The sequence below is a fragment of the Dryobates pubescens genome, chromosome 2 (assembly GCF_014839835.1).
Source record: "Dryobates pubescens isolate bDryPub1 chromosome 2, bDryPub1.pri, whole genome shotgun sequence".
In the NCBI taxonomy this organism is placed as follows: Eukaryota; Metazoa; Chordata; class Aves; order Piciformes; family Picidae; genus Dryobates; species Dryobates pubescens.
Window position 1 is genome coordinate 5,965,671 of NC_071613.1, and position 71,798 is coordinate 6,037,468.

The window sequence follows — 71,798 nt, forward strand, 5'->3', positions numbered from 1 at the left end:
AGTCCTTGCCAGCTGTGACTCATTCACCATGTCCTTCCAACATGGCTCCAGGTGTGACTCATCAACATGTTCTTACAACAGGGCTCCAGCTTGCCTGGGGATTTCCTCAATGAATAAACCAGAAAGGCTTCTTTTGCCTTTATTGCTGTTCAAGAAGCCTGTGGACATGGCACACCTGGGGCCATGGTGGTGGTGGGTCAATGGTTGTTCTCAGAGGGCTTTTCCAACCCAGACAGTTCTGTGATCAATTGCTCAGGGAAAGCTGGAGACAAGCACAGCAAGAAAGTCCTTCCCTCTATGTGTGCAAAACAAGGTAGAGACCACCTGGAATTTTTCTACTCAATCTGTTTTTACTTTCTTTCTTTCTTTCTTTCTTGTTTTAATCAACATTGACAGTAAACTCTTCCTAGTAGGCATGGCAGGAGAGAAATCCCAACTAAAGAACAGCATCCAGTGATGTGATGCAGAGGGACTGTTTGCCAAGGCCTGTAGGGACAGCACCAGGGGCAACGGTTTGCAATGAGAGCAGAGCAGATTGAGATTGGATGTGAGGAACAAGTTCTGCACCAGGAGGCTGCTGGAACACTGCAGCAGATTGCCCAGGGAGGTGGTTGAGGCTCCATGCCTGGAGATATTCAAGGTGAGGCTGGAGAGGGCTCTGGGCAACCTGATCCAGTGGAGGATGTCCCTGCTGACTGCAGGGGGGGTTGGACTGGATGAGCTTTGGTAGCCCCTTCCAACTCAAACTGGTCTATGATTTGGTTTCTTTCCTGCCTTATATTCGACTGAAACCCCACCTCCCCCTGCACTTGACTGTGGTGCTTCAGTACAGTAAACATTTGCCAGCCAGGAAGCAATGCTATTAGTGAGGAGTTTCTACTGTCTGCATGTGAAGTATGCATTCTGTACCTGAAGGAAACTCTATGCTGGGCATTTATGAATGCTAAAACAATGTCTCCTGAAACTATAGATCACAGAATCACAGAATGTGTCAGGTTGGAAGAGACCCTCCAAGGTCATCCTGTCCAACTGCCCTGCAGTGAGCAGAGACACCTCCAACTAGAACAGGATGCCCCAGCTCCCTCGGCCTGTCCTCATGCCAGAGCTGCTCCAGCCTCTGATCATCTCTGCAGCCCTCCTCTGGACCTGCTCCATCAGGTCCATCTCCTTCCTGTGTTGAGGGCTCCAGAGCTGGACACAGAACTGCAGGAGAGGTCTCTGCAGAGCAGAGCAGAGGCAGGATCTCCTCCCTTCATCTCTGGCCACACTGCTTTGGATGCAGCCCAGGGTGCCCTTGGCCTTCTGTGCTGCAAGCTCACACTTCTCTTGTCCTGAAATACTGCCCCATGTATGTTGAGACTCACATCCATGGCTCTGATGGCATTTTGCTTCACAGAAGGCATATTCTCACCTTTAATTACTATTCTCATTGCTTACAGGACTAGAAATTCAGTTTTAAAAGCAGCTTTGCCAATTTCCACAGATTTTTTTTCTTTAAGGGTTTGCCTTTTTAAGATGTAATTTCAGGTGTTGATCTGCTAGAGGGTAAAAGGGCTTTGCAGAGAGACCCTGACAGGCTGGACAGATGGGCAGAATCCAAGGGCAGGAGCTTGAACAAATCCAAGTGCCAGGTTCTACACGTTGGCCACAGCAACCCCAGGCAGTGCTACAGGCTGGGGTCAGAGGGGCTGAGAGCAGCCAGGCAGAGAGGGACCTGGGAGTGCTGGTTGATGGTAGGCTGAACAGGAGCCTGCAGTGTGCCCAGGCGGCCAGGAGGGCCAATGGCATCCTGGCCTGCATCAGGAACAGTGTGGCCAGCAGGGAAGTCATTGTGCCCTGTGCTCAGCACTGGTTAAGCCACACCTTGAGTCCTGTGTCCAGTTCTGGGCCCCTCAGGTTAGGCAAGATGTTGAGTTGCTGGAAGGTGTCCAGAGAAGGGCAACAAAGCTGGGGAGGGGTCTGGAGCACAGCCCTGTGAGGAGAGGCTGAGGGAGCTGGGGTTGCTTAGCCTGCAGAAGAGGAGGCTCAGGGGAGACCTTCTTGCTGTCTGCAACTCCCTGAAAGGAGGTTGTAGCCAGGTGGGGGTTGGTCTCTTCTCCCAGGCAACCAGCACCAGAACAAGAGGACAGAGTCACAAGCTGTGTCAGGGGAGGTTTAGGCTGGAGGTTAGGAAGACACTCTACACAGAGAGAGTGATTGGCCATTGGAATGTGCTGCCCAGGGAAGTGGTGGAGTCCCCATCCCTGGAGCTGTTTAGGAAGAGCCTGGATGAGGTGCTCGGTGCCATGGTTTAGTTGATTAGATGGTGTTGGATGATGGATTGGACATGATGATCTTGAAGGTTTCTTCCAACCTGGTTAATTCTATTCTATTCTATTCTATTCTATTCTATTCTATTCTATTCTATTCTATTCTATTCTATTCCATTCCATTCCATTCCATTCCATTCCATTCCATTCCATTCCATTCCATTCCGCTGGAAACATTATCAACAGTGCATTTTGGGGGGGGGTTATTTTTGGGTTTATGGGGAAGCTTGGCTGCTGGTCAAGCTCTTTGAATTAGTTAACATCAAAACTCAGGTTAAAAATAAAACAAAATGCAATAAAATCAGTAGGTCACTTTTCAAGTGCAGAAGCCAGCAGAGGAGTGCTTGAAGCCAGTAGCTCCTCTTGGGCTTGCAAATTCTGTGGCAAGACCTGAAAGGGAAATATTTTAGCTTTTCATCTTCTGCTTTCTGGCTTTCCTGGTGCACTTTGAGAATTGAATTGCAGATTGTGGGCAATCCTTATGATAAAGGAACTGGGTGAAGCACTAACCTGGCAAACATCTAGGAAGTAGTAGATATTAAGAGCTGAGGTATTAACCCCGGGGTTCCTCTGCAGTAAAAAAGGAGAGAAATAGACACTGGTGGCCCTCACTTCATCTAATCAAAGGCACAGCTCTGAAACAGATCTAAAATCTCCATCCCCTATAAAAGCCCCTGGGGTGACCAGCTCTGCTCTTAACATCTAAGAGTAAATATCTAGGGCAGGAGACAGTTCAAGAGTGAAATATTTCTATGTAGGTGTCTCCAGACATAGGAGCCCAGGATTACATGTAGGCTATGGAGATCCAGCACAAGCAGTTGATGGATTGAAGGGAGGAAGCAAGGCAAGGGATGTGGTGTCTGCTTTTGGATGAGGCCAGGCTGAGGGAGCTGGGGCTTGGAGCTGGGAGCAGAGGAGCCTGAGGGCTGCCCTCATTGCTGGGGATCAAGATGTGCAGGGCTGGAGCCAGGCTCTGCTCAGGGATGTCCAAGCACAGCACAAGGGGCAAGGGCTGCAAGCTGCAGCAGAGGAGGTGCCAGGGGAACAGAAGGGAAAACTTTCTCCCTGTGAGGGTGGCAGAGAGGTTGTGGAGTATCCTTCTCTGGAGACTTTCAGGGCCCACCTGGATGAGTTCCTGTGTGACCTGCCCTGGGTGATGCTCTGGCAGCTGGGGCTTGACTTGATCTTTTGAGGTCCCTTCTAACACTTAATGATCTGTGACTCTGTGAAAGACTGCAAGGCCTGGAAGCTCATGAGGAAGAGGAGACCCACTGGTTGTACACCATTTATGGAACCATTAAGGTTGGAAAAGACCCCTGAGATCATTAGGATCATTAGGATGGTATCCAGAGGTTGCTTCCAACCTAATGTTCTGCAAGTTGGAGCAGAGGAGGTGCCAGGGGAAACAGAAGGGAAAACTTTGTCCCTGTGAGGGTGCTGAGCCCTGGAGCAGGCTGCCCAGAGAGGTTGTGGAGTCTCCTTCTCTGGAGACTTTCCAACCCCACCTGGATGTGTTCCTGTGTGACCTGCCCTGGCTGAAACTGCTCTGGCAGAGGGTTTAGACTGAATGATCTCCAGAGCTCCCTTCCAACCCCTAACATTCTATGATTCTATAAGCTTTAAATTACCCTCTAGGCTGGAAGTGGCTTTGTTGGCTTGCTTGCTGCATTTAGTGAGGCTCAGAAATATTTTGATAACTAAAAGTGTCCTGTCAGGATGAATTCATTTTAAATGCACAGCAAAAGAACTGATCTGACTGAACTGATTTTGTGCTAATGCTTCTCCCACATGGATCTCTTTAGATGTTCTGCTTTAATCAAAGATTAATTAGGAGTTAGTAGACACTGGGGTTTTTTGGATCACATTGTTTTGGGATTTCAGACTGCAGTCATCCTCGGGGTCACTTTGGGCCAAATGTGTGGCTAAGCACTTAGAGCTCTGTCAGAGATAAATGGAATTATTATTGCTAATAGGGGAGACACTGGCACAGGTTGCCCAGGGAGATTGTGGATGTTCCCTCCCTGGAGGTGTCCAAGGCCAGGCTGGATGAGGCCTTGAGCACCCTGGGCTGTGGGAGGTGTCCCTGCCCATGGCAGGGGGGTTGGAACTGGATGATCTCTAAGGTCCCTCCCAACCCAACCCATTCTGTTTCTATGATATCTATCTTCAAAAGGGGGCATAGGATGAATGCCATCAAATTCTATCTCCCTTTGCTTTAGGCAGGGCATGATGGGTTTTGTCCCCAAAAAAGGGAACAGAACATATTCCACCACATTTTTTTTCCAGCTATTTTCTGAAGTTTAACACAAAGGCTGCCTTCTCTTTCCCTCTTCCTCCCTGCACCTGTCCTATGAGGACAGACTGAGAGAGTTGAGGCTGTTTAGTCTGGAGAAGAGAAGGCTCTCAGGAGACCTTTTGTCTCTTGGGATGGACATGGAGCTGATGGAGCAGGTCCAGAGGCGGGCCATGGAAATGCTCAGGGGGTTGCAGAACCTCTGCTACAAGAACAGGCTGAGGAAGCTTGCAAACACGAGGCCATGAGGCCAGAAGGATGAGCAGAGGGCTGGAGGTGCTCTCCTGTGAGGACAGACTGAGCGAGCTGGGGTTGTTCAGTCTGGAGAAGAGAAGGTTCCCAGGAGACCTAATTGTGGCCTTCCCATATCTGTAGGGGGCTACAAGAAAGCTGGGGAGGAACTTTTGAGGGTGTCAGGGAGTGACAGGACTGGGGGGGATGGAGCAAAACTAGAAATCCAATTCAGATTGGATGTTAGGAAGAAGTTCTTCCCCATGAGGGTGATGAGACACTGGCACAGGTTGCCCAGGGAGGTGATGGAAGCCTCATGCCTGGAGGTTTTGAAGGCCAGGCTGGATGTGGCTGTGAGCAACCTGCTGTAGTGTGAGGTGTCCCTGCCCATGGCAGGGGGGTTGGAACTGGCTGATCCTTGAGGTCCCTTCCAACCCTACCAATTCTATGATTCTCTCAGAATGTGTTTCTGAGGCAAATATTCTCAGATTTCTTTCTCTGAGCCATTTCTACATCAAACAACTTTTATTTGTTTACTTGAGAGGGTGGAAAAAAATGTGTTTCTGAATCAAAAGAAAGCTTGCTCAGGAATTTCTCAGTGCTCACTGTAGAGTTCTAATCCTCTGCTAACAAGGAATAACAAAACTAACTTGGCCAAAACTGTAATTATAGCAGCACTGCACAGCCTCCCACATATTTCATTAATGATTGTAATTGAAACTGTGTTTACTTTGCTCTCTCTGTAATTGTACCTCTAAATCCCAAGGAGCCAGAGTCACTTGGCTTGTGGGGATGTGTTCCAAGATCAAGAGGACAGGATGGCAGACAAGGGAAGCACAAATTTGGCTCTGGATGGATCAGCTGTGCTCCAAAGGCTGCCCCAGCCCTGGCTTTGCCCAGGTGTTACAAGCACTGATCTGCTGGCACTAAAACAAATGTAGTTGCTCAGTGCTCTGCTTCCAGTCCAACCAGCTCCACAAAAAGCTTCTGAGAAGGAATATTTGGCCCAGTTCTGGCCGTTGTGCTCCAAGAGGGACAGGGAACTACTACTTCACTCCCTCCTTTCCGCCATCCTTCCTTCCTCCCCTCCTTCCTCCTTTCCTTCCCTTCCTCCATTCCTTATTCTTTCTTTCTCTTTCTTCCTTCCTTCATTTCTTTCTCTTTCTTTCTTTCTCTTTCTTTTTCTTACTTTTTCTTTTTCTTTCTCATTCCTTTTTCTTTCTTCCCTCCTTTGTTCCTTTATCTTTCTTTTTCTTTCATTTGCTTTCTCTTTCTTTCATTCTTCCTTCCTTCCTTCAATTCTCTTTCTTTCATTCTTTCTTTCTTTCTTTTTCTTACTTATTCTTTCCTTTCACTCTTTTCCTCCTCTCCTCTCCTCTCCTCTCCGAACCTCTCCTCTCCGAACCTCTCCGAACCTCTCCTCTCCGAACCTCTCCTCTCCGAACCTCTCCTCTCCAAACCTCTCCTCTCTGAACCTCTCTGAACCTCTCAGAACCTCTCCTCTCCTCTCTGAACCTCTTCCTCTTCTCTCCCAACAGCTCCTCTCCCTCTCCTCTCCCCTCTGAACCTCTCCTCTCTGAACTTTTCTCTCTTTCTTCTCTCTCTTCTCTCTCTCTCAGATCTATTAGAAGATAAACTCCCTAACAAAAATACTTCTGTTCAACTTCTGTAGATAGCAAATTAACTTTTTTTTGTTGTTGAAAGAGGGGGGGGAAAGAGACAGAGAGAGAGAAAGGCAACTCTTCTATTTCAGTCATGGTGGCTTTTGAAGCAGCCAAAATACCAGAGCCCATATGTTATAGATTGCATCTAAATCAGTATTTCTTTAAGTAAGGTGAAGCTTTGGCTTTTTCCTCCCTAGAAAAAGCTTTCAAATGTTCAATGTCTCCAACATTTTCCTGTTTATTTATCTCTTTTTTTAGCTAAAAGAAGCAATTCCTGTGTTTCACCAGATTGTTCTTGCAGGAGGGTTTTGATCTTTACACTTGTAAGGAACCTTGGAGCAAAGAAAATGCTGCAAAGATGAACAAAATGAAAAGGAGCAGGGATGCCTTGCAGGGCAATGTTTGGCTTTCTGTGGAAAGAGGGGAGAAGAGAAGAGAAGAGAAGAGAAGAGAAGAGAAGAGAAGAGAAGAGAAGAGAAGAGAAGAGAAGAGAAGAGAAGAGAAGAGAAGAGAAGAGAAGAGAAGAGAAGAGAAGAGAAGAGAAGAGAAGAGAAGAGAAGAGAAGAGAAGAGAAGAGAAGAGAAGAGAAGAGAAGAGAAGAGAAGAGAAGAGAAGAGAAGAGAAGAGGGCAGTGCAGAATGAAACAGTACAAATTCAGCTGTGCTGATGTTCTACCAAAATCATAGAATCATAGAGTCAATAAGGTTGGAAAAGACCTCAAAGATCATCAAGTCCAACCTGTCACCCAAGACCTCATGACTAGAAACAATGCAGCCTAGATACATACTTTAATTTTCCTACAATTTAGCCATTCCTGGCACCTTTCAGGCAGCTGTAAAGAACAATAAGGTCCCCTCCCAGAATCCTCTTCTCCAGGCTGAACAACCCTCAGCCTCTCCTCCTAAGACCAGCTCACCAAACCCCTCCCTGGAGGATCAGCCTTCAGGCATCCCACCAGGCTGCTGGATGTGGCAGGAGGGATTGTTCTGAAGTGCCACATCCCTGCATCTCTTGGACAGCTCACAGGATTGTTTTCCAGGCAAACTACTGCTGAGAGGCTGAGTCAGGTGTGTGAGGTGTGCTCAGCACCACCACCATGCTCCTGACCCCAGCGCCTATTGCAGGAGTACCTGAGAGGGAGACATAAGAACTATAGAACAAGCCTGGATGAAAGATGCCCCTTATGATGGCAAATAAAATCTGCTGTTGTTTCAAACAGTGGTGAGAGAGTGTGAGACTAAATATAGAGGCTATCCTCACTCCTTCCCTAGCAACTCCCCCTGCTTATGCCTCTCCACAGAGGCACTTGTGAAACCCAGCGGTACCAAGACAAGGAGAGCACCATGGGAACATCAGTGACTAATGAGGTAAAATGTTTTATCAGCTGAGCAGTCAGAACTGAGAAACTGAAACACTGATCTAGAGGAAAGAAAAGAAAAGAAAAGAAAAGGAAAGGAAAGGAAAGGAAAGGAAAGAAAAGAAAAGAAAAGAAAAGAAAAGAAAAGAAAAGAAAAGAAAAGAAAAGAAAAGAAAAGAAAAGAAAAGAAAAGAAAAGAAAAGAAAAGAAAAGAAAAGAAAAGAAAAGAAAAGAAAAGAAAAGAAAAGAAAAGGTAAGAAAAGAAAAGAGAAAAGAGAAGAAAAGAAGACAAGAGAAGAAAAGAGAAGAAAAGAGAAAAAAAGGGGCTGAGAAAGAGTCTGTGTGCCATTAGGAGAGCTAAAGGGGAGAAGAGAAGAGAAGAGAAGAGAAGAGAAGAGAAGAGAAGAGAAGAGAAGAGAAGAGAAGAGAAGAGAAGAGAAGAGAAGAGAAGAGAAGAGAAGAGAAGAGAAGAGAAGAGAAGAGAAGAGAAGAGAAGAGAAGAGAAGAGAAGAGAAGAGAAGAGAAGAGAAGAGAAGAGAAGAGAAGAGAAGAGAAGAGAAGAGAAGAGAAGAGAAGAGAAGAGAAGAGAAGAGAAGAGAAGGGAAGAGAAGAAGAGAAGAGAAGAGAGGTTTTTGTTCTTCCAGGAGACCAGGAGCTGTTTACCAGAGAGATTTGTTTGCTTAACCTCCCAAGTGACTCATTGCAGAGAATTGAGCCCTTCACCTTAAACCATCTGCAAGTGCAACAGACTGTAAGAATGAAGAGCTGGGTGCTGAGATCCACACTGAGGCTTTGCTCTGCGGGGCCAATAGATGGGAAAGGTTTTTTTCTTCATTCTTTTTTTCAAGAGAGTGGCTTTTTAAAGGGCTGGAAATTCTCACTTCACAAAGTCTCCATGTAAAAGAAATTTTACGGAGAAAGAGCTTGGAGTGCTGGTGGGCAGCAAGTTCTGCATGGGGCAGGGATGTGCCCTTGTGGCCAAGAGAGCCAATGGCATCCCAGGGTGCATCGAGAAAAGTGTGGCCAGCAGGGCTAGAGAGGTTCTCTTCCCCTCTACTCTGCCCTGCTGAGACCACACCTGCAATGCTGTGTCCAGTTTTGGGCTTCCCAGTTGAAGACTGAGACCTGCTGGAGAGAATCCAATGGAGAGCCACGAGGATGTGTAGGAGACTTGAGCATCACTGCTATGAAGAGAGGCTGAGAGCCCTGGGGCTGTTTAGTCTGGAGAAGAGAAGGCAGAGAGGGGATCTGATCAATGGCCTACGAATATCTGAGAGATGGGAGGCAAGTGCAGGGGGCCAAGCTCTTTCAGGTGGTGCAGAGTAATAAGACAAGGAACAGTGGATACAAACTTGAACAGAGAATGTTTCACCTCAACATGAGGAGAAACTTCCTTATTGTGAGGGTGCTGAGCCCTGGCGCAGGCTGCCCAGAGAGGTTGTGGAGTCTCCTTCTCCGGACACATTCCAAACCCACCTGGGTGCATTCCTGGGCAGTCTTACCCTGGGTGATCCTGCTTTAAGGAAGGGGGGCTGGACTGGATGAACTCTGGAGGTCCCTTCCAACCTCTAATGTGCTGTGATGCTGAGTAAGCAAGGCACAGAATAGATAAAGGGTGCACAAGCATTGCTAGGGTAAATTTTTGCTGCCCCCTAAAAAAAAACAAATCATAAAACTAAGAAAGAATGTGAAGGGATACTAAAGCAACCCCAAAACTTCATCCCAGTCTACATGGTAGAAAGAACTGATCAGAAACTTTTCTTTTGCTCACACATTTCAGTCTTTTTTTCATAGTGAATAGAGATTCACCTAGAATAGAATTAACCAGGCTGGAAGAGACCTTTGAGATCGAGTCCAACCTCTCACCCAACACCATCTAATCAACTAAACCATGGCACCAAGGGCCTCAGCCAGGCTCTTCCTAAACACCTGGAGGATGGGGACTCCACCACCTCCCTGGGCCTGCACATTCCAATGGCCAACAACTCTCTCTGGGAAGAACTTTCTCCCTAATGTCCAGCCTAAACCTCCCCTGGCACAGCTTGAGACTGTGTGTTTGTCTGGTGCTGGTTGCCTTGGAGAAGAGACCAACCCCCACCTGGCTACAACCTCCCTTCAGGGAGTTGGAGAGAGCAAGAAGGTCTCCCCTGAGCCTCCTCTTCTCCAGGCTAAGCAACCCCAGCTCCCTCAGCCTCTCCTCACAGAGCTGTGCTTCAGACCCCTCCCCAGCTTTGTTGCCCTTCTCTGGACACCTTCCAGCACCTCAACATCTTTCCTAACCTGAGGGGCTCAGAACTGGACACAGGACTCAAGGTGTGGCCTAAGTGCTGAGTCCAGGGCAGAATGACCTCCCTGCTCCTGCTGGCCACACTGTTCCTGATGCAGGCCAGGATGCCATTGGCATTTTTTGTTATAAAAGTTTTTGTCTGTTTGCAAAGCCAACAAATAAACTACCATGGCAAGGTTCATTTTTAAGCTTAAATTTTAATTTCCAGGTTAGTTCATTTGTTTTGTTTTGTTTTTCCCCAGGAATGGACTTGATGAAGCAAAGGCTCCTCAGGATACAAACATGCACTTCACAGAGCAACACTGACAAATCTCATTTGGGTTGTCAAAGTTCTACAGCAGAAGATACTTCTTGTTTAAAGCTGTTGTCTAACCTCATTATTGCAGCATTCTCTGGCAGCAAGCTGCTTCACTTTTCACTGAATCATAACAATCACAACATTGGTTCAGTTGGAAAAGACCTCTGAGATCATGCAATCCAAACACTACCTGACTCTGTGCCAAGGCTGGGGCTAAACCATGGCCCTCAGCACCACAGCTCTGCCTCTTCGAAGCAGCTCCAGGGATGGGGATTCGACCACAGAATCACAGAATGGCCTGGGTTGGAAGTGACCTCCAAGGGTCACCTAATCCAACCCCCTCTGCAGTCAGCAGGGACATCCCCCACTAGATCAGGTTGTCCAGAGCCCTCTCCAGTCTCACCTTGAATATCTCCAGGAATGAAGCCTCAACCATCTCCCTGGGCAACCTGTTGCAATGTTCCAGCAGCATCCTGCTGCAGAACTTGTTCCTCACATCCAATCTCAATATGCTCTGCTCTCATTTCAAACCCTTGACCCTGGTCCTGCAGGCCTTTGCAAAAAGTCCCTCTGCAGCCTTCTTGTAGCCTCCTTCAGGTACTAGAAGGTTGTTATTAGGTCTCCCTGGAGCCTTCTCTTCTCCAGGCTGAACAATCCCAGCTCCCTCAGCCTGGCCTCAGAGCAGAGCTGTTCCAGCCCCCAGATCATTTTCATGGCCTTCCTCAGGACCTGCTCCATCAGGTCCACCTCCCTGGGCAACCTGTTCCAGTCTCTGAGAACCCTTTCAGTCAAGAAGGTCCAGCTAGTGTCCAACCTAAACCCCACCTGGTGCAACTTGAGGCCACTTCCTCTCATTCTATCATTTGCCTCCAGAGAGAAGAGACCAAGCCCCACCTGGCTGCAGCCTCCTTTCTGGGAGTTGAAGAGAGCAATGAGGTCTCCCCTCAATCTCTTCTTCTCTAGGCTAAACAAGCCCAGGTCCCTCAGGCACTCCCCATAAGATCTGAGCTCTAGACCACTCACCAACTTCATTGTCCTTCTTTGATCATGCTTCAGCTCCTCAATGTCTTTCTTGTAGTTAGGGGAACCCAGGACTCAAGCTGTGGCCTCACCAGTGCTTAATACAGGAGGACAATCCTTGCCCTACTCCTGCTGGCCACGCTATTCCTGATCCAGGCCAGGATGCTGAGGGCCTTCTCAGCCACTTGGGCACATTGCTGGCTTATCTTCATCCTCCACTCAGGTCTTTCTCTGCTGGGCAGCTTTCCAGCCACTCTGCCCCATGCCTTGGGGTTGTTGTTATGACCTTGGTGTCTGTGGAGAGTAGACATATGGTCAGTAATGATCACATTGACAGTCCTAAACCATCTACCAGAGGAAAGTGTGCAGCAAAAACAATCAGTAGGCTTCTGATGCAGAGCTGACGCAGGATCTTGCAGGAGCACCACAGTCAGGGCCTGAACTGTGCTGGTGGAACCAAATAAACAAAACCAAAAGCCAGTTTGGTTTGTTTGGGTTTGTGTTGTGGTTTTGCTTTTTTTTTCCTAGGTACCTGAGACATCTCCCTGAATTTCCTTACCTGTTCAACAGAAAATAACCTTTGATTTCTTTGCCTGTGGTTGTTTCAAGCAGATCGATAAGTGAAGTTAAAAGCTTTATCTGGTGTCTGGGGGAGCTGATTTTATCTGGCTTTTCTGATGGAGGACATAGATTTGCTGCCCAGACCTTGGACAGCTGGACAGGTGTGTGTGATGAGAACAGATGCAGGTAATAGACCCACACAAAGAGAGGCTTTAGTGGCATTAATTAACTCTTTAGAGCAATGATGTGCAGAGATGCGCCTGCACAGCTCTCACTTCAGCCTGGAGAAGGGGAGGCTCCCAGGAGACCTCATTGTGGCCTTCCAGTGTCTGAAGGGGGCTACAAGAAAGCTGGGGAGGGATTTTGTGGGGTGTCAGGGAGTGATAGGACTGGGGGGGAGTGGATCCAAGCCAGAGGAGGGGAGATTTAGAAGTTCTTCCCCATGAGGGAGGTGAGACACTGGCACAGGTTGCCCAGGGAGGTGGCGGAAGCCTCATCCCTGGAGGTTTTGAAGGCCAGGCTGGAGGTGGCTCTCAGCAACCTGATCTGGTGTGAGGTGTCCCTGTCCATGACAGGGGGGCTGGAACTAGATGATCCTTGAGGTCCCTTCCAACCCTGACAGTTCTGTGATTCTGTGAACTTCCAAGTCCCTGTCCTCCCACCCTGAATCATCAACTCCTGCTCCTCTCCAGGAAAGCCTGGCAGTGCAGCCTGCCCTTTAGCATTACAGGCTGCCACATGGCACTGGGGACCTGGAGCTACACAGCTGTTAAGGTGGACATTAGGAAGATGTTCTTTACTGTGAGGGTGGTGGAACACTGCAACAAGTTTGCCAGGCAGGTGGTGCGAGCCCTATCCCTGGAGACATTCAAGGTCAGGCTTGATGGGGCTCTGAGCAATCTGCTCTAGTTGAAGACATCCCTGCTTACTGCAGGGGGCTTGCTCTAGGTGACCTTTAAAGGTCACTTCCAACCCAATGCATTCTGTGATTCTATGACAAGTGGCAGTTAGTACAACCCAAGACTGTCTTGTCTGCTCTCCTGGCTGCAGCTGTCAAGGTGCTGGCAGCAGTGTGGTGGAGAAAGGACAAAAAACATGAGGAAGGAGGAGCTATTAGGAGCTGACCACAACCCTCACTCCCCATCCTCTTGTGCTGTCCAGTGGAGGGAGGTAGAGGACTCAACAGTGACAGTGAAGCTGAGCCTGGGAAGAAGGAGATGGGGAGAAGATGTTTGGACTTTTGGTGGTTTCTCATCATCAACACCTATCTGAACTGACAACAAACTAATGCTCCCCAAGTCCAGTAGGCTTTGCCCATAGCAGCAATCAGTAATTGATCTCTCTGTGCTGATCCAGGAGCTTTGCCATCTCATTTTCCCTTCCCTTCTTATTTGAGGAGGAGGAGGAGGAAGAAGGACAGCAGAAGCAGAAAACTTCCAAGCCAGCAGAAGCTGTGAAGAGTTGCTGCCAGCCAGGTGGCTGAAGCCAGGACAATCCCAAGGGCTCTCTAGAATTACATTGGGATGCCAGAGACTCCCCCCAGGCCCCCAGGATGCCATTGCCCACCCCTCACCCCCCCACCCCCACTACAAGGACAGCCTCCTCTTCTCCAGACTGAACACCCCCAGCTGCTGACATAGTTATTTCCAGCTAATTAAATCATTTGGTTGCAAAAAAAAAAAAGAGAGATAAATACAGATATTATTTCCTCTTCTACCTTTAGCAGACATGAGGCACTCACTTCACCACCTCCTCCTTTCCCTCACATTCACTTCAATATTTCAAGCCCATTATCCCTGGGCTGTCTCAATTTCTCCTCTCCCTTGATGATTTTATTTCACATCCCTAATCTTTACTGCCCTCCACACTCTGTCCCTATTACTCTTTTCATCTTATTGCATTTTAAAGTCCACTGCCCAACCCCAGGGGCATTGTGCCAGACGTCTCCCATGCCAAACAAAGCATCATAATTACCTCCTGTGTCTTACATGCATTATTCCACTTAATGAAGCAGAGGTTGGAGGGGAAGGGAAGATGTTTTATTAGCCCCATGAATATAATACAGATTATCACAGCTGCAATAGGACCATTATGCACTTTGGTAATGCACTGCACAGTTTTGCCCTGTAAAGGAGTTGTTCCTGACTTATTCTGCCATAATATCCCCTCCCCAGTTAGTCCCCACATCTTATTTTATCTTTATATTGTCTTTCTTTTTCATTTCTTTGTTTCTTTGGTTGGTTTGGGCTTTTTGTTGTTGTTGTTGTTGGTTTGGTTTGGTTTGGTTTGGTTTGGTTTGGTTTGGTTTGGTTTGGTTTGATATGGTTTGGTTTGGTATGGTTTGGTTTGGTTTGGTATGGTTTGGTTTGGTTTGATATGGTTTGGTTTGGTATGGTATGGTATGGTTTGGTTTGGTTTGGTTTGGTTTGGTTTGGTATGGTTTGGTTTGGTATGGTTTGGTTTGGTTTGGTTTGGTTTGGTATGGTTTGGTTTGGTTTGATATGGTTTGGTTTGGTATGGTATGGTATGGTTTGGTTTGGTTTGGTTTGGTTTGGTTTGGTTTGGTATGGTTTGGTTTGGTTTGGTTTGGTTTGGTATGGTTTGGTTTGGTATAGTTTGGTTTGGTATGGTTTGGTTTGGTTTGGTTTGGTCTGGTCTGGTCTGGTTTGGTTGTTTTGTCTCCTGTGAGCCTTTTGAGTCTTCCCTCTCTCACTCCCAGGTAGAATCACAGCTTCATAGAATGCTTTTGGCTGGAAAAGACTCTCTAAGCTCATCAAGTCCAACCAGCAGCCAAGCATCACAATGGTCATTAAGTCATCATCCAGAGTGCCATGGCCACACGTTGCTTGAACACCTCCAGGGATGGGGACTCCACCACCTCCCTGGGCAGCCCTCTGCCAGTCCCTGATCACTCTTGCAACAAAGAAATTTGCCCTCATCTCCAACCTAACCCTCCCTTGGCACAATTTCAAGCTATTTCCTCTCATCCTATCACCTAATGCTAGGCAGAAGAGCCCAGCCTCCAGCTCCCTGCAGCCTCTTCTCAGGGAGCTGCAGAGAGCAAGGAGGTCTTCCTCAGCCTGCTCTTCTCCACACTGAACACCCCCAGCTCCCTCAGCTGCTCCTCCCCAGCCCTGCTCTCCAGACCCTTCTCCAGCTTCATTGCCCTTCTCTGGACCAGCTCCAGGCCTCAATGTCCTTCTTGTACTCTTTTCCTAACCCTTGCTTTCTCGTTATTTACAGATCATTAAGAGGCCCTCAGGCACCACTTGGTTTCTCATTATCCTTCTTCCATGTCAAAATACCTTTGTGTGTCCTCAGGTTTCTGAAGGTTTTGCTGTCATCATTCTGCAGCATTTGGTGCTTTGTTCCCCCTAAGATCACTCACAGGCAAATTCCCTTCAGTTTGGATTGTTAACCTCTTCTGCCTCTCATGTCAGGTAATTCCTCTACTCTCTGGATCAAAGGGATCTGATACGTAGTGCAAGAGCTCATTGGACCAGCTTTTAACCCTTCATGTTGCCTAATTTTATGACAGCAGCAGAGGCCATCGAGTTGCCTTCTGCAGCCACTGCAGGGAGTTTAGTTGCCATAAAATTCTGCACTTTGAGGGAGGCAGAGCACTGGAACCTGCTGCCCAGAAAAGCTGTGGAGTCTCCTTCTCTGGAGGCTTTCAAAACCCCCCCGGACATGTTCTTGTGTGATTTAGTCTGGGTGATGCTGCTCTAAGCAGGGAAGATGGACTAGAGGTCTCTTCAGAGGTCCCTTCCAACCCTTACCATTCTGTGAGTCTGATTTTTCCCTGTGGTGGATATCCAGAGCAGACTGCAGTTCCATTCCTACTGGGCTACACTCATTTCTTAAACACCCATGGGCTGTGGAGCTCCTGATAGAAAAACAAGGAAGTGAGTAGTCAGGGACAAAGGAAGACAGAGAAGGAGAGGGAGAGGGAGAGGGAGAGGGAGAGGGAGAGGGAGAGGGAGAAGGAGAGGGAGAGGGAGAGGGAGAGGGAGAGGGAGAGGGAGAGGGAGAGGGAGAGGGAGAGGGAGAGGGAGAGGGAGAGGGAGAGGGAGAGGGAGAGGGAGAGGGGAGGAGAGGAGAGGAGAGGGAGAGGAGAGGGAGAGGAGAGGGAGAGGAGAGGGAGAGGAGAGGGAGAGGAGAGGGAGAGGAGAGGAACTATTACAAACATTGTAGAATAGGATCACTACAGAATATAATCTCCTGCACAGTTTTGTATCTAGAGGCATTTTGGTACCAGGGTGTTTGAAGTTCTGGGAAGGAATATGGAAGGAAAAATATCAAAGGCAGCTTTAACTGGAAACTGATGAGCCCTTGGCACCTTACCCATGCTTCCATCATGTCCTCTTCCACAAAACAGCAATGTCAGATCCTTGCTTTTTATGTTGTATCCTTATCTTCCAACTCTCTTGCACTGCTGCTCAAACAGAAACAAGGAGGGAACAGGCATTTGTGGAGCAGGTTGAAGAGAGGTGGGTTCCACTGTGGCTCAGAGATCACAGCAATGCTTTCCAGTGGTTTCCAAGCTGTCAGTGAAATCTCACACGACTGTTCCCAGAGATTCCTGCTCCCCACAGCCAAAGCATTCATTTGGCTTCAGTTATTCCAAGCCCAAAGGCAGACTTTTGCCTTCCTCATCGAAAGTGCTGTTACAACATTGTCCTTATGTGACCTCTTGCCTTCACTTTCAACCCCCCCCCACCCCCCACCCAGCACCTACTGAAATTAGTCTTTTGAACATTTCCCTATCAGCACAGAGCTTAAAACTCATGAGGCTGTGACAAGCTTCCCAGGAAGGGACAAGGCATTGCAAACTTCATCAAAATGAAAATAGCTGTTTCTCACTTCTTTTCTCCCCCTCCCTTCACCTTATAAACTGACTCCTTTGTGTCCTACTAGAGATACAGGCAGTCACAAATCAATTTATTGACTGTTATTTGGAAGTTTAATTTCCCTCACTAAAACCTCAGTGCTCCCAAGAATAATTTGAGTGCTTTTTTTTTTTTAACCCCAATCCCAGCAGGAAGGAAGGAAAGGAAGAAAGGGAAGGGAAGGGAAGGGAAGGGAAGGGAAGGGAAGGGAAGGGAAGGGAAGGGAAGGGAAGGGAAGGGAAGGGAAGGGAAGGGAAGGGAAGGGAAGGGAAGGGAAGGGAAGGGAAGGGAAGGGAAGGGAAGGGAAGGGAAGGGAAGGGAAGGGAAGGGAAGGGAAGGGAAGGGAAGGGAAGGGAAGGGAAGGGAAGGGAAGGGAAGGGAAGGGAAGGGAAGGGAAGGGAAGGGAAGGGAAGGGAAGGGAAGGGAAGGGAAGGGAAGGGAAGGGAAGGGAAGGAGGGAGGAGGGTTGGACCAGGCTGCCCAGAAAGGTAGTGGAGTTCCCACCCCTGGAGGTGTTCTAGAAACCTGTGGCCATGGCTTACTGGCCATGGTTGGGTTGGACTGGTGGTTGGGCTGGATCCTAGAGATCTTTTTCAGTCTCAATGATTCCATGAATGTTGTATCTTTTGCTTTCATATTTGTATGAACATACCAAGTATCTTGATGACAACCTAGGGAGGTTGAAGAGAAGGGAAAGGGAAGAGGAAAAAAGGCCTGGCCTTGAACTTCTCAGGGAAGATGCATTCACAACATCCCTGGGCAGCCTGTGCCTGAGTCTCAGCACCCTGACACTGAAGAACTTCTTCCTCAGCTCCAGTCTGACCCTGCTCTGCCTCAGCTCCAAACCATTCCCCCTTGGCCTGTCTCCAGACACCCTCAGGAAAAGTCTCTCTGCAGCCTTCCTGCAGGATCCCTTCAGGTCCTGGCAGGCAGCTCTGAAGTGCCCCAGGAGCCTTCTCTTCTCCAGGCTGAGCACCCCCAGCTCCCTCAGCCTGTGCTCACAGCAGAGCTGCTCCAGCCCTGGGATCATCTTTGTGGTCTCCTCTGGACTCCCTCCAGCAGCTTTGTGTCCTTCTCCTGCTGGGGACACCAGAACTGGAGGCAGGATTGGAGGTGAGGTCTGAGCAGAGCAGAGCCCAGGGGCAGAATCCCTCTCCTGCCCTGCTGCCCACACTCCCCTGGCTGCAGCCCAGGACATGGTTTGCCCCCAGATTGTGTTGAGTGACTCCACTGGACCTAAAATTCCTCTTATTTGCTGTTAGAATAATTTAGCTTTCATTTTATAACAACCAACCCATTTCCACCTTTCCTCTTTCTCAATCCCTATCTTAGAGCTCCTCATATTATATCTGTAAGATAATTAGTGGTGTGCATTTCCAAGTTTATTTTTTGACTGTTCAATCTGTCATGGATTATTCCCAGACTAGGAACAGTTTGTCCTACTTGAAGCTTATGTTAAGAGTCTCTCATTTTCAAACTGGGAATTTTCCTTCATAAAATCACATTTTCAGAGATGCTTTTGTATAGAATCACAGAATTGTCAGGGCTGGAAGGGACCTCAAGGGTCACCCAGTTCCAACCCCCCTGCCATGGCCAGGGACACCTCACACTACAGCAGGTTGCTCACAGCCACATCCAGCCTGGCTGCAAAAACCTCCAGGGATGAGGCTTCCACCACCTCCCTGGGCAACCTGTGCCAGTCTTTCACCACCCTCATGGGGAACAACTTCTTCCTAGCATCCATTCTGAATCTACCCATTTCTTGTTTTGCTCCATTCCCCACAGTCCTATCACTTCCTGACATGCTGAGAAGTCCCTCCCCAGCTTTCTTGTAGCCCACTTCAGATAGTGGAAGGCCACAATTAGGTCACCTCAGGGCATTCTCTTCTCCAGGCTGAACAACCCCAACTCTCTCAGTCTGTCCTAATAGCAGAGCAGCTCCAGCCCTCTGCTCATCCTCATGGACCTTCTCTGAGCACCTTCCAGCACCTCCAGATCCTTCCTGTAACACAGGCTCCAGAACTGGGCACAGTGCTCCAGGTGTGGTCCCACCAGAGTGGATTAGAGGGGGAGAATCCACTGACCCCATTCCTTTTCATTGCCATTAAATTTCTTTCAGCCAATGCAAATTTAGAGTCATAGGTTGATGATAATTCATAACAAAGGCAGTGAGAAATTATGTATTGATATATTATGTAATATAAATACCATAGGATCAGTCAGGGTTGGAAAGGACCACAAGGATCATCTAGTTCCAACCCCTCTGCCATGGGCAGGGACACCCCACACTAGATCCCCACACTAGGCTGGCCAGAGCCTCATTCAGCCTGGGCTTAAACACCTCCAGGGACAGGGCCTCAACCACCTCCCTGGACAACCCATTCCAGGGCTTCACCACTCTCATGGGGAAGAACTTCCTCCTCACCTCCAGCCTGAATCTCCCCACCTCCAGCTTCATTCCATTCCCCCTAGTCCTATCACTACTTGAGATCCTGGGAAGTCCCTCCCCAAATATAGCCCATGGCTTGTAAGAGGGTGGAAGTGCAGCCTGCCACCTTGTTGAGCTCTGGCACTTGTGCTGCCACATCCAAAAGAGCAGCTACCCAGGCACTGGCTTTATGGGGATGTTTTACAAGCTTATTTCATCCCAAAGTGTAGGTTTTTTGGAGCCTGTTTTGGAGGAATTACATGGTTTATGAGTACTCATGACACTATCTTTTTAGTCTCTGCCTCAGCAGATGAAAGGTTGTTGGATGCTTCACTATCACCATTTTAAAGGCAAATATTTCATCTGGTGTGAAAAATGCTTTTGGTTTTATTGACTGACTTTTAAATTTCTTCTTTTTAATCTAATCTTTGAGTTGTGGTTATAGACTCCCAGGATTCACAGAAGAGTTTTCAGTTGGAAAAGACCTTTAAGATCACTGAGTTGAAAACGTTCTCTAACTGTATCAAGGCTGGGACGAACCCATGGCCCTCAGCACCACATCTCTGCCTCCTTGAAACCCCACCAGGGATGGGGATGCAGCCACCTCCCTGGGCAGCCTGGGCCAGGCTTGGAGAACCCTTTGAGGTAAGATGTTTCTTTTCATATCCAACCTTGACCTCTCCTGGTGCAACTTGAGGCCATTTCCTCTTGTTCTATTAGTTGTTACTAGGGAGAAGAGACCAACACCCACCTCACTCCAACCTCCTCTCAGGCAGTTGTAGAGAGCAAGTTCTCCTCTCAGCCTTCTGTTGTAGTTCTACTCCTCCTAGAGCTGATAGTTTTGTACTCCATGTACTTTAGGACTGGGAAATTGCTAGCAATGGTGTCCCTCACAGTGTACTCCAGTGAGTGCTCCTGTGCCCTGTACAACAAGAAGTGAATCACATTTTGGCTGGAAGAGACCTGCAAAGTCATAGAATCATAGAATCAATAAGGTTGGAAAAGACCTCAAGGATCATCAAGTCCAACCTATCTCCCAGCACCTAATGACTAAACCATGGCACCAAGTTCCACATCCAATCCCTTTTGAATACCTCCAGGGACAGTGACTCCACCACCTCCCTGGGCAGCACTCCAATGGCCAACAAATCTCTCTGGGAAGAACCTTCTCCTCACTCCAAACCTCTTACCCATAACTGCAAGTTCAACACTGAACCATTCCCTAAGCACCAGGTCTGCACACTCCCTTAACACCTGCTGCTGAGAATTGGACATGACTGAATATATACCAAGTATGAAATCAGAGAATCACAGAATCATTAAAGCTGGAAAAGACCTCTAAGACCAAGTCCGACACCACCATGGCCACTAAACCATGTTCCACAGTGCCATCTCCATACATTCTTTCAGCACCTCCAGGGATGGCGACTCTACCACCTCCCTGGGCATCCTGTGCCAATCCCTGACCATCTCTTCAGGGAAGAATTTTTACCTAATAGTCAATCTCAGCCTTCCCTGGTGCAATGTTTAACTTCAGCTTCCATAGAGTTCATCTGGCACATTAACTAAGGAAAAGTGAATTCAGTGAATTAAAAGAAGGATGTTCTGTTTTAGGAACAAGTTCTGCACCTTGAGGCTGCTGGAACACTGGAATGGGTTGCCCAGGGAGGTGGTTGAGGCTCCATCCCTGGAGATACTCAAGATGAGGCTGGACAGGACTCTGAACTTGTTCAACATCTTTGTGGGTGCCAGGGACAGTGGCATTGAGTGCACCCTCAGCAAGTTTGCTGATGGCACCAAGCTGTGTGGTGGAGGAGACAGCTGGAGGGAAGGGATGCCATCCAGAGGGACCTGGACAGGCTGGAGAGGTGGGCACAGGCCAACCTCATGAGGTTCAACAAGACCAAGGGCAGGGTCCTGCAGCTGGGTCGAGGCAATGCCAGGCACAAATCCAGGCTGGGCAGGGACTGGCTGGAAAGCAGCCCTGAGGAGAAAGACTTGGGGGTGCTGGGGGACAAGAAGCTCAAAGGGAGCTCTCAGTGTGCACTTGCAGCCCAGAAAGCCAATCAGATCCTGGGCTGCAGCAAGAGAAGTGTGGCCAGCAGGGCAAGGGAGGTGATTCTCCCCCTCTACTCAGCTCTGCTGAGACCCCACCTGCAGTACTGCCTCCAGTTCTGGAGCCCCTATTACAAGAGGGATCTGGAGGTGCTGGAATATGTGCAGAGAAGGGCCCCGAGGATGATCAGAGGGCTGGAGCACCTCTCCTGTGAGGACAGACTGAAGGAGTTGGGGCTGTTCAGTCTGGAGAAGAGAAGGCTCTGAGGTGACCTCATTGTGACCTTCCAGTATCTGAAGGGGGCTACAAGAAGGCTGGGGAGGGACTTCTCAGGATCTCAGGTAGTGCTAGGACTAGGGGGAATGGAATGAAGCTGGAGGTGGGGAGATTCAGGCTGGAGGTGAGGAGGAAGTTCTTCCCCATGAGAGTGGTGAAGCCCTGGAATGGGTTGTCCAGGGAGGTGGTTGAGGCCCCATCCCTGGAGGTGTTTAAGCCCAGGCTGGATGAGGCTCTGGGCAGCCTGATGTAGTGTGGGGTGTCCCTGCCCATGGCAGGGGGGCTGGAACTAGATGATCCTTGTGGTCCCTTACAACCCTGAATGATTCTATGATACTAAGTTCTAGTGGAGGATGTCCCTGCTGACTGCAGGGGGATTGGACTGGATGAGTTTTGGAGGTCCCTTCCAACCCAAGCCATTCTATGATTCTGTGATACTCAAAGAGTTTAAAATAAAAATAAACAAAACTGAATAATAATTAAATAATTTTTAAAAATTAAAAAGAAAAAATAAAATAAAAAGTAAAATGAAAGAAAATAAAATTTTATAAAGAATAAATTTTTAAGAGAAAACAAAATTTAAAAAGGAAATAAAATCGAATTTATTAAAAAATAAAATAAACATTTAAAAGTAGAATACAATTTTAAAATAACATAAAATAGCATTTAAAAATAAAAGAAACCTTAAAAATAAGATAAAATAACATTTAAAACCAAAATAAAATAAAATTCAAAAATAAACTAAAATAAACAGTTAAGAAGAAAATAAAATAAACTTTACAGATGAAATAAAATTTTTAAACAAAGAAATAGCATTTTAAAATAAAAGAAACTTTAAAAATAAAATAAAATAGCATTTTACATGAAACTAAACTAAACTTTAAAAATAAAATACAATTTTAAAATAAAACAAACTCACATTTAAAAATAAACTAAACTTTAAAAATAAAATAAAGTAGCATTAAAAAATAAACTAAACATCAAAAATAAAATAGCATTTAAAAATAAAATCATTTAACTCTTAAAAATAAACTAAACTGAACTTTAAAAATAAACTAACATTTAAAAATAAACAAAACTTTAAAAATAAACTAAACTAACATTAAAAATAAAATACACTTCAAAAGTAGAATAAACTAACATTTAAAAATAAAATCATTTAACTCTTAAAAATAAACTAAACTTTAAAACTAAACTGAACTTTAAAACTAAACTAAACTTTAAAACTAAACTAAAATCATATTTAAAAATGAAACAAACCTCAAAAATAAATTAGAATAACATTGAAAAATAAAATCATTTAACTCTTGAAAAATAAAATAAACTAAACTTTAAAACTAAACTAAACTTTAAAACTAAACCAAAATAATATTTAAAAATGAAGCAAACCTCAAAAATAAATTAGAATAACATTTAAAAATAAAATCGTTTAACTCTTAAAAAGAAAATAAACTAAACTTTAAAAATAAACTAAACCTTAAAAATCAACTAAAATCACATTAAAAAACAAAACAAACCTCAAAAATAAAATAGAATAACATTTAAAAATAAAATCATTTAACTCTTAAAAAGAAACTAAACTAAACTTTAAAACTAAACTGAACTTTAAAACTAAACTAAACTTTAAAACTAAACTAAAATCATATTTAAAAATGAAACAAACCTCAAAAATAAATTAGAATAACATTTAAAAATAAAATCATTAAACTCTTAAAAATAAAATAAACTAAACTTTAAAAATAAACTCAACCTTAAAAATCAACTAAAATCACATTAAAAAATAAAACAAGCCTCAAAAATAAAATAGAATAACATTTAAAAATAAAATCATTTAACTCTTAAAAATAAAATAAAATAAAATAAACTTTAAAACTAAACTAAACTTTAAAACTAAACTAAACTTTAAAAATAAACTAAAATCACATTAAAAAATAAAACAAGCCTCAAAAATAAAATAGAATAACATTTAAAAATAAAATCATTTAACTCTTAAAAATAAACTAAACTAAACTTTAAAACTAAACTAAACTTTAAAACTAAATTAAGCTAACATTAAAAAGTAAAATAAACTTCAAAAACAAAATAATATTTAAAAATAAAATAATTTAACTCTTACAAAGAAAATGAACTAAACTTTAACAATAAACTAAACCTTAAAAATCAACTAAAATCACATTAAAAAATAAAACAAACCTCAAAAATAAAATAGAATAACATTTAAAAATAAAATCATTTAACTCTTAAAAAGAAACTAAACTAAACTTTAAAACTAAACTAAACTTTAAAACTAAACTAAACTTTAAAAATAAACTAAAATCACATTAAAAAATAAAACAAGCCTCAAAAATAAAATAGAATAACATTTAAAAATAAAATCCTTAAACTCTTAAAAATAAACTAAACTAAACTTTAAAACTAAACTAAACTTTAAAAATAAACTAAGCTAACATTAAAAAGTAAAATAAACTTCAAAAACAAAATAACGTTTAAAAAGAAAATAATTTAACTCTTAAAAAGAAAATAAACTAAACTTTAACAATAAACTAAACTTTAACAATAAACTAAAATGACATTAAAAAATAAAACAAACCTCGAAAATAAAATAGAATAGCATTTAAAAATAAAATCATTTAACTCTTAACAATAAAATAAAAGAAACTTTAAAAAGAAACTAAACTAACATTAAAAAGTAAAATAAACTTCAAAACCAAAATAGCATTGAAAAAGAAAATCATTTAACTCTTAACAATAAAATAAAAGGAACTTTAAAAATAAACTAAACGAAGCTTTAAAAATAAACTTTACAAATAAAGTGAAATAAAATCACATTTAAAATAAAATTAATTTAAAATTAAATAAATAAATTCAAAAGAAACCCAAATCAAATCAAATTTAAGAATCAAATAAAATAGCATTTAAAAAAAAAAGAAAAAAAAGAAAAGAAAAGAAAAGGACATTTAAAAAATTCAAATCAAATCAAATCAATCAAATAAAATAAACCAAACCAACCCCAGACCCAGGACTCTGACTAAGTGGAGAGATGAACAGAAGTCACTAAATGCTGGTAATAAGGTATAGAAGATACTGAGTCACATGTTTTTTAGTCTTAATAAGGATACACAACAGCTGGGTGTATAACAGAGCCCAAGAAGCATATGAACAAATTGGCTATTGAGAAGCAAACAGAGCATGCTGGAGTTACTGCAGGTTGCTGCTAACACTCTGCATCCTCCAATCCAAGTGTGAAGTCTGCCACAAGGAGCAGGACTCTCCACCTGCATGCTCCTGGCTGGATACAGAATATTCTTTGCAGAACGCTGGCACTTAACTGCTGCCTCACCTCTGCAGAATATAGATAGTAGATTAAAGACCTTGGAGACAGAAGGATGCTCAAGAGCCAGCAATGTGCTCTTGTAGCCAAGAAGGCCAAGGGCAGCCTGGGGTGGATTAGAAGGGCTGTGGTGAATAGGTCCAGAGAGGTTCTCCTGATCTTTACTCTCTACTCTGCCCTGCTGAGGTCACAAGTGGAATATTGTGTCCAGTTCTAGGCACCTCAGCTCAAGAAGGCTTTCAGGGAACTGCTTGAGAGAGTCCAGCACAGAGCGACAGAGCTGCTGCAGGCAGTGGAACATCTCCCTGTGAGGCCAGGCTGAGGGAGCCGGGAGCAGAGTAGCCTGAGGGCCGCCCTCATTGCTGGGGATAATGACCACACAATCATAGAATCAATAAGATTGGAAGAGACCTTTGAGATCATCAAGTCCAACCTGTCACCCAACACCATCTAATCAACTAAACCATGGCACCAAGCACCTCATCCAGTCTCTTCCTAAACACCTCCAGTGATGGGGACTCCACCACCTCCATGGGCAGCACATTCCAATGGCCAATCTCCCTTGCTGGGAAGAACTTCTTCCTAACATCCAGCCTAAACCTCCCCTGGCACAGCTTCAGACTGTGTCCTCTTGTTCTGGCATTGGTTGCCTGGGAGAAGAGACCAACCCCCACCTGGCTACAACCTCCCTTCAGGGAGCTGTAGACAGCAAGAAGGTCTCCCCTGAGCCTCCTCTTCTCCAGGCCAAGCAACCCCAGCTCCCTCAGCCTCTCCTCACAGGGCTGTGCTCCAGACCCCTCCCCAGCTTTGTTGCCCTTCTCTGGACACCTTCAGCAACTCAACATCTTTCTTAGACTGAGGGGCCCAGAACTGGACACAGGACTCAAGGTGCGGCCTAACCAGTGCAGTGTACAGGGGCAGAATGACCTCCCTGCTCCTGCTGGCCACACTCTTCCTGATGCAGGCCAGGATGCCATTAGCCTTCTTGGCCTCCTGGGCACACTGCTGGCTCATGTTCAGCTGCTATCAACCAGTACCCCCAGGTCCCTTTCTGCCTGGCTGCTCTCCAGCCGCTCTGCCCCCAGCCTGTAGCACTGCATGGGGTTGCTGTGGTCACTGTGCAGCACCTGGTACTGATGTGCAGGGCTGGAGCCAGGCTCTGCTCAGGGATGTGCAAGGACAGCACAAGGGGCAAGGGCTGCAAGCTGGAGAAGAGGAGGGAACAGAAGGGAAAACTTTGTCCCTGCGGGGATGCTGAGCCCTGGATCAGGTTGCCCAGAGAGGTTGTGGAGTCTCCTATGGAGACATTAATGATAGGACTGGGGGAAACCAAACCAAACCAAACCAAACCAAACCAAAACAAAACAACTAGAAATGGGTAGATTCAAACTGGATGTTAGGATGAAGTTCTTCCCCATGAGGGTGGTGAGACACTGGCACAGGTTGTCCAGGGAGGTGGTGGAAGCCTCATCCCTGGAGGTTTTTGCAGCCAGGCTTCATGTGGCTGTGAGCAACCTGCTGTAGTGTGAGGTGTCCCTGGCCATGGCAGGGGGGTTGAGACTGGCTGATCCTTGAGGTCCCTTTCAACCCTGACAATTCTATGTTCAAATCCCCCTGGATGTGTTCCTGTGTGACCTCTGCTGGATTCGATGCTCCTGCTCTGGCAGGGGGGTTGGACTGGCTGAGCTTTCAAGGTCCCATCCAATCCCTAACGCCCTGCGATTCTGTGAAATGCTACAAAGAAGCAAATTCTACCTAATACTAATTAGATCCTGAGGATGTGGGGGAAACAGCAGCATTTTCCCGCAGAACTCTTGGCTTATCAGGAATCTTTTAATTGCTCTTTTCGGAGAATGGGGGCATTTGCATATCTATGGCAAGGTGTCAGCTGCAGACCTATGAAGGCAAGCTCCCTGAGTCACACCGGTGTCAGACTACAAAGCACAGAAGTAACTTTCAGTAAGTGCTAGGGGTTGACATTCTGTGTCACAATCAGATAGAGCCCTGCCAAGGTAATGCAATCTATGACAGCTTCATTATCTCAACGTTTTCAATGCAGGGGGAAAAAAGCACATTATTAGCTATGGGCTGCAAAGGTCTGGTCTAGTCTTAGAGCCTCTGCTTCTTTGAAGCAACATTTTAAGTGATTTCTATGTCGTGCTCAGATTGTTTCCCCCACCTTCTGTTCTAGTTTGTAGCTGTTGCCCCTTGTCCTATTGCTGGGCACCACTGCTGGGGAGGGGTCTGGTGAGGAGAGGCTGAGGGACCTGGGATATTTTAGCCTGAAGAGGAAGAGGCTGAGAAGAGACATCATTGCTCTCTACAGCTACCTGAGAGGAGGTTGGAATGAGGGTGGTGTTGGCCTCTTCTCCCAAGTAACTAAGAACAGGACAAGAGGATAGTGTTCTCAATCTGTGCTAGGGGAGGCTGAATTGAATATTAGGAAGAACTTCTCTACTCCAAGAGTTGTCAGGGATTGGAACAGGCTGCCCAGGGTGGTGGTGGACTCCCCATCCCTGGAGGTGTTCCAGAAACACACTGGGACGTGGTCTATTGGTCATGGAGGTACTGTGAAGAAGGTTGAAACTGATGGTCTTAGATTTCTTTTCCAACAGAATCACAGAAGCATTCAGGTTGGAAAAGACCCTCAGGATCACAAAGTCCAACCTATAACCCTTCTCTACAGGGGTCACCCCTAAACTATATTCCCAAGCACCACATCTAAACCACCTTTAGGTACATCTAGGCTTGGTGACTCCACCACCTCCCTGGCAGCACATTCCAATGCCTGACCACTCTTTTTGGGAAAAAATTCTTCCTACTGTCCAGCCTAAACCTACCCAGTGGCAGCTTGAGGCCATCCCCTCTTGTTCTATCACCTGTGGGAAGAGACCAACCTCTCCACAACCTCCTTTTGGGGAGTTGTAGAGAGCCATGAGGTCTCCCCTCAGCCTCCTCTGTTTCAAACTAACCATCCCCAGCTCCTTCAGTCACTCCTCATCAGATTTATTTTCCAGGCCCTCCACCAGCTTTGTTGCCTTCATGATTCTCTCATCCTGTACCAAATCCATCCCTAAGCCATGCCCCTCAGCATGCCTCCAACCCCGCCACATGCTGCCGGGCCGCATCCATCTCCCTTTTGATTTCCCCCACACGGGTTCCCAACGGAACTGCCTCCTTTATCTGGGTACATTTGGTACATGTGTCTGCCTCCTGCAAAAAAACTCAGCTGTCCTGGTGAGTGATGCTTCCTCCCACTGACGTCTGCTCTGATAAGATGGGATGAGTCACACGAGGTGTTTGGAAAGGTTAACCAGCTAACATATGCAGGGCTGCAGATAAATCTCCGTGCCCTTCCAACGTGGCAGATGCTGCAGAGCAAATTGCTAAGAAATGCCTCAAAGTAGGTAAATAAATAGGGTGGAATCAAGCAGCTCTAAAATAACTTCTGAGGGGTGCTTGCCAGGCAGCTGGGCAGGGGAGGTTTAGGCTGGAGGTTAGGAAGAAGTTCTTCATAGAAAGAGTTATTGGCCATTGGAATGTGCTGCCCAGGGAGGTGGTGGAGTCCCCATCCCTGGAGGTGTTCAGGAAGAGACTGGATGGGGTGCTTGGTGCCATGGTTTAGTTGATTAGATGGTGTTGGGTGATAGGTTGGACTTGATGATCTCAAAGGTCTCTTCCAACCTGGTTAATTCTATTCTATTCTATTCTATTCTATTCTATTCTATTCTATTCTATTCTATTCTATTCTATTCTATCCTTTCCTATCCTTTCCTTTCCTTTCCTATCCTATCCTATCCTATCCTATCCTATCCTATCCTATCCTATCCTATCCTATCCTATCCTATCCTATCCTATCCTCATTGTCGTCTAGTCTAGTCTATCCTATCCTGTTCTATCCTATCCTATCCTGTTCTATCCTATCCTATCCTATTCTATTCTATTCCATTCCACTCCACTCCACTCCACTCCACTCCACTCCACTCCACTCCACTCCATTCCACTGAGCTCTGCACGAAGCAGTGGTGCTCTGGGTGACCACTGGAAATTGGCTTCATTATTAAGGATCCTGGTACATTATAAATGTGCTGCCAGGGTCAAACACTGGTCACATCCTGATTGTGCAGCTTTAACAGTCATGGAATCATAGAATTGTTTCAGTTGCAAAAAGACCTCTAAGGTCATCCAGTCCAACCACCAATCCAACCCCACCATGGCCATCAAACCGTGTCCCCAGGTGCCACGGTCACACATTTCTTGAACACCTCCAGGGATGGGGACTCCACCACCTCCCTGGGAAGCCTCTTCCTATCCCTGAACACTCTTTTAGTCAAGAATTTTTTCCTAATCTCCAACCTAACCCTCTCCTGCTGCAATTTGAGGCCCTCTCTTTCTGTCACCTGATAGGGAGAAGAAACCAACATCCACCTCATTACAACCTCCCTCTAGGTGGTTGTAGAGTGCCATGAGGTCTCCCCTCAGCCTCCTCATCTCCACACTAAACACTCCCAATTCCCTCACTTGCTCCTCACCAGTCCTGTTCTCCACACCCTTCACCAGCTTTGTTGCCCTTCTCTGGAGCTGCTCCAGCACCTCAATGTCCTTGGAGTGAGGAGCCCCAAACTGAAGCCAGCACTCAAGGTGTGGCCTCACCAGCATGGAGTGCAGGAGGACCATCAGACCTCTAGACCTGCTGGCCACATTATTTTTGATGCAGGCCAGGATGCCTTTGGCCTTCTGGGCCACCTGAGCTGACTTTCAGGCTGGCAGTCATCAATCAACATCCCCAGGTCCTGCTCTGCTGAGCAACTCCCCAGTCACTCTTCCCCACGCCTGTCACACTGCTCACATTATATAATAGAGATTCATTTAAACATAAAAGAATTACAAAGAACAACAGCAACAAAAAGAGATCTCAATAGAATTGAAACTGATGAGAACAACAACAAAAAGACACTCCAGATTTTAATTGCTCTCTTTGAACCACAGTAAATATATTTACATCAGGATGAGTGAAGTACAGTAAATATATTTGCATCAGGGTGAGTGAAGTACAGTGAATATATTTACATCAGGGTGAGCTGATTAAGAACTCAGGCTGTTTGGCTTTGGGATAGGTACTAGAGAAGAGGAAGGAGTGAATCAGGTTCTCTTGTGAGCAAATGAGTGTGGTGGGGTGAGAGTAATTAGCAGCATCACGTGGAGGAGTGACGCCATCCGTGTTCTCTTCCAGGGAGCATCAAAATGGTTTGTGGGCTGGAAAGCTGAGAGGCAGATCAGGGTCTGGGGGTGGAGGGGGAATTTCACTCCTGGTGGAGGAATCTGAAATCCCAAAGCTCTGGAAAATAAAAGCCAGCTGAACAGCAACTGCAGATTGTTTAGTCACAGGAACATATGGCAGCATGCAAAACACTGCAAGGGAATGATTAAACAGACAGGCTGAGCATTTCTATGCAAGGTGGAGAGCTCAGAGTCTATTTAAAGTCAGAGATGAGCACTAATTCTAACAGCTAATGAAATCAGAAGATCATTTCTGGGAGCAGCAGACACAATTTCATCACGCTGAGCACCTTGATTGCCTCAATTAGGTGTAGAACATGGACTCGCCAGAATTCTCCTTTCAAGAGGTCTTTGTGGCTAAGCAAAAGGTGCCAAGGTGGATATGTGTGTATGGGTGTGCATGTGTGCTTTAAAGTGTGCCCAACAACATCTATAGATCCATGGATCTACAGATCTGTGTATCTGTATTATCTATATACCTCTATAGCATCTATGTACCTCTATAGTACCTGTGTATCTATAGTATCTATGTAGCTACAGCATCTATGACATCTATATATGATATGACCTATATATAGCATCTATATATGATCTATGACCCCACCTGGAGCTCTGTGTCCAGGTCTGGAGCCTCTATTACAGGAAGGATCTGGAGGTGCTGGAAGGTGTCCAGAGAAGGGCCATGAGGATGAGCAGAGGACTGGAGCTGCTCTGCTGTGGGGACAGACCAAGAGAGTTGGGGTTGTTCAGCCTGGAGAAGAGAAGGCTCCAAGGAGACCTTTTTGTGCCCTTCCAGTATCTGAAGGGGGCTACAAGAAAGCTGGGGAGGGGCTTTGTAGGGTGTCAGGGAGTGACAGGACAGGGGGGATGGAGCCAAACTAGAAATGGGTAGATTCAGATTGGATGTTAGGAAGAAGTTCTTCCCTATGAGGGTGGTGAGACACTGGCACAGGTTGCCCAGGGAGGTGGTTGAGGCCTCATCCCTGGAGGTGTTTAAGCCCAGGCTGGACGAGGCTCTGGGCAGCCTGATCTAGTGTGAGGTGTCCCAGCTATCTGATCCTTGTGGTCCCTTACAACCCTGACTGATACTATGATACTATGAAGGTGCTGAGCCCTGAAGCAGACTGCCCAGAGAGGTTGTGGAGTCTCCTTCTCTGGAGACATTCCAAACCCACCCGGGTGCGTTCCTGTGCAGACCACCCTGGTTGATCCTGTTTTGGCAGGGTTGGTTGCACTGAATGATCTCTGGAGCTCCCTTCCCAACCTCTACCATTCTGTGACTCTGTGGTTTCTAAGCATTTCTGGGTGCTGAGCTTGAGCCACGGGCCAGGTCCTGCAGGGGCTGTTCGTGCTGGTGCCACATGCTCATTGTGACACACAGACCTGACAGCGCTGCGAGGCTTTTGTTCATCCTCTCTGCTTGATCTGCTCCTCTTGCTCTGCTTTGATTATGCTTTACAGTTTGTGTAATTATGACTCCAGCAGAATGCTTTTTACATCAGCACGAGCAGGATAACTCCTTGAGAGGCTGCTAGCTAAGTGCTGATAATAAACTCCAAATGGATTTTGAGGATCTAATTGCTCCAGTCAACATTTTGATGCCTCATATTCACTTTCCTGGCATTATCACCAAAGATGATCTCCTACTGAGTTATTTACCCAACTGCAAATTCCTACCTAATGATGCTTTTCAATTTTCATTGCTTACATTCTCACAACTTGTGTGTGGTGGGGGTTTTATCATCTTTTATTTTAGCTTAGTGGTTTTTTTTTGTTCCTTCCCCCCCCATCAAATCACACACAGAAGGATATTTATGGTGCACAAGATGGCAGGTACACGTTGCTCTGGGGTGAATTTATTGTCTTCACCGCTCCCTGTCAACGTCTCTAAGTGTTGCTTTCAAGCAGTAGTTACCTCAGAGCCAGATGTTGCAGCCAAAGGGTGGGTTCTTTTTTTCTCTTGCATTAAACCTACCTGAGGAACGCTAGCAGTGAATGCAAAGTCTGCAAGAAACAGGGGAAAACGCTTAAAAGGAAATAAAGGAGGTCATTAATGAGCGAGGATTTTGATCAGGAGGTGTAAATGTGCTGAAAACAACAGCAGGTGTGTATTTCAGATGTCTAAAGTGCATCTCTCTGTTCCATGGAGTCATAATAGTCCTGAGGTTGGAAGAGACCTTTGAGATCACCAAGCCCAACCACTCGCCCAGAGCTCACAATCCCATGGCTACTGTTAAGCCACCACTGCTAACCCACGTCCCTCAGCACCCCATCCATGTGTCTTATAAATAGCTCCAGGGGTGGTGACTCCATCACCTCCTTGGGTAGCCTCTTCCAGTGCCTGAGAGCCCTTGCTGAGAAGAAATTCTTCCTAATATCCAACCTGAACCTCCCTTGGCACAACTCAAGGAGGTTTTCCTCTTGTCCTGTTAGTTGTTGCATGTGAAAGGAGACCAACCCCCATCTGGCTCCAACCTCCTTTGAGGTACTTTTAGAGGGTGATGAGGTCTCCCCTCAGCCTCCTCTTCTGAAGGTGAAACAGTCCCAACTCCCTCACAAGCCTTGTTTTCAAGGCTCTCCACCAGCTTAGTTGCTCTTTGGACATGCTCCAGCACCTCAATGTCCTTGTAGAGAGAGGCCCAAAGCTGAACCCAGTATTCAAGGTGTGGAACACCAGTGCTGAATCCTTCAGCAAGAGAAGAGAAGAGAAGAGAAGAGAAGAGAAGAGAAGAGAAGAGAAGAGAAGAGAAGAGAAGAGAAGAGAAGAGAAGAGAAGAGAAGAGAAGAGAAGAGAAGAGAAGAGAAGAGAAGAGAAGAGACCAGACCAGACCAGACCAGACCAGACCAGACCAGACCAGTTTGGAAGAGACCTTGGAGATCATCAAGTCCAACCTATCATCCAACACCATCTAATCAACTAAACCATGGCACCAAGCACCCCATCAAGGTTCTTCCTAAACACCTCCAATGATGGGGACTCCACCACCTCCCTGGGCAGCACATTCCAATGGCCAATCTCTCTTTCTATGAAGAACTTCTTCCTAACATCCAGCCTAAATCTCCCCTGGCACAGCTTGAGACTTTCTGAACTATTGAGACAATAGTTCCTGGCATCTTGGAAACATTTCCAGGGATGGGGATTCAACCACCTCCCTGGGCAGCCTGTGCCAGGCCTGGAGAACCCTTTCAGTCAAGAAGATTCTTTTAATATCCAACCTAAACCTTTTCTGGTTGATCTTGAGTCTGTTTCCTCTCATCCTATCACTTGTTACTAGGGAGAAGAGACCAACGTCTACCTGGCTTCAAACTGCTTTCAGAGAGTTCTAGAGAGCAAGGAGGTCTCTCCTGATCCTCTTTTTCTCCAGGCTGTTCCCTCAGCCACTCAGTGAAGTCTCTCTCTGCCAGCATGGAGTGATGTCAGCACTAGAAACAAGATTCATGTGGCTAATATCTGCAACTCCTTTTGCCATTCAGATATTACTCCCAGACCAGCTTTTCTTTCCTGTCAGCAACTAAATTATCACATGAGACATGACTGACAACAGAGAAATTCATTCTCTTGCCTCAAAATATATGATTCAATCTTCTAAGTAGCTACATAATGCCATGTGAGATCCAGCAGGGAATTGTTGCTTCAGCTGATGAGTTGCATCACACTCCACGGGAATTTCCCCCTCACCCCCATCCCACCCTGCTGTTTGGCTCCTGAAATGCACAGCAATCTACTCTCTGACTGGGGATCTGGTCAAGGTCTGTGAATACCTGAGGGGTGGGGGGCAAGATGAAGGTGCCAGGCTCTTTTTTGGTGGTGCAGTAATAAGACAAGGACCCATGGATACAAACTTGAACACAGAAGGTTTCACCTCCGCATGAGGAGAAGCTTCTTTACAGTGAGGCTTTACAGCCTGCCCAGAGAGGCTGTGAAGTCTCCTTCTGTGGAGACTTTCAAAAGCCACCTGGGTGTGTTCCTGTGCAGACCACCCTGGGTGATCCTGCTTTTGGCAGGGGGGTTGGACTGGGTGATCTCTGGAGGCCCCTTCCAACCTCTACCATTATTCTCCTTGATGACTTCTCATGTTGAATCTTTTCATTATGTCCAAAGAGTCTAAATCCCTCTGTGATGATGTGTGCTGTCCTGCTTTGAAGGGGAAGATATCTGCACTGTTGGGCAAACTTATTTTCTGGCTGCTGTTGATGGTAGCTTTTGCTCAGGTTTCATCAGCTGAACCAAGCTTCTTGTTTGTTGACTTCTTCTCTCTTAGTTAGAGAGGGTCCTGAACTCTTCTATGGAAGGCTCTCTGTTGTAGTCTTGATTTTAGGGAGCAAGGCAGCTTTAACTGTGTCCTGTGACCTTACATTGCTTTGATCAGTGGGTGTTAAGCAGGAGCAAGGCATTAAGTGTGGTGTGGCAGAGAACAGTGAAAGGGAAGGAGAGCAGAGTTGAAGCACTCTCAGAACGGACAAAGCTTCCTTAGAAGTGGATCTCTTGTTGCAAGAATAGGACTTAGGCTCTTCCTGGCTGGAGGTTGTTGTTCCCCTCAGGTGTCTATCTCTAGCAGACACTGTTCCCCTTGTGTGCCAGACTTGCTGAAGGAGAAATGTCAACCTGAGCATCCATGCTTCACATAGGGCACAACAGGAGCCAAGGCAGCGCTGCTTCTGGCAGGCTGCGACCTAACGTGGGAGACACAACACAGGGCAGAACTATCTAAGTCTGCTTCTCCCTCCCTCCCCCCCTACATGAAAAGCAAGAAAAGGAACAACTTCTACCCTCTCTTGCCTTGCTAGTGAGGCAGTAGGTTAGTCAGCTACAGAAGTTTTTTCTTCCCTTTGCTCATTTTTTTTTTCTCCACTAGCTGCATTTCTGCCCACGGAGAACACTTGTGACAATTTGATCTGTTTCTGTTGTTGTTGTTTTTGTTCTTGTTGCCTCTGATAGACCCTGAAGTGTTTATTTAACTCACTTGGGAAAGTAGGGCTTTGCTGCTTCTGAAAATGCCAAACAACTCTACAAGGCCAAAGGTTTTAAAGGTTTCATTTGAAGCAAAGAATAATAATCTCTCTGTTCAAGGACACTGGCCATGATGACTGAGGTGGGGAGGGCTTTGAGGAGGCTTTCCTGCTGTAAGCTGCAAGGTTCCAGCAATCTGTGTCCCAGGCAATAATATACCAAAGGACAACGTTTTTGGTGGTCTAACAAAGCCAAATGCTGCTGGTGGAGTCCCCATCCCTGCAGGTGTTTCAGAAGCCTGTGGCAGTGGCATTTGGGGCCACGGTTTAGTGGCCACAGCGGTGCTGGGTTGATGGCTGGACTGGATGACCTCGGAGAGCTTTTCCAACTGGAAGGGTTCTGTGATACCATGATTCCAACCAACAACATTGTGACTGTCCAAGGCAAAACTTTTCCACCCAGCATAAGCAGTCAGCCTTATGAAATGTCCGATTTTTACCGGGAGTTAAGTCCTCCAGCATCTGACGAGCAGCCTGCTGGTTTGGCAGCTTGATTCATAGCACCTTCACCAAAGGGACAGGCTCTGTCCAATCAGCAGAGAATGTGGGTGCCTCTGAAGCACAATTTTAGACAGTTTTAATGGCAGAAACATCCATAGAGTGATTTAGTACTTTTCTAGGCTGCACAGGGCCCTGTGCAGAGCCAGTCAATAGGAAACACAAGGTATTGAGTATATTGGAATCAGCATATGGGAACAGGGGGTAAATATTCCTCCTTCCACTCAGAATCTACTGCTGACCTTGCTTTGGAGAACAGCTGCCAAGCAGCTTGCAATCATTTTCCACGGGCCATTACATCAGCAGAGAAAATCCAGAGCCTTGGCTATATATCTTTTACTCCCATGTCAGGAAAGGATGGAGGAGAGCTACAGCTAGGACTTCATTAGTGAGTGGCACCAGCACAAGGACAGAACCTAGCCACTTGTGCTCTACTGGAAGCCTGTGTGTGACATCTTGTAGGACAGAGACTGCCTCACATACCACAGGCTCACAGGATGTTGGGGGTTGGAAGGAGCCTCTGGAGATCTTCCAGTCCAATCCCCTGCCAGAGCACAGAATCCAGCACAGGTCACACAGGAATGCATCCAGATGGGTCTGGAAAGTCTCCAGAGGAGACTCCACAGCCTCTCTGGGCAGCCTGTTCCAGCCTGTTCTGTTCTGTTCTGTTCTGTTCTGTTCTATTCTATTCTATTCTATTCTATTCTATTCTATTCTATTCTATTCTACTCTGTTCTGTTCCGTTCCGTTCCGTTCCATCCTATCCTATCCTATCCTATCCTATCCTATCCTATCCTATCCTATCCTATCCTATCCTATCCTATCCTATCCTATCCTATCCTATGCCCTTCTTGTGTTTCACAGCTGAAGACTGTGGTGCTCTGTGCACCTCATTTGAGTGAGGTTTGAACAGAGCTCCCCTCCTTGCAAAACCAAACATCTGGATAAATCTTTGAGTGGATTATTCTTGATGATGATTTTCTCCTCAAGCCTGTAATTTAGGTTGGGTTTGGTTTTTTCTTCCCCCCCCCCCCCCCCCCCCCCCCATGATCTTACTCACAGATTGCAGAAGATAAGTAGAAGAAATGGGCTAAATGTTTATTCATGGAACTAGTGTGGGATTATTTTTATCTCAGTAGGCACATTGTAAGCTTGGGAGCAAAGGATCTGCTTTTAAATTGGATAACACCAAGGAAATAGAGTTCAAGGAACACGAAGATACTGAAGAACAATGGGGGTTTAAAATGTTGATGGGATTGGTGTGTTAAAAAAAGAGGAGTTGGGGGGGGGGGAAAGAGAAAAGAAATGAATTATCATTCACAAAAGCCAAGTGTATTGATAGTAGTTAGATTGAGGCAGTTTGCTCAAGGGAAAGCAGCAAGTTCTTGAGCTAATCATAGAATGGTCTGGGTTGGAAGGGAACCCCCAAAGCTCATCCAGTCCAACCCCCTCTGCAGTCAGCAGGGACATCCTCCACTAGATCAGGTTGCTCAGAGCCCTGTCCAACCTCACCTTGAATATCTCCAGGGATTGGGCCTCAACCACCTCCCTGGACAATCTGTCCCAATTTTCCACCACCCTCCTGGTGCAGAACTTGTTCCTCACATCCAATCTCAATCTGCTCTGCTCTCGTTTCAAACCATTGCCCCTGGTCCTGTCCCCGCAGGCCTTTGGGAACAGTCCCTCTGCAGCCTTCTTGTAGCCCCCTTCAGCTACTGGCAGGCTGCTATTAGGTCTCCCTGGAGCCTTCTCTTCTCCAGGCTGAACACCCCCAGCTCCCTCAGCCTGTCCTGAGAGCAGAGCTGCTCCAAACCCCTGACCATTTTCAGCCTCCTCTGGACCTGTTCCATCAGAGTGGTAGTAAGTAAGGGGAGACTCCTGCACACCCTAAAAAGCAAATCACCTGTCCTGAAAGCTAGGAAGGGGCCAACACAAATCATCTTCCAGTAGTGCAACATTTGATGTGTCTGTACACACACTGGTGGTTAGGCAGAAGAGATGAGGACATCTCCACCTGCACTCAGCACGGCTGAGACCGTACCTTGAGTTCTGGGTTCACTTTGGGACTCCACACCTCAAGAAGGACTTTGAGGTGCTGGAGTGTGTCCAGAGAAGGTCAACCAAGCTGGGGAAGGGTCTGGAGAAGAGGGCTGGGGAGGAACAGCTGAGGGAGCTGGGGGTGTTTAGTGTGGAGAAGAGGAGGCTGAGGGAGACCTCATTGCTCTCTGCAGCTCCCTGAGAGGAGGCTGCAGGGAGCTGGGGGTTGGGCTCTGCTCCCTGATACCAAGGTGAGAGGAAATAGCCCCAAGTTGCACCAGGGAAGGTTTAGGTTGGATATGAGAAGAAACTTCTTCCCCTGAAAGGGTTCTCAGAGCCTGGAGCAGGCTGCCCAGGGAGGTGATTGAATCCCCATCCCTGGAGGTGTTTCAGGGAGGGAAGAGAGGTGGTGTTGAGGGCGAGGGTTTAGCCCCAGCCTTGGCAGAATTAGAGAATGGTTGGATCTGATGATCTTAAAGGTCTTTCCCAACCAAAATGACTCCATGATCACGCTACAATTGTTCTGTTTCAACATCTGGCTGCCTCCCTGGCTTCAAGCTCCTCTTAGCCTTTCAGTGAGTCAGGACGGGGAGGTGTTCTCACTTAGCATTTATCCAGTGCCTCACATTTGATATACTTCTGTGCATAGTCATCTCCTTGCTGCAGAATACCCAACATGTCACATTTAAGCCCTGCTCCTTAACTGCAACCACCCATGGAAACCAAATTCACAGGGAAATGAATGGGACCAAAACTAATTCTCACTTAGAGTGAATTGAACCTTTTTTTCCACCCCCCACCCCACCCCCCTTATTTTCTTTGCTTTTTCTGTTGTTCTCACTCAAAAAGCTTCAGCCCCAGCAAAAGGCAAATATCCTGATCCAAAAATAAATTCCACAAGCTCTGACATGCCTTTTTTTAACACAAAATGTACAGCACCTGATTGAAAAACAAATGCTCACACTGACAAGGGAAAAGGGGAAAGAGAGGGAAACAGAAGGATTTTGAAGGCTCACCTTTAAGAAAGGCACACATTTGCTGTGACAGAAGAGAATGTGGCACAGGAGCATGAACAAACTGGGGGAGAGCTCAGTGCCACTCACAGTCTATGCAGAGGCAGCTAGCTGAGAAAGTTGCACAGTATTTGCTGCCGAGAAAACTGCCTCCAGTTCTGGTGTCCCCAGCAGGAGAAGGACACAGAGCTGTTGGAGCGAGTCCAGAGCAGGGCCACCGAGCTGATCCAAGGGCTGGAGCTGCTCTGCTCCAGCACAGAAGCACTGACGGAACAAAACCAAACACACCAAGTGCAGATCATCCTCTGATGTCCTTTTGTACCATAGCAACCTCTGTCAAGGCTCTGTAGAACACAGGTGCCCCACTTACAGCCACAGACTTGTTCTGCTTGGAAAAGACCTCCGAGATTACCCAATCCAAACATCAACCCAGAATCAGTTCTGCTGTCCCCAGCAGGAGAAGGACAACAGAGCTGCTGGAGGGAGTCCAGAGGAGGCCACAAAGATGATCCCAGGGCTGCAGCACCTCTGCTGTGTGGCCAGGCTGAGGGGTCTGGGGGTGAAAGCTAAATCATTCCAAGAGCAAATTAAAAGAGTTTTAAGTCCAGTGGAGTCATTCAGAGAATCATAGAAACAACAAGGTTGGAAAAAGCCTCAGAGATCATCAAGTCATTCAACAGATTTTGGGGGCAAATCCTGTGCTGGGCTGCAGCCAGAGGAGTGTGGGCAGCAGGGCAAGAGAGGGGATTCTGCCCCTTGACTCTGCTTTGCTGAGACCTCACCTCCAGCCCTGCCTCCAGTTCTGCTGTCCCTAGCAGGAGAAGGACACAGAGCTGTGGAGTGAGTCCAGAGGAGGCCACAAAGATGCTCCAAGAGCTGGAGCAGCTCTGCTGTGAGGCCAGGCTGAGGGAGCTGGGGGTGGAGAAGACTCCAGGGGGACCTCATAGCTGCTTTCAGAAGAGATCCTCCAGAAGGCTGCAGAGAGACTTTTCCTGAGGGTGTCTGGGACAGGCCAAGGGGGAATGGTATGGAGCTGAGACAGAGCAGGGTCAGACTGGAGCTGAGGAAGAAGTTGTTCAGTGCCAGGGCGGTGAGACTCTGGCACAGGTTGCCCAGGGAGATTGTGGCTGCCTCCTGCCTGGGGGTGCTCAAGAGCAGGCTGGATGAGGCCTTGAGCAGCTGAGCCCAGCTCAGGGGTGTCCCTGGGCACAGTGGGGAGGTTGGAGATTCCCTTCCATCCTGAGCCATTTTATGAGTCTGTGATTTTGATGGCATAGATGTAGCCAGTGAGATGCTGACCTTCACAGTGGAGAAGAGCAAAAACCAAACAGAGAAAAAAGAAACCCAAACAAGCAAACAAAAAAAGTCACGCCAAAAAGAAAGAGAATTTTTTATGTAACTTTATTTTCCCAGGAAAATACCACAAAATCTGAGAGGAGGCAAGGTTGGAGATAAGGTTCAAGAAGCAGAGAAGTTATTCAATGTCTCATGGTAGGAAAAAAGAGCTAGGGGACAGTGGAACTGCAAAAGTGCCACCCAGCTGTGATTTCTCACCCAGCTGAGATGCCAAGAGTGCATAAACAAGGGAAGCAGTTATGGGCCAAGGTTTATTATGTGAGATCAGGGTGGGGGGGAAAGAAAGAAAGTGGAGCCATTCTGGAGAGAAATGATGAGCTCTTTACCAAGAGGTTAGAAAGGATAAGAAGCCTGAAAGAGATGGGCAGAAAATAGCCCCTGCTGCAGTTGCACTGCAATCAGCCTGGACTTGGCAACTTCAGAGTTTGTTGAAACTTCCTTTTTAAAGTGTTTTTCGGGGGGGGAAGAAAGAGAAGAGTTAGAGTGACTCCTGAGGAAGGAGGCTGCTAGAGCCTGAACAGAAAGAAAACAGCACCCAAGGAAGCCTGCAGACAAACACCTTGCAAATGGAACCAGAGGAATGGGCAAAGTGTGCTAGATAATGATCTAAACTCCAAGGGTACACTGCAACTGCTCATCATTATCTGTGAGCTCAAGCAGGTTGTGTTTCCAGAGGGAGACAAGGTTAGAGCTGCTGGAGGGAAAGGGGGGGAAAAAAAGGCGAGCAATGACACCACACAGCAGTAATGAATGAAGGAGTGTGAGAGGGTTTGATAGCATAAATATTCCTTTGCAGCAGCCCTGGCTGTTAGAAACACTATTAGAAGGGGGGGGGTGGGGGGGAAGATGGTGGTTTGGATTTGCTCTTTTTATTATGCCACAGAGTTATCTCTACAACTGTGACCTTCAAACTGTTGTTGTTGCTACTTGGTGCAATCTCCCTCTGAAAGGAATACAAGGGCTGGAAGTTGCTTAATTGAATGTTTCCTTAATTGAGCAGCTCTGGTCTGCAAAGTGGCATCATAACAAGCACAGAAGCACTGATGGAACAAAACCAAACACACACACACACACAGAGTGCAGATCATCTTCCAATGTCCTTTTGTACCATAGCAACCTCTGTCAAGGCTCTGCAGAACACAGGTGCCCCACTTACAGCCACAGAATTGTGCTGCTTGGAAAAGACCTCCAAGATTACCCAGTCCAAACATCAACCCAGAATCATAGTATCATAGTGTCAGCCAGGGTTGGAAGGGACCACAAGGACCATCTAGTTCCAACCCCCCTGCCATGGACAGGGACACCCCACACTAGATCAGGCTGGCCAGAGCCTCATCCAGCCTGGAATCATAGAATCATAGAATCAATAAGGTTGGAAAAGACCTCAAAGATCATCAAGTCCAACCTGGCACCCAGCACCTCATGACTACTAAACCATGGCACCAAGTGCCACATCCAATCCCCTCTTGAACACCTCCAGGGATGGGGACTCCACCACCTCCATGGGCAGCACATTCCAATGGTTAACAACTCTCTCTGGGAAGAACTTTCTCCTCACCTCCAGCTTAAACTTCCCCTGGCACAGCTTGAGACTGTGTCCTCTTGTTCTGGTGCTGCTTGCCTGGGAGAAGAGACCAACCCCCACCTGGCTACAACCTCCCTTCAGGGAGTTGCAGACAGCAAGAAGGTCTCCCCTGAGCCTCCTCTTCTCCAGGCTAAGCAACCCCAGCTCCCTCAGCCTCTCCTCACAGGGCTGTGCTCCAGACCCCTCCCCAGCTTTGTTGCCCTTCTCTAGACACGTTCAAGTGTCTCAATGTCCCAGCACCACCATGGCCACTAAACTGTGGCCCCAAGTGCCATGGCCACACATTTCTTGAACACTTTCAGGGGTGGGAACTCCACCACCTCCCTGGGCAGCCTGATCCAGTCCATGAGCAGAAAAACCAATGGTGTTAAAAATAGTATTAAAAAATTCTTCAAAATTTTAACAGAATGATCAAGTTCTGGAGCGTGTCCAGGGAAGGGCCACGAGGATGAGCAGAGGGCTGGAGCTGTTCTGCTATGAGGACAGACTGAGGGAGCTGGGGTTGTTCAGTCTGGAGAAGGCTCTCAGGAGATTTAATTGTGGCCTTCCAGTATCTGAAGGGGGCTACAAGAAAGCTGGGGAGGGACTTTGTAGGGTGTCAGGGAGTGATAGGACTGGGGGGAATGGAGCAAACTAGAAATGGGTAGATTCAGATTGGATGTGAGGAAGAAGTTCCTCCCCATGAGGGTGGTGAGACCCTGGCACAGGTTGCCCGGGGAGGTGGTGGAAGCCTCATCTCTGGAGGTTTTGAAGGCCAGGCTGGACGTGGTTGTGAGCAACCTGCTGTAGTGTGAGGTGTCCCTGCCCATGGCAGGGGGTTTGAGACTGGGTGATCCTTGAAGTCCCTTCCAACCCTGCCAATTCTGTGATTCTGAGTGCCCAGGGAGGTGGTGGAGTCGCCATCCCCGGAGGTGTTCAAGCAACCTCTGGCCATGGCACTTGGGCCCATGCTTGAAAGGATGGGATTTGCCTTCTGGGCTGCCAGCTCACACTGCCTACTCATGTCCAGCTTCTCATCCATCAGGACAACCCCCACCCCCAAGTCCTTTTCCACAGGGCTGCTTTCTCTCCCCTCATCCCCCAGTCTGCATTGGTAGCGAGGAGCGTTCCAGCCCAGCGTTCCAGCTTGTTTAAGGCTGCTGCTTAAATGTGGAGATAGATATCTGGCAGTGTATGCAGAGCAGAAAAATGAATATATAAATGCATGTATATAAAAATACAGAAGTGTGATAAGAGAAATGCATCATTGCTCTTCAAATTTAATCTGTGCAAGGGGGAAAAAAAAACAGCTTTAAGATGTGAATCTGCCTTTCTGGAGCAGAAGCAGCTGTCTGTGAAAGATTTCCCTACAGATTGTACCACTTGGCTAAAGAAGCCACAGGAAAAGATGGGATTATTTCTTCTGCCTGGAAAGAAAACAATCAGCACAAAACCACAGCACACACTCCCCAGCCCCCCACCCCCAGCGCTTTTTTCCTTCTTCATCTTTTCCCCTCCCTCCTCACCCTTCTTTTCCTTCCCTCCTCATCCTTTTCTCTCCCTCCTCATCCTTTCCCCTCCCTTCTCATCCTTTCCCTTCATCCTCAGCTTTTCCCATCCTCCTCATCTTTTTCCTTCCTCCTCATCTTCTTCCTTCCTCTTCACCTTTTCCCTTCCTCCTCACCTTTTCCCTCCCTCCTCATCCTTTCCCTTCCTTCGCTCCTTTTCTCTCCCTCCTCATCCTTTCCCCTCCTTCCTCATCATTTCCCTTCCTCCTCACCTTTTCCCTCCCTCCTCATCCTTTCCCTTCTTCCTCATCATTTCCCCTCCCTCCTCATCATTTCCCTTCCTCCTCACCTTTTCCCTCCCTCCTCATCCTTTCCCTTCTTCCTCATCATTTCCCCTCCCTCCTAATCCTTTCCCTTCATCCTCACCTTTTTCCTTCCTCTTTACCTTTTCCCTTCCTCCTCCTCATATTTTCCCTTCCTCCTCATATTTTCCCTTACTCCACACCTTTTCCCTCCCTCCTCATCCTTTCCCCTTCTTCTCAACTTTTCCGTCCCTCCTCAACTTTTCCCTCCCTCCTCACCTTTTCCCTTCCTCCTCACCTTTTCCCTCTCCCTCCTCACCTTTTCCCTCTCCTTCCTCATCCTTTCCCTTTTTCCTCCTCCTTTCCCTTTTTCCTCCTCCTTTCCCTTTTTCCTCCTCTTTTCTCTTCCTCTTCATCTTTTCCCTTCCTCCTCACTTTTTCCCTTCCTCCTCACCTTTTACCTCCCTCCTCAACTTTTCCCTCCCTCCTCACCTTTTCCCTCTCCCTCCTCACCTTTTCCCTCTCCCTCCTCACCTTTTCCCTCTCCTTCCTCATCCTTTCCCTTTTTCCTTCTCCTTTCCCTTTTTCCTCCTCCTTTCTCTTCCTCTTCATCTTTTCCCTTCCTCCACACCTTTTCCTCCCTCCTCCTCCTTTCCCTTCTTCCTCCTGCTTTCCCTTCTTCCTCCTGCTTTCCCTTCTTCCTCCTCCTTTCCCTTCTTCCTCCTCCTTTCCCTTCTTCCTCCTCCTTTCCCTTCCTCTTCATCTTTTCCCTTCCTCCTCACCTTTTCCCTTCCTCCTCACCTTTTCCCTTCCTCCTCACCTTTTCCCTTCCTCCTCATCTTTCTTTCTCTGGAACAAAAGGCTGGAAACAAGAGGGGTGGGGGAAAGGAAGAAACTGTGATCTTCATCTTTGCTTTTGGAGGTAATTTCAGATTCAGCAAAGCTCCCAAAACATCATAGAAAAAAAATAAATGTAAGTCAGAGATGTGAATGAAATTAAGAGGGGGGGGAAAGGGGCTGGGGGGGGAGGAAAAAATCTTGCTGTAGTTTGACATTTTCCTGGTGCTTACTTCAAGACCACATTAATGGTGCCAAGAGTGGCCTGAAATGACAACACCTTTCAGAGCAATTCAACAAACTGAGTGGAATTGGCCAGGGACAAGTGGTGGATAAAGTGATAAATAAGATCATTTTTTCATTAAAAAAAACCAAACCAAAACAACCTATTGCATCAAAAAAATGCAATTATGCACTGAAAAGAGGTCACAGTGAGGTGGGGCTTGGGCTCTTCCTCCTAGTCTCAGGTGAGAGAAGGAGAGGAAATGGCCTGAAATTGTGCCAGGGGAGGGGTAGGTTGCAGAGAAGGAAAAATTTCTTTGCTGCAAGAGGGGTCAGGGACTGGCAGAGGCTGCCCAGGGAGGTGGTGGAGTCCCCATCCAGTCACTAGCGGTGTCCCCCAGGGATCAGAGCTGGGCCCCATCCTCTTTAATATCTTCACTGATGATACAGATGAGGGGATTGAGGATTGAGTCAGTCATCAACAAGTCTGCAGATGACACCAAGTTGGGAGTAGATGTTGACCTGCTGGAGGGCAGGGCTCTGCAGAGGGACCTTAACTGACTGGACAGATGGGCAGAGTCCAATATGATGGCATTGAACAAGTCCAAGTGCCAGGTGCTGCACTTTGGCCACGGCAACCCCATGCAGAGCTACAGGCTGAAGAGCAGCCAGGCAGAAAGGGACCTGGGGGTGCTGATTGACACTTGCCTAAACATGAGCCAGCAGTGTGCCCAGGTGGCCAAGAAGGCCAATGGCATCCTGGCCTGCATCAGGAAGAGTGTGGCCAGCAGGAGAAGGGAAGTCATTGTGCCCTGTGCTCAGCACTGGTTAGGCCACACCTTGAGTCCCGTGTCCAGTTCTGGGCTCCTCAGGTTAGGAAGGACATTGAGACTCTTGAATGTGTCCAGAGAAGGGCAAAGAGGCTGGGGAGATGTCTGGAGCACAGCCCTGTGAGGAGAGGCTGAGGGAGCTGGGGTTGCTTAGCCTGGAGAAGAGGAGGCTCAGGGGAGACCTTCTTGCTGTCTCCAACTCCCTGAAGGGAGGTTGTAGCCAGGAGGGGGGTGGCCTCTTCTTTCAAGCAACCAGCAGCAGAAGTCTCAAGCTGTGCCAGGGGAGGTTTAGACTGGAGGTGAGGAGAAAGTTCTTCCCAGAGAGAGTTGTTGGCCATTGGAATGTGCTGCCCATGCAGGTGGTGGAGTCCCCATCCCTGGAGGTGTTCAAGAGGGAATTGGATGTGGCACTTGGTGCCATGGTTTAGTCAGAAGGTCTTGGGTGACAGGTTGGACTTGATGAGCTTTGAGGTCTCTTCCAACCTTGGTGATTCTGTGATCCCTGGAGGTGCTCCAGAAACCTGTGGCCATAGCACTTGGGGCCAGGGTTTAGTGGCCACGGTGGTGGTGCCTGATGGTTGGCTTCAACGATCTCAGAGGACTTTTCCAACCAAAATGATTCTGTGCTTCCTTGCAGTGATCTTTTTTTGGCAAACAGGAGTGCTTTAACCAGCTGCTAATCAGATTCTGACATACCCTGAGCTCTGAGCAGGTACAACCACACACACAACAACTCTTTCCACTCCTCACAGAGAGTTCCTTTCCAGATGCAATCACTCCAAGCAAGCATTTAGTTGCCAATCCATTCAGAAAGTCAATAATAATTAGATGTGAAATAACTCCATGGCTTGTTTGTATTGATAGCTTTGGTTTGTATGCCACCAGGGGTTCAGGTTTGTAAAGCAGCCATGCCACAGCCCACTCCAACACTCCAAGCTCAGCTTTGTCTTACTAACAAACTGCTGTCTACAGTAGCCAGGTGGGGGTTGGTCTCTCCTCCCAGGCAACCAGCACCAGAACAAGAGGACACAGTCTCAAGATGTGCCAGGAGAAGTTTAGGCTGGAGGTGAGGAGAAAGGTCTTCCCATTGGAATGCGCTGCCCAGGGAGGTGGTGGAGTCCCCATCCCTGGAGGTGTTCAAGAAGGGATTGGATGTGGCACTTGGTGCCATGGTTTAGTAGTCATGAGGTGCTGGGTGACAGGCTGGACCTCATGATCTTGGAGGTCTTTTCCAACCTTATTGATTCTATGAAACTATTTGCACAACATAGAAGTGGTCGTAGAATCAGAGAATGTTAGGGGCTGGAGAGGACCTCTAGAGATCATCCAGTCCAACCCTCTGCCAGAGCAGGATCACCCAGGGCAGGTCACACAGAACACATTCAGGTGGGTTTGGAAAGTCTCCAGAGAAGGAGACTCCACAACCTCTCTGGGCAGCCTGCTCCAGGGCTCAGCACCCTCACACCAAAGAAGTTTCTCCTCATGCTGAGGTGGAACCTCCTGGGTTCCAGCTGGTGTCCATTGCCCCTGCTCCTATCACAGGACTGAGCCCTTCCTGCTGCCCACCCTCCAGCTGTGGCCTCACTAGGGCAGAGCAGAGGAGGAGGAGAACCTCCCTTAACCTGCTGACCACACTCTTCATCATCCTCCTTGGCCATGAGGATGCATTGTGGGCTCATGGGGGACTTATCTACCTGCACTCCTAGGACCTTCTCCACAGACCTGCTTCCCAGCAGGCCAACCCCTCACCTGCAAGGGGTTGTTCCTCCCCAGGTGAAGGACACTTGGCTTGTTGAACTTCATGAGCTGTCCAGCCTGTGCAGGTCCCACAGGATGGCAGCACAGCCTGAAGGGTGTCAGCCACTCCTCCCACTTTGGTGCCCCCAGCAGGCTGCTGGGTGACTCCATCCCTTCATCCAGGCAGCTAATGAAGGTATTGAGCAAGACAGGAGCCAGCCCTGACCCCTGGCAAATGCCACTAGCCACAGGCCTCCATCTAGACCCTGAACCATTGACCACCACAACCCTCTGAGCTCTGTCCTTCAGCCAGTTCTCCACACACAACAAAAACTGCCCAGAAGGATCCAGCTCCAGGGATGTACAGCTTCAGAAGTGAGGGCTGCTCTGCCTACTTCAGCTATAGCACTTTTGGAACTTTTAACCAATTTTTAATAATGTCCTCATAAAAAAATAAACCCAGAGGAACCTTCTGAGGTCATTTAGTCAACCATTCTGCCCCAAGCTAAGATCAGATGGCTCTGGAGCTTATGACTTTCTCTCTTTCTTTTCTTTTTCCATTAGAGAATTTATTACCTGCTGTTTTCAGACTGGATGTGAGGAACAAGTTCTGCACCAGGAGGCTGCTGGAACACTGCAGCAGCTTGTCCAGGGAGGTGGTTGAGTTCCCAGCCATGGAGATATTCAGAGTGAGGCTGGAGAGGGCTCTGGACAGCCTGTCACCCAACACCTCCTGACAACTAAAGCATGGCTCCAAGCACCACATCCAATCCCTCTTAGAACACCTCCAGGGCAGGGACTCCACCACCTCCCTGGGCAGCACATTCCAATGGGCAATTACTCTCTTTGTGTAGAACTTCTTCCTAACCTCCAGCCTAAACTTCCCCTGGCACAGCTTGAGACTGTGTCCTCTTGTTCTGGTGCTGCTTGCCTGGGAGAAGAGACCAACCCCCACCTGGCTACAACCTCCCTTCAGGGAGTTGGAGACAGCAAGAAGGTCTCCCCTGAGCCTCCTTTTCCCCAGGCTAAGCAACCCCAGCTCCCTCAGCCTCTCCTCACAGGGCTGTGCTCCAGACCCCTCCCCAGCCTCATTGCCCTTCTCTGGACACATTCATGTGTCTCAATGTCCTTCCTAACCTGAGGGGCCCAGAACTGGACACAGGACTCAAGGTGTGGCCTAAGCAGTGCTGAGCACAGGGCACAATGACTTCCCTGCTCCTGCTGGCCACACTCTTCCTGATGCAGGCCAGGATGCCATTGGCCTTCTTGGCCACCTGGGCACACTGCAGGCTCATGTTCAGCCTACCATCAACCAGTACCCCCAGGTCCCTCTCTGCCTGGCTGCTCTCAGCCACTCTGACCCCAGCCTGTAGCACTGCCTGGGGCTGTTTTGACCAAAGTGCAGCACCTGGCACTTGGACTTGTTCAATGCCATCCTAGTGGAGGATGTCCCTGCTGCCTGCAGGGGAGGTTGGACCGTATGAGCTTTGGAGGTCCCTTCCAACCCAAATCATTCTATGACCTTTCATTTGTTGGCAGAATGATCAACAAAAGAGGAGCTAGCACCAGAACCCTTTGGTTGTTGATGCTATTTGGTAATTACTGTAATTATTCTATTGCTGGAAAATCAAAGCCAGATGATTCCCCTTCCCCCCCCCCCCCCCCCTATCTTGCATCAAATCTTCTCATGTCCTGTGAACTTCTTCAGCAAGATGCTTAATTTCCATGAACAACTAATTAGTCCTGATTTATGTAAAGTGTTCTTGCCTGTTGTTTGGCATTACTTGCACCCTTAATCATTTTTGGTTAATTAACACTCCATCAAAGTACATTAGAGGTTGGAAGGGACCTTCAGAGATCATCCAGTCCAATTGCCCTGCCAGAGCAGCATCACTCAGGGCAGTCCAGAGGAGACTCCACAACCTCTCTGGGCAGCCTGCTCCAGACCTCTGTCACCCTCACTGCGCAGAAGTTTCTCCTCCTGTTGAGGTGAAACCTTCTCTGTTCAAGTTTGTATCCATTGGCCCTTGTCTTGTTATTGTGGACCATCAAAAAGAGCTTGGCCTCCTCCACTTGCCCCCCACCTCTCAGATATTGATAGGCATTGCTCAGATCCCCTCTCAGCCCTCTCTTCTCCAGACTATACAGCCCCAGAGCTCTCAGACTCTCTTCACAGGGGAGATGCTCAGATCCCTTCTTCATCCTTGTGGCTCTCCTTTGGACTCTCTCCAGCAGGTCTCTGTCTCTCTTGAACTGGGGAGCCCAGAACTGGACTCAGTATTGCAGGGGTGGTCTCTGCAGGGCAGAGTAGAGGGGGAGGAGACACCACCCCACCCCACCCCCCAAGCCCTGCTGGCCACACTTTTCTTGTTGGCCCCCAGGATCCCATCGGCTCTCTTGGCCACAAGGGCACATTGCTGTCCTAGGAGCATTCAACCACCTCCCTGGGCAGCCTGTGCCAGGCTTTGGGAACCCTTTCAGTGAAGAAGACGCTGGACTCTGGAGGAGCTCCTGGTACAGCTAAAACACAGAATCATAGCATCCTTTAGGTTAGAAAAGACCTTTGAGTCCAACTGTTGAACTAGAACTGCCAAGCCCACCACTAAGATGGTTGAATGCCCATGCCTGGAGGTGTTTCAAAGAGGCAGAGATGTGGTGCTGAGGGACAGGGTTTATCCCCACCTTTGGTAGAGCTAGAAAATAGTTGGACTCCATGATCTTCAAGGGCTTTTCCCACCAACAGAGTTCTATGATTCTCTCTCCAAGTGCTCCATGAAAATCAAATCATTATACTACACACTGATAAATGTCATTAACGTTGCTTTACAGACAGGAAATTTGAAGCAAATGGGGGCAATGTGATCCATCTGCAGGACTCAGAGAGGAAAACAAAGCTCTCTGAGGACTCCAGACCTCCATCTCGAAGCGTGAGGTCACCCTCGAAAGAGACCATAAATATTTCTGTTTCAACTGCAGCCAGATTAGGCAACAATCACCATTCCAAACCAGCACTTCATCTCACCAAAGGACAGGCAAGGCACAGGAAGGATTATTCTGCTCCTCAAATGATGCATAATCACAGAATTGTCAGGGTTGGAAGGGACCTCAAGGATCAGCCAGTTCCAACCCCCCTGCCATGGGCAGGGACACCTCACACTACAGCAGGTTGCTCACAGCCACATCCAGCCTGGCCTTCAAAACCTCCAGGCATGAGGCTTCCACCACCTCCCTGGGAAACCTGTGCCAGGCTCTCACCACCCTCATGGGCAACAACTTCTTCCTAATGTCTAATCTAAATCTCCCCTCCTCTAGTTCTGCTCCATTACCCTCATTCCTATCACTCCCTGATACCCTACAAAGTCCCTCCCCAGCTTTCCTGTAGCCCCCTTCAGATCCTGGAAGGCCACAATTAGGTCTCCTCAGAGCCTTCTCTTCTCCAGATTGAACAACCCCAACTCCCTCAGTTTGTCTCCATAGCAGAGCAGCTCCAGCCGTCTGCTCATCCTCCTGGCCCTTCTCTGGACACCTTCCAGCACCTCCAGACCCTTCCTGGGCTAGGGGCTCCAGACCTGGACACAGTGCTCCAGCTGGGGTCTCAGCAGAGTGGAGCAGAGGGGAAAAGTAATGACAATTGTCAGAGAACCACAGGGAAGGGGCTGGGTTCAAGGCACCACCTAAGGTCATCTAGAAAATAAAAAGCTGTGGAGGTTAAACCCAGACTACATTCAACATTCCATAGACTTGCAGCCAGAGTTTTCTGTATGCCCAGGGCTTCTGAGCTTGTAATGGGGAAAAAGTAGGTGGGCTGGACCAGACTGATTGATTTAGTTACTTAGTAAGCTCAGGTTAATTTATAGAGTCACAGAATGGTCTGGGGTGGAAGGGACCTCCAAAGCTCATCCAGTCCACCCCCCCTTGCAGTCAAAAGGGACATCCTCCACTAGGTCAGGTTGCCCAGAGCCCTGAATATCTCCAGGCATGGAGACTCAACCACCTCCCTGGGCAACCTGCTGCAGTATTCCAGCAGCCTCCTGGTGCAGAGCTTCTTCCTCACATCCAATCTCAATCTGCTCTGCTCTCATTTCAAAGCATTGCCTCTCATCCTGTCCCTGCAGGCCTTTGGGAACAGTCCCTCTGCAGCCTTCCTGCAGCCCCCTTCAGGTACTGGCAGGCTGCTCTTAGGTCTCCCTGAAGCCTTCTCTTCTCCAGGTTGAACACCCCCAGCTCCCTCAAAAAAGGCTTTTGCCTCCTGCAGAATTTTAATCCAAACTGACTAAAAGTTCAATGCAAAACAACTAAAGAAGTGCAGCCTTAGCTGGGCTGTGTTATTCTTGACTCCTTAATTAGAACAAACCCACTTCTCTTTGTACTAAACCCACTCCACTCCCTGAATGCTTAACCCAGCTAACTCCACTTCATTTTCAGGGGTCACCCTGATGCCTCCTGTTAATGTTGACTACTTAAGCCATAATTTGCCTGCTTCAGCAAAAGGCTGGATGACCTAATGAGAATTATTCTTTTCCAGAGTGGTGGATAAATGTGGGATTTGGGTAAATTGTTATTACTATGCCCAGACTATTAGCTGGAGAAGTATTGTTTGCATAAACAGGATTTTAGCAACACTAACTGTCTGTGCAACGAGCTGAAAAGCAGCACTGAGCTGCAGGAGAAAGCTTATCTGCTGAGCTCAGGGGCTGCCAGGAAACTTGCCTTTGAGAGCTTCTCTTGTGGCAAGTAACCTGGAAGACTCTTGCAAGTGGGGATGAGGTCTCCTGGAAGCTGTTGCAGCTGCAGCTGAGCAATACCACCAAACCCCTCAAAGAGTTCACACAATCAACCAGCTTGGAAAGGAATAGACTAGACTAGACTAGGATAGGGTAGGATAGGATAGGACAGAACAGGATAGAATAGAATAGGATAGGATAGGATAGGATAGGATAGAATAGAATAGAATAGAATAGAATAGAATAGAATAGAATAGAATAGAATAGAATAGAATAGAATAGACCAGACCAGACCAGACCAGACCAGGTTGGAAGAGACCTTCAGATCATTGAGTCCAACCTATCACCCAACACCATCTAATCAACTAAACCATGGCACCAAGCACCCTATCCAGTCTCTTCCTAAGCACCTCCAGGGATGGGGACTCCACCACCTCCCTGGGCAGCACATTCCAATGGCCAATCTCTCTTTCTATGAAGAACTTCTTCCTAAAGACCACAGAGATCAGCAAGTCCAATCTGTGACCTAATACCTAACACCTCCTTGACAACTAACCCATGGCTCCTTGTGCCACATCCAAGCCTTTTTTGAACACCTCCAGGGAAGGTGACTCCACCACCTCCCTGAGCAGCACATTCCAATGGCCAATCTCTCTTGCTGGGAAGAACTTTCTCCTTCCCTCTAGCCTAAACCTGCCCTGGCTCATCTTGAGACTGTGTCCTCTTAATGCACCCTCAGTAAGTTTGCAGGTGACACCAAGCTGGGTGGCGGTGTTGATCTGCTTGAAGCTGGTATGAAGGCTCTGCAGAGGGATCTGGACAGGCTGGATCAGTGACCTGAGGACAATGGGAAGAGATTCAACAAGGCCAAGTGCTGGGTCCCCTACTTGGGTCACAGCAACCCCATGAATGCTCCAAGCTTGTGGTAGAGTGGCTGGAAACTGCCCAGCAGAGACAGACCTAGGGGTGTTCATGGTTTTAGACAATGGTTTAGGTTGGAAGGGACCTCAGAGATCATCTCAGTTCTAAGCCCACCTCCAACCTAATCCTGCCCTGGCACAATTTCAGGCCATTTCCTCTCATTCTATCACCTGACAACAGAGAGAACAGGCCAACCTCCACCTCACTGCAACCTCATTTCAGGGAGTTGTAGAGAGCAATGAGCTCTACTCTCAGCTTTGGGAACTCAGAACAGCCTGCCAGTACCTGAAGGGGCTGCAAGAAGGCTGCAGAAGGACTGTTCCCAAAAGCCTACTGGGACAGGACAAGGGACAAAGGTTAGAAATGAGAGCAGAGCAGATTGAGATTGGATGTGAGGAACAAGTTCTGCACCAGGAGGCTGCTGGAATACTGCAGCAGGTTGCCCAGGGAGGTGGTTGAGTCTCCATGCCTGGAGATATTCAGGGCTCTGGGCAACCTGACCTAGTGGAGGACGTCCCTTTTGACTGCAAGGGGGGGTGGACTTGATGAGCTTTGGAGGTCCCTTCCACCCCAGACCATTCTGTGACTCTATAAATTAACCTGAGCTTACTAAGTAACTAAATCAATCAGTCTGGTCCAGCCCACCTACTTTTTCCCCATTACAAGCTCAGAAGCCCTGGGCATACAGAAAACTCTGGCTGCAAGTCTATGGAATGTTGAATGTAGTCTGGGTTTAACCTCCACAGCTTTTTATTTTCTAGATGACCTTAGGTGGTGCCTTGAACCCAGCCCCTTCCCTGTGGTTCTCTGACAATTGTCATTACTTTTCCCCTCTGCTCCACTCTGCTGAGACCCCAGCTGGAGCACTGTGTCCAGGCCTGGAGCCCCTAGCCCAGGAAGGGTCTGGAGGTGCTGGAAGGTGTCCAGAGAAGGGCCAGGAGGATGAGCAGACGGCTGGAGCTGCTCTGCTATGAGGACAGACTGGACAGGGCTCTGGGAAGCATGATCTAGTGGTGAAGAGAAGGCTTCAGGGAGACCTAAGAGCAGCCTGCCAGTACCTGAAGGGGGCTGCAGGAAGGATGCAGAGGGACTGTTCCCAAAGGCCTGCAGGGACAGGACAAGGGACAAGGGTTTGAAATGAGAGCAGAGCAGATTGAGATTGGATGTGAGGAACAAGTTCTGCAGCAGGATGCTGCTGGAACACTGCAACAGGTTGCCCAGGGAGGTGGTTGAGGCTCCATGCTTGGAGATATTCAAGGTGAAGCTGAAGAGGGCTCTGAGCAACTTGACCTAGTGGAGGATGTCCCTGCTGACTGCAAGGGGGGGTGGACTGGATGAGCTTTGGAGGTCCCTTCCAGCCCAGACCATTCTGTGACTCTATAAATTAACCTGAGCTTGCTAAGCAAGCAAGTAAGTAAATAAATAAACCAATCTGGTCCAACCCCCCCTAATTTTTTCCCCATTACAAGCTCAGAAGCCCTGGGAATATAGAAAACTCTGCCTGCAAGTCTATGGAACCTTGACTTTAGTCTGGGTTTAACCTCTAGAGCTTTTGATTTTCTTCTTCATTTGTGTTTTTTTTTCCTTCTTCTTCTTCTTTTCCAATAACCCAGGTGAGGAAATAGATTTTTCTGTTGACTCTGCTGCAGAAGCCTTAAAGAGTGATTGGGGAACCTGTGCCCAGAGAATTCCTATTTGTGGTTCACAGCCAGAAAGAAAAGATGTCCAGAGAGAAGCTTCATTCAGGGCTGTTGGGTTTGTGCTTGGTTTTGGGGGAGTTTGTTGTTGGTTTTTGTTTTTCATTAACAACTGGGATGATGGAATCAGGACCATGTGATTAAATTGTCAGGCAGCACATAGCTGGGAGGGACAGCAGGCAGTAGTGGAGGAGAAGGGGAGAATTCACAATGGCCCTGCAGAATTGGACAAATGGTCTGGGAAATGAAGAAAAAAAAAACCAAACAAAGGACAGCTGCAGCTCAGCAGAGATGAGTGCAAGGAGGAGAGCAGCCAGGCAGAGAGGGACCTGGGGGTACTGGTTGATAGTAGGTTGAACATGAGCCTGCAGGGTGCCCAGGGGGCCAAGGGGAAGGGACCTCCAAAGCTCATCCGGTCTAACCCCCCTGCAGGCAGCAGGGACATCCTCCTCTAGGATGGCATTGAACAAGTCCAAGTGCCAGGTGCTGCACGTTGGCCACAACAACCCCAGGCAGTGCTACAGGCTGGAGGCAGAGAGGCTGAGAGCAGCCAGGCAGAGAGGGACCTGGAGGTGCTGATTGACAGCAGCTGAACATGAGCCTGCACTGTGCCCAGGTGGCCAAGAAGGCCAAGGGCATCCTGGCCTGCATCAGGAACAGTGTGGCCAGCAGGAGCAGGGAAGTCATTGTGCCCTGTGCTCAGCACTGCTCAGGCCACACCTTGAGTCCTGTGTCCAGTTCTGGGCCCCTCAGGTTAGGCAAGATGTTGAGGTGCTGGAAGGTGTCCAGAGAAGGGCAACAAAGCTGGGGAGGGGTCTGGAGCACAGCCCTGTGAGGAGAGGCTGAGGGAGCTGGGGTTGCTTAGCCTGGAGAAGATGAGGCTCAGGGGAGACCTTCTTGCTGTCTGCAACTCCCTGAAGGGAGGTTGTAGCCAGGTGGGGGTTGGTCTCTTCTCCCAGGCAAGCAGCACCAGAATAAGAGGACACAGACTCAAGCTGTGCCAGAGGAGGTTTAGGCTGGATGATAGGAAGAAGTTCTACACAAAGAGAGTGATTGCCCATTGGAATGTGCAGGCCAGGAAGGTGGTGTAGTCACCATCATTGGAGGTATTCAGGAGGAGACTCGATAGGGTGCTTGGTGCCATGGTTTAATTGATTAGATGGTGTTGGATGATAGGTTGGATGTGATGATCTTGAAGGTCTCTTCCAACCTGATCTGATCTATTCTATTCTATTCTATTCTATTCTATTCTATTCTATTCTATTCTATTCTGGCAGATGTAGGCTGGTGAGGCCACAGCTTCAATGCTGGGTTCAGGTTTGGGCTTCTCCAAAGCCAAGAAGGACATTGAGGGGCTGGAGTCTGTCCAGGGAAAGGCAGCAAAGCTGGGGAAGGGTCTGCAGAGCGGGGCAGGGGAGAAGCAGCTGTGGGAGCTGGGATAGTTTGCCCTGGAGAAGAGGAGGCTGAGAGGAGACCTCATTGCTCTCCACAGCTCCCTGAGAGGAGGTTGCAGAGAGGTGGGGGCTGAACTCTTCTCCATAGTAGCAAGTGGCAAAACAAAAGAAAATGGCCTCAAGGTGCATCAGGGCATGCCCAGGGACACCTCTCTGCTAGACTCATCTGCTCAAGGCCTCATCCAACCTGGCCTTGAATACCCCCAGGCAGGAGACATCCACAGCCTCCCTGGGCAGCCTGTGCCAGAGCCTCACCACCCTGCTACTGAAGAACTTCCTCCTCAGCTCCACTTTGACACTGCTCTCCCTCAGCTTCAAACCATTCCCCCTTGTCCTGTCTCCAGACACCCTCAGGAAAAGTCCCTCTGCAGCCTCCCTGGAGGTAATAAAGCAATCTAGAGGTTCCCATCAAGAGAGTGTCCCTCCATGGCAAGTTGTTGAGCTGAATTAAATGTATTTCTAGACTCCATCAGCTGCATTTTTTTTTTGGGGGGGGGGGGTCACATAGCAAGAGGCTCTGTTACTGGCAGTTCCTAGCAATGCACTGAGCAATGTCAACACTGAACACAAACAGCTTTAGCAGCAGCCAGCAAAATGTATGAGAGCAGGGCTGCAAATCTGTTTCCATGTACAGCAGAGCATCTTCTAGAGGCAGCGGAATGAAGAAGCATTTATTTATCTGACTGGGTGTAGGTGTTTGTGTTCAGTAATTAGCCAGCAAATGGAAGAGGCCATTAGTTCTTTTGCAAGGTTTTGTTGTCTGGCTGCTGATAAAATCCAGTGGCTTTCATTTCTCAGCCTTGCCACTGGAAAAAAAATCTCTGTTGACTTAGCAGCTTGCGCAGCATTTTTGCCTTCCAAGCTTTCATGCTCAGGAGTGGTTTGCATCATGTCAGATTCAACACAGTTTAGGCACCTTTCAGCCAGCCAATAGCCTTCTCAATATTTCATGTCATAAACCTACCTAAAGGGAGCTTGCAGACAGGAGGGGCTTGGTCTCTTCTCCCAGGCAACCAGCACTGGGCAGCACATTCCAATGGCCAATCTCTCTTGCTGGGAAGAACTTCTTCCTAACATCCAGCCTAAACTTCCCCTGGCACAGCTTGGGACTGTGTCCTCTTGTTCTGGTGCTGGTTGCCTGGGAGAAGAGACCAACCCCCACCTGGCTACAACCTCCCTTCAGGGAGGTGGAGAGAGCAAGAAGGTCTCCCCTGAGCCTCCTCTTCTCCAGGCTAAGCAACCCCAGCTCCCTCAGCCTCTCCTCACAGGGCTGTGCTCCAGACCCCTCCCCAGCTTTGTTGCCCTTCTCTGGACACCTTCCAGCAGCTCAACATCTTTCCTAACCTGAGGGGCAAATAGCCTTGAGTTGTACCAGGGGAGGTTTAGGTTGGAGATCAGGGAAAATCTCTTTGCTGCAAGAGTGGTCAGGGACTGTCAGAGGCTGCCCATGGAGGTGGTGGAGTCCCCATCCCTGGAGATGTTCAAGAAACCTGTGGCCATGGCACTTGGGGCTATGGCTTAGTGGCCATGGTGGGGTTGGGTTGATGGTTGGACTGGATGCTCTTAAAGGTCTTTTCCAACCCAAACCATTCTATGATTGTAAGTGGAATGTGGCAAAGTAAACACATCAGAGCTGCATGACCCAAATGCCTGTCTTCTTAGCCCTAAAATGATCTTTGCCAGAGAGGGGATTCACTTTATATGAAGACAGATTAAGGCACCAAAGCCCAGGAAATGATAAAAGGGAACACATTCAGCTCTCCAAATAGAAACAGTTTATTTTTGTGGTGGTGGCTGTTGTTCCAGAGGAGCCTTACCCATATTTTGCTGCCCTTTGATTGATTGCTCAGGTATTTATACAAGCCAATAAACTGACTCTGCTTTTTATCTCATTAATGAGAGAGGACACAAGGGGAGCAAATAAAAAGTTTTTATTACCAAATGAATAGCCCAGCAGGGTAGGAGCTGATGAATAGAACATTTCATTTTACCACATGGGCCTTCCTCCTGCAGCCCATGGCTCCCAAGTAATTTAATGAACTGTGATGACTGAACCAGCGCCAGCTTTAATACTCCGGATTTTAATCAGCCAGCAAGAGAAGTTCTAACTGAGCAGCACTTGGAACAGCACTTCAATGAGTAAAGGAAGAAAGAATCTGAGAGTGATTAAGGTTGGAAAAGACCTCTAAGATCATCAGCTCCAAGCATCACCCCAACATTGCCATGCCCACTGAACCATGTCCCCCCAGTTCCATGTCTACGTGGCTGATCAACACCTCTGGGGATGGGGACTCCATCACCTCCCTGGGCAGCCTGTGCCAATCCCTGACCACTCTTGCAGCAAAGAAATGTTTCCTGATGTCCAACCTAAACCTCCCCTGGTGCAACTTGAGGTCATTTCCTCTTCTCCTAATTGGAATGGAATGGAATGGAATGGAATGGAATGGAATGGAATGGAATAGAATAGAATAGAATAGAATAGAATAGAATAGAATAGAATAGAATAGAATAGAATAGAATAGAATAGAATAGGAGTAGAGTAGAGTAGAGTAGCATAGAATAGAATAGAATAGAATAGAATAGAATAGAATAGAATAGAATAGAATAGAATAGAATAGAATTAACCAGGTTGGAAAAGACCTTGGAGATCATCAAGTCCAACCTATCACCCAACACCATCTAATCAACTAAACCATGCAACCAAGCACCCCATCAAGTCACTTCCTAAACACCTCCAGTGATGGGGACTCCACCACCTCCCTGGGCAGCACATTCCAATGGCCAATCTCTCTTGCTGGGAAGAACTTCTTCCTCACCTGCAGCCTAAACCTCCCCTGGTGCAGCTTGAGACTGTGTCCTCTTGTTCTGGTGCTGCTTGCCTGGGAGAAGAGACCAACCCCCACCTGGCTACAACCTCCCTGCAGGGAGTTGGAGAGAGCAAGAAGGTCTCCCCTGAGCCTCCTCTTCTGCAGGCTAAGCAACCCCAGCTCCCTCAGCCTCTCCTCACAGGGCTGTGCTCCAGACCCCTCCCCAGCTTTGTTGCCCTTCTCTGGACACCTTCCAGCAACTCAACATCTTCCTTTTCCCCTTATTTGGGAGAAGAGAGCAACCTCCACCTCACTGCAGCCCTAATTTCTTCCTATTCATGCTTCTATGATGGAGGTAGTGCAGGGGAGAGCTTGGGAATGGTGGAGGTGGTGGCTGGGCTTGATAGATGTCTGGTAGCAAGAGCAGCAAAACTAAATGCTGAAAGCCAGTGGACTTCCAGAACATTAGGTAGGAGCTTCTGGCTTTCTCCTCCCAACCATTCATTCAGCCCAGTGATGGAAATTATGATCAAAGTGGCCTAGAGCCTGTTAAATTTGGCATAATCATTTCACAACAGACTGCCCTACTTTCCCTGCTGCTTGTTTCAGAGAGGATAATATGAAAGGGGAAAAGGAAACAATAAAAAAGGGACTATGAGAAGACAGCCTCAGCCTCCAAGTGGGGAATGGGCAGAAATTATTTCCACAGCAATTTTCTACCTCATGCCTCAGTCGCTCCATGGAAAGGGGAAGGTGAGGAGGGGAAGCTGAAGAGAGAATCTTCATTCAAATTAAAGAGGCTCCAGCAAATCTGTCCCTTTGTGGCTGTCATGGGAAACTGATAGGTAGGCATTGCAGGGGGAAGATGTTAAAACCCAGAGGCAGTTAGGGTGTTAGATAAATATCTGAGTAATTATTTGAGCTACTGAGTAAGTATTAGTCAAGTATTTGAGTAATTATTTCAGTTATTCAGTAATTATCTGAGCTATTTGTTATTTCAGTTATATTCATATGAGCATTTAGGATAGGATAGGATAGGATAGGATAGGATAGCATAGCATAGCATAGCATAGCATAGCATAGCATAGGATGGAATGGAATGGAATGGAATGGAATGGAATGGAATGGAATGGAATGGAATGGAATGGAATGGAATGGAAAGGAATGGAATAGGATAGGATAGAATAGAATGGAATAGGATAGGATAGGATAGGATAGGATAGAATAGAATAGAATAGAATAGAATAGAATAGAATAGAATAGAATAGAATAGAATAGAATTAACCAGGTTGGAAGAGACCTTCAAGATCATCAAGTCCAACCTATCACCCAACACCATCTAGTCAACTAAACCATGGCACCAAGTGCCTCATCCAGGCTCCTTCTAAACACCTCCAGGGATGGGGATTCCACCACCTCCCTGGGCAGCACATTCTAATGGCCAATCTCTCTTTCTGTGAAGAACTTCTTCCTAAAATCCAGCCTAAACCTCCCCTGGCACAGCTTGAGACTGTGTCCTCTTGTTCTGGTGCTGCTTGCCTGGGAGAAGAGACCAACCCCCACCTGGCTACAACTTCCCTTCAGGTTGTTGTAGAGAGCAGTGAGGTCTCCCCTGAGCCTTCTCCAGGCTAAGCAACCCCAGCTCCCTCAGCCTCTCCTCACAGGGCTGTGCTCCAGACCCCTCCCCAGCTTTGTTACCCTTCTCTGGACACCTTCCAGCAAGACTATGGCAATTTTGTGTTATTTAAGAAACCCTATAGCACTAATGATCAGGAATATTTGTTAGATATTAACTTGCTGTTAATATTGACACATCTCTCATCAAGAAGGCCATTGAGGTGCTGGATTGTGTCCAGAGAAGGTCAACAAAGCTGGGGAAGGTTCTGGAGAACAGGGCTGGTGAGGAGCAGTTGAGGGAGCTGGGGGTGTTTAACCTGGAGAAAAGGACGCTGAGGGGAGACCTCCTTGCTCTCCACAGCTCCCTGAGAGGGTGTTGGAGTGAGGTGGAGGTTGGTCTTTTCTCAATAGTATCAGGTGGTACTGGCCTGAAAATGTTCCAGAGGACATTTAAGTTGGACATTAGAACAAAAATTTTCTCTGCTGCAAGTGTGGTCAGGGGCTGGAACAGGCTGCCCAGGGAGGTGGTGGAGTCCCCACCCCTGCAAGTGTTCAAGAACCATAGAATCATAGAATGCTCAGGGTTGGAACGGACCCCCAGAGCTCATCCAGTCCAACCCCTTGCAGTCAGCAGGGACATCCTCCACTAGATCAGGTTGCTCAGAGCCCTGTCCAGCTTCACCTTGAATATCTCCATGGATGGAGCCTCAGCCACCTCCCTGGGCAACCTGTTGCAGAAACACATGGACATTTGCACTGGGGGATGTGGTTTGATGGCCATGGCGGTGTTGGGTTGATGTTTGGCTTCAATGACCTTAGAGGTCTTTTCCAGCTGCAGTTATTCTCTCATTCTGTGATTTTTATGATCAGCTCTGAATCTTTTCATTGATGAAATGCTGCTCAGTCACTAACTTGGGGGCTTTATTTCATAGCTGATTTCTGCTTTCATGATGATGATGATTCCTGATGCATTACAGCACTGCTTGAATTGTGTGCTCAGGCAGCTGTCTGACAGCTGAAAGAGCACGGCACAGATGTTATTTCCTCTGTAAAAGGTTAGGCAACTTGATTAACTCATTTCAGAGATCCATTTAAACACAACAGAAAAAAAAGGGGGAAATGGATGTCAGATTCCCAAGGGGAGTTGCCCAAACAGCCTTTTGAAACCTTCACACACATGGCAATTGTGCTGCAGCCATAAGCCATTGTATATTTATTCTGTATTTTCCCCTCCAGTGCTTCCTCCTACCCTGTGATTTGTCACTTTATTTAATTTCTGTGCTTGATACAGTGCCTATTGTTCTAATGGGAGGATTCTAACAGCCTTCAATTGGTGCTGGACTGCACTCTGAGCCTTTGTGCCTGAGCAAAAACACACATGACAAGTTCATCTATAAATCAATTACCTCACAAAGCAAAAGAGATCATGGAATGGGTGAGGTTGGAAGGGACCTCGAAGATCATCTAGTTCCAACCCCCCTACCAGAGCAGGATCACCTAGGGCAGATCACACAGGAACACAGCCAGGCAGGTTTTGGATGTCTCCAGAGAGGGAGACTCCACAACCCCCCTGGGCAGCCTGCTCCAGGGCTCTGTCACCATCACAGGGAAATAATTCTTCCTCTTGTTTTCATGGAACTTCCTCTGCCTCAGCTTCCACCACTGCCCCTTCTGCTGGCATTGGGCATCACCCAGCAGAGCCTGGCTCCAGCCTCTGGGCACTCACCCTGCACATCTTTAGCACCATCAATGAGGTCACCTCTCAGGCTCCTCCTCTCCAAGCTACAGAGCCCTCAGCTCCCTCAGGCTCTCCTCCTAAGGAAGATGTTCCACAACCTTCAGCACCTTTGTGGCTCTGTGCTGGACTCCCTTCAGCAGTTCCCTGAGGTCCTTCTTGAACTGAGTGGCCCAGAACAGGACACAATATTCCAGATGTGGCCTCAGCAGGGCAGAGTAAAGGGAAAGGAGAACCTCTCTGGACCTACTCACCAGATCCCTTCTAATTCACCCCAGGGTGCCACTGGCTTTGGCTAAAAGGGCACATTGTTGGCTCGTGGTCAGTATGATCAGACAACAACCTACAGAGAAGAAGAGAAGAGAAGAGAAGAGAAGAGAAGAGAAGAGAAGAGAAGAGAAGAGAAGAGAAGAGAAGAGAAGAGAAGAGAAGAGAAGAGAAGAGAAGAGAAGAGAAGAGAAGAGAAGAGAAGAGAAGAGAAGAGAAGAGAAGAGAAGAGAAGAGAAGAGAAGAGAAGAGAAGAGAAGAGAAGAGAAGAGAAGAGAAGAGAAGAGAGAAAAGAGAAGAGAAGAGAAGAGAGAAAAGAGAAGAGAAGAGAAGAGAAGAGAAGAGAAGAGAAGAGAAGAGAAGAGAAGAGAAGAGAAGAGAAGAGAAGAGAAGAGAAGAGAAGAGAAGAGAAGAGAAGAGAAGAGAAGAGGAAGAGGGAAAAGAAAAGGAAAGGAGGTAAAAAAACCCCAACAACAAAAAAAAACCTAAACCCAAACAAGGAGATAGGGTAATTTATTACAAAGAAATCATCAATTCCCCTCCACCACCACCAATATTATACCCTCACCCATACAGATCATTTGCTGAAGTGTGAAAGCATTGTGGCCAGGCCTGCAAGTCCCAGATCCCGAGACAAAGAAACATGGAAGCCAGATCAGCAAAACGCTCCTTGCAGATTCCTAGAGATCATTTCTTAAGCTGGTTACTCATGTATTAAACCTTGTCCATTTCTAATCATCTTGGAAGATTAAGGACAGCCAAATGAAATCCTGGCACATAGAAGCAGGAGAAGAATGCAAGAGCTTTGTTATGGTAACGAGGTCAGAGCGTGGCTTGGGTTTTGTGCCTCGCTAATTTCATTCCTGAGAGCTGCTCAGGGTTGGGAAGGTTCTGCAGGTTTAGTGCAAAAGAACAGCAACAGAAAATAATTAATCAGTTAAAAAAAATCGATAGCTTCTTCTCTTTGCTAAAATATTGCTTAGAAAAATAGATAAGTGGTTGGCTTCCCTGCCAGCTGTCAGGTTGGGATGAAGAAACAGGGTCAGTGGAATGGAATGGAATGGAATGGAATGGAGTGGAATGGAATGGAATGGAATGGAATGGAATGGAATGGAATGGAATGGAATGGAATAGAATAGAATAGAATAGAATAGAATAGAATAGAATAGAATAGAATAGAATAGAATAGAATTGAATTGAATTGAATTGAATTGACCAGGTTGGAAGAGACCTTGGAGATCATCCAGTCCAATCTATCACCCAACACCATCTAATCAACTAAACCATGGCACCGAGCACCTCATCCAGGCTCTTCCTAAACACCTCCAGGGATGGGAACTCCACCACCTCCCTGGGCAGCACATTCCAATGGCCAATCTCTCTTTTTATGAAGAACTTCTTCCTAACATCCAACCTAAACCTCCCCTGGCACAGCCTGAGACTGTGTCCTCTTGTTCTGGTACTGGCTGCCTGGGAGAAGAGCCCATCATCCATCTGTCTACAACCTCCCTTCAGGTAGTTGTAGAGAGTGATAAGGTCACCGCTGAGTCTCCTTCTCTCCAGGCTAAGCAACCCCAGCTCCCTCAGTCTCCAGCTTGCGTTCCAAACCCCTCACCAACTTTGTTGCCCTTCTCTGGACTCGTTCCAGCTGTGCACAAGGCCTCTCCCCAGCCTCGTTGCCCTTCTCTGGACACCTTCAAGTGTCTCAATGTCCTTCTTAAACTGAGGGGCCCAGAACTGGACACAGGACTCGAGGTGTGGCCTAACCAGTGCAGTGATTAAACTACTGACATTATTTTAACTAAGTAAACCACTGAAATGATTTGAACTAATTAAACCATTGAAATGATTTGGACTATTTAAGCAAACTACTACAATAATTTTAACTAATTAAACTATTGAAGTCATTTGAACTATTTAAACTACTGAAATAAGTTTAGCTAATTAAACTAATGAAATCTTAACTACTTAAGCTACTGAAATGATTTGAACTATTTTAGCTATTGAAATGATTTGAACTATTTAAGTGAACTATTGAAATGACTTTTAACTAATTAAACTATTGAAATGATTTTAACTACTTAACTATTGAAATGATTTGAACTATTTTGGCTATTGAAATGATTTGAACTATTTAAGTGAACTGTTGAAATGATTTGAACTAATTAAGCTATTGAAATGATTTTAACTACTAAAACTATTGAAATGATTTTAACTACTTAAACTATTGAAATGATTTGAGCTATTTCAACTATTGGCATGATTTTAACTAATTAAACTATTGAAATGATTTTAACTACTTAAACTATTGAAATGATTTGAGCTATTTCAACTACTGACATGATTTGAACTATTTCAACTATTGAAATGATTTGAAGTATATAAACTATTGAAATGATTTGAAATCATTTCAACTATTGAAATGATCTGAAGTATATAAACTACTGAAATGTTTTGAACTATTTAAACTACTGAAATAATTTGAACCAATTAAACTATTGACATGATTTGAGCTACTGCAATGCACTATTTCAAATAAGCCATGTGCAGGTGTGAAATGTCTAACATCATCTAGAATATAGGTGCACAAAATCTAGGTGAAATCACACAATCACCGAGGTTGGAAGAGACCTCAAAGATCCCCAAGTCCAACCTGGCACCACAGACCTCAGGACTAAAACATGGCACCAAGTGCCAAGTCCAATCCCTTCTTGAACACCTCCAGGGATGTGTATTTTTAAGCCAGGAATTCAGGTTTGGTTTTCCCCAAAGTCAAAAGCTCTGCTTCTTTGCTAAGATAAGGTCTGGAGGTTTGGGGTTGTTTTGGTGTTGGTGTTTTTTAATCTTCATTTCATTGCCAGTTTATTTCCAAACAGAAAACTTCTCTTGCCCTTGTGCTCCATAGTGAAACAGAGTGGAGGCCAAGCATGGTGAAGCTCTGGAATGGGTTGTCCAGGGAGGTGGTTGAGGCCCCATCCCTGAAGGTGTTTAAGACCAGGCTGGATGAGGCTCTGGGCAGCCTGATGTAGTGTGAGGTGTCCCTGCCCATGGCAGGGGGGTTGGAACTTGATGATCCTTGTGGTCCCTTCCAACCCTGACTGATACTATGATCCTAAGTGTGTGTGACTTATAATTGGCAGCAATAAAGATCAAACCTGTAGTCAGCTGTCTCAGTTGCTAGGCAGTAGCTTATTAAGCCATGGAAATAGAAGTGCATTTTGATCCTAGGATCATAGGCATAATATTTAACCTCCCCCCCCTCCAAATGAATCAGAAAACTCGACAGTGAATACATAAAACCTGACTAGGCACAGCCCTCATAGGGCTGTTGAAGTTAACATATTCAGAAGCATCACTGTTGGGTGAGTGTGAGCTGATCTGGTGGAGAATTTGTTGTCTTTCTGGCTTGTTCAATGCTGTTGGTTTCCTTGGGTTCACCAGCAGGGAGGTGTTCAAGAAGCTTGTGGATATGGCACCTGGGGGCATGGTTTAATGGCCATGGTGGTGTTAGGTTGAGGGTTGGACTCCATGACCCTAGAAGGCTTTTCCAGCTGAAGCAATTCCATGATTACAGGATCACACAGGCTCACAGGGTATTAGAGGTTGGAGGGGACCTCTGGAGGGCTTCCAGTGCAATCCCTCTGCCAGAGCAGGACCATAGAATCCAGCACAGGTCACACAGAAACACATCTAGATGGGGCTGGAAAGTCTCCAGAGGAGGAGACTCCACAACCTCTCTGGGCAGCCTGCTCCAATGCTCTGCCACCCTCACTGTAAAGAAGTTTCCCTCCTGTTAAGGTGGAACCTCCTGTGCTGGAGTTTCCGCCCATTGCCTCTTGTCCTATCCCACCTCCCAAAGGAGGTTGCAGTGAGATGTGGGTTGATGTCTTCTCATATGCAGCAAGCATCAGGACAAGAGGAAACGTCCTCAAGTCATGCCAAGGAAGGTTCAGGTTGGATATTAGGAGCAAGTTCTTCCCAGGAAGGGTTCTAAGGCATTGGAACAGGGAGGTGGTGGAGTCACCATCCCTGGAGGTATCTAAAAGCCACGTGGACATGCTGCTGAGGGACGTGGTTTAGTGGTAGTGGCTTAGCAGTAGTGGTGGGATTGTGAGCTCTGGGTGGGAGCTTGGACTTGATGATCTCCAAGGTCAGTTCTATGGTTCTAAGATTGATTGATGGTTGGACCCAATGATCTTGGAGACCTTTTCCAGCCAAAACAATCCCATGATAAATTTGTCCCCTGTGTAACCCAGGGAGGCTGTAGAAGAAATCAACACAGGCCACAGCTTGCAGGGTGTGTTTTTTCTTCAGGGAGGGATAAAAACTGTTGAGATTTCAAATGCAAAAGCTTTCCTGGGAACTGTTCTTACATGCAGAGCTGTCACTGACCAAAAAAACCCCATGCCTGAAATATTTCCTAGCACTGTTGTCCTCCTGGTTAAGGGGAGGAGGACAAAGGAAATCAAACCAAGTTCCTAAGTGCCAGCTGAGTGGAAAGGTTGCTGCATTTCAGAAGTGACATGGAAACAAGGTGAGCCTTAGCAGCAGCTGTTCCAGATGATTAAGTTGGGCATACCTTTAACATCAAGAGGTGCAGAGCTATTGAAGAAGGACAGGCAGAGCGTGTGTGGATGAAATGTCAGCGTTCTTCTAGCTTCTGACTTTGTGACACCAGCTTCAAGAAGGGGAAAATGCCCTTTTGATTTGATGTCTGCATCCCTCCCCCCCACCACCCCAATCCCTCTGCAGGTGTGTTCCATTTAGGTGGAACATGCCAGAAGGCTGATTTTGATAGAGCTGGATGGGTACATCTGCAGTGACAATTGGATTCACCAGGGAGTAGGCTCAATCACTGAACCCTTGTCTGTCCATGCTGCCTAACTGTCAGCTTGCTTCTTGCCTGTCATCCCAGATCACTACAGTTAGCTTTCTGCCAGGCAAGGGCTAGTCAGGTTTCTCCATTTCCTCTTCAAAAGAAACCCACCAAACAATACAGTAAAAAAATGCATCCCCCCCCAAAAAAAAAGGAAGAAAAAGGAAAAGCAGAGAAGAGTCTGCACTGGTTTTGGCTGCTCCTTCCTTCCAGTGTGCTGCTGGACCGTGGTAGAGAATCCAACACATCTTTTCTGTGTTGGATGGGGGCTCAGGTGGCCTCCAACACATCTTTCATGTGTTTTGATTCATAGATTGATGCATAGAATGGGTTGGGTTGGAAGGGACCTTAAAGATCATCCAGTTCCAACCCCCCTGCCATGGCCAGGGACACCTCACACTACAGCAGGTTGCTCACAGCCACATTCAGCCTGGCCTTCAAAACCTCCAAGGATGAGGCTTCCACCACTTCCCTCGGCAACCTGTGCCAGTGTCTCACCACCCTCATGGGGAACAACTTCTTCCTCACATCCAATCTGAACCTACCCATTTCTAGTTTTTCTCCATCCCCCCCAGCCCTATCACTCCCTGACACCCTCCAAAGTCCCTCCCCAGCTTTTCTGTAGCCCCCTTCAGATTCTGGAAGGCCACGATTAGGTATCATTAAGGCCAACCGCTCACCTAAGGCTCCCAAGCCTACCATAGAGTCACTGGGGTAGCATTATGGAGGCAAACATTTAGGGTAGAAGACATGAAAAAGGAAGCTTTTTATTTTTCCTGTGGAATTTAGGTAAATACCACATGCTGCTGAGGTTATCTGTGTGAGAGCTTGTTTGAGCACTTTTGATTTAAGTGAAAACAACACTCTGAGGGAGAGAAGGAAAATAAAAACGAGAGAAAGAAAGAAAGGCTGCGCCAAAGCAGGGCTCAGGTCTGCTGAGGAACAGAGGTGAAAGCACTAATTGAGGAAAACATTCCAGTGTGGTCCCCAGGTGACCTGGTTAGGGTGCACTGTTTGCTAACCAAACTCGGAGGTCAAAGAGGATATTAGAACATTGCTGGTGCATGCCTGAAGGAACAAGCTAAAGAGTGATTCATCAGAGTGAGGCTGAGGCACAGACTGTTTATGACAAATAACAACCTGAATACATGTTAAGAGCACAACTTCTCCCTGCAAGGGCCAGGGGCTAAGGTGGCTGGAGAGAAATTGTATTTGCCAGGCTTTGGCTGGTGCCTTGAGATGTTGTGACAGGCTTGCAGAGCGGCTGAGAGGCACAGAATCACAGGGTGGAGGGAGGTTGGAAGGGACTTCTGGAGATTACCAAGTACAACCTCCCTGCTAAAGCAGGCTCACCTAGGGCATCTAATATCATCTATAACATCTGTATCTGTATCATCTATATCTTTATCTTCTACATCTATATCATCTATATCTGTATTTATCTATACATATCTATATCTAATCTATAGCTATCTCTATCTCTATTTCATCTCTATCTCTATCATCTCTATCCCATCTCTCTCTCTCTCTCATTTCTATCATCTCTATCTCCATCTCCATCTCTGTCATCTCTCTCTCTCATGTCTGTCTGTCTCTATCTCTCTGTCTCTCTCTCTATATCATCTCTATCCCATGTCTCTCTCTGTGTCTATCTACATCTCTGTCATCTCTCTCTCATGTCTGTCTGTCTCTCTGTCTCTATCTCTCTGTCTCTCTCTCTCCATCATCTCTATCCCATGTCTCTCTCTGTCTCTATCTACATCTCTATTGTCACTATCTCTCTGTCTGTCTCTCTCTCTTTGAGCTCCTCGAGCACAACCATTACCCATCTCTCCCAAGACTGCTGCTTCATTCCTAAATTACTAGGAACGTGTTGAGTTGCTGGAAGGTGTCCAGAGAAGGGCAACAAAGCTGGGGAGGGGTCTGGAGCACAGCCCTGTGAGGAGAGGCTGAGGGAGCTGGGGTTGGTTAGCCTGCAGAAGAGGAGGCTCAGGGGAGACTTTCTTGCTGTCTGCAACTCCCTGAAGAGAGGTTGTAGCCAGGTGGGGGTTGGTCTCTTCTCCCAGGCAAGCAGCGTCCTCTTGTTCTGGTGAACAAGAGGACACAGTCTCAAGCTGTGCCAGGGGAGGTTCAGGCTGGATGTTAGGAAGAAGTTCTTCATAAAAAGAGGGATTGGCCATTGGGATGTGCTGCCCAGGGAGGTGGTAGAGTCACCATCCCTGAAGGTGTTTAGGAGGAGACTGGATGAGGCGCTTGGTGCCATGGTTTAGTTGATTAGATGGTGTTGGGTGATAGGTTGGACTTGATGATCTCAAAGGTCTCTTCCAACCTGGTTAATTCTATTCTATTCTATTCTATTCCATTCCATTCCATTCCATTCCATTCCATTCCATTCCATTCCATTCTATTCTAAAATTATTTCAATACTTTAAATAGTTAAATTATTTCAATAGTTTAAATAGTTAAAATCATTCAACAGCTTAATTAGCTCAAATCACTTCAATAGTTTGAGTAGTTCAAATCATTTCAATAGTTTACTTAAATAGTTCAAACCATTTCAATAGTTTCATTAGTTAAAATTCTTTCAATAGCTTATTTAAAGTCCAAATTATTTCTACAGTTTAACTAGCTACAATTCTTTCAATAGTTTACTTAAATAGCCCAAATCATTTCAATAGCTTAAATAGTGGAAATTATTTTGATGGTTGAAAGAGTTACAATTCTTTCAACAGTTTAAATAATTAAAATTGTTTCAGGAGGTTAAATAGTTCAAATTATTTCAACAGTTTAATTAGTTCAAATCCTGTCAGTAGTTTAATTAGTTCAAATTCTGTTAGTGGTTTATTTAAATAGTTAAAATCATTTCAATAGTTTATTTAGTTAAAATTATGCTAATAGTTTACATAGCTAAAATCATTGCAATACTTTAATTAAATCCTGATGCAGGCCAGGATGCCATTGGCCCTCTTGGCTGCCTGGGCACACTGCAGGCTCATGTTCAGCCTAACATCGACCAGCACCCCCAGGTCCCTCTCTGCCTGGCTGCTCTCCAGCCACTCTGACCCCAGCCTGTAGCACTGCCTGGGGTTGCTGTGGCCAATGTGCAGAACCTGGCACTTGGATGTGTTCAATCTCATGCTGTTGGATTCTGCCCATCTGTCCAGCCTGGCAAGGTCCCACTGCAAAGCCTCTCTACCCTCCAGCAGATCAACTCCTGCCCCCAGCTTGGTGTCATCTGCAAATTTACTGATGATGGACTCAATCCCCTCATCCAGATCATCAATAAAGATGTTAAAGAGGCTGGGGCCCAGCACTGATCCCTGGGGGGTGCCGCTGCTGCCTGGCTGCCAGCTGGATGTGGCACCATTCACCACCACTCTCTGGGCTCAGCCTCCAGCCAGTTCCCATTGATTGCCCATTGGAATGGGCTGTCCGGGGAGGTGGTGGAGTCACCATCATTGGAGGTGTTTAGGAGGAGACTTGATGGGGTGCTTGGTGCCATGGGTTAGTTGATTAGGTGGGTTGGATGGGTTGATAGGTTGGATGTGGTGATCTTGAAGGTCTCTTCCAATCTGGTCTATCCTATTCCATTCCATTCCATTCCATTCCATTCCATTCCATTCCATTCCATTCCATTCCATTCCATTCCATTCTATTCTATTCTATTCTATTCTATTCTATTCTATTCTATTCTATTCCATTCCATTCCATTCTATCCTATCCTATTCGATTCTATTCTATCCAAGTGGTTTCAATAGTTTACATACTTAAAATCATTCCAATAGTTTAAATAGTTAGAATTATTTCAATAGTTTAATTAATTAAAATCATTTCAATAGTTTAAAGTTATTTCAACAGTTTACATAGTTAAAATAATTTCCACAGTTTAAATAGTTAAAATCATTTCAATACTTAGTTAAAATGATTTCAGTATCTTAATTAGTTAAAAGTATTTTAATAGTTATATAGTTCAAATCACTCCCATAGTTTAAATAGTTAAAAGTATTTTGATAGTTAAATAGTTCAAATTATTTCAACAGTTTCATTAGTTAAAATCATTTCAGTAGTTTCATTAGTTGAAACTATTTCCATAGTTTATTTAAGTAGCTGAATGTGTTTCAGTTGTTTATTTCAATAGTGAGTTAAGAATTTGATGACTGTGCCTTTTAACAGCTTGGCACTGTGTCAGAGAATCAGAGTTGTGGCCTTCCAGTATCTGCAGGGGGCTACAGGAAAGCTGGGGAGAGACTTTTGAGGGTGTCAGGGAGGGATAGGACTGGGGGGGATGGAGCAAAACTAGAAATGAGTAGATTCAGATTGGATGTGAGGAAGAAGTTGTTCCCCATGAGGGTGGGGAGACACTGGCACAGGTTGCCCAGGGAGGAGGTGGCAGCCTCATCCCTGGAGGTTTTGAAGGCCAGGCTGAATGTGGCTGTGAGCAACCTGCTGTAGTGTGAGGTGTCCCTGGCCATGGCAGTGGGGTTAGAACTGGCTGATCCTTGAGGTC